The sequence below is a fragment of the Ctenopharyngodon idella genome, chromosome 15 (assembly GCF_019924925.1).
Source record: "Ctenopharyngodon idella isolate HZGC_01 chromosome 15, HZGC01, whole genome shotgun sequence".
Classification (NCBI taxonomy): domain Eukaryota; kingdom Metazoa; phylum Chordata; class Actinopteri; order Cypriniformes; family Xenocyprididae; genus Ctenopharyngodon; species Ctenopharyngodon idella.
Genome location: NC_067234.1, coordinates 17,914,997 through 17,987,085, shown reverse-complemented (window position 1 = coordinate 17,987,085; position 72,089 = coordinate 17,914,997). Strand labels below are relative to the sequence as shown.

The 72,089-nt window shown below is 35.8% G+C and overlaps 2 long non-coding RNA genes across 2 annotated transcripts; one reads left to right on the top strand and one right to left on the bottom strand.

Annotated features, from left to right (window-relative positions):
* The first annotated feature begins 12,392 nt into the window (after positions 1 to 12,392).
* Positions 12,393 to 45,791, top strand: LOC127495430 (uncharacterized). The gene is made up of 3 exons (XR_007925121.1): positions 12,393 to 12,924; positions 24,348 to 24,518; positions 45,506 to 45,791. It is a non-coding gene; the product is annotated as an uncharacterized LOC127495430 (long non-coding RNA).
* LOC127495431 (uncharacterized) lies at positions 16,940 to 27,662 on the bottom strand. Its single transcript, XR_007925122.1, has 3 exons — positions 25,151 to 27,662; positions 23,727 to 24,709; positions 16,940 to 19,861 (listed from the first exon to the last, which is right to left on the bottom strand). It is a non-coding gene; the product is annotated as an uncharacterized LOC127495431 (long non-coding RNA).
* Positions 45,792 to 72,089: the final 26,298 nt, after the last annotated feature.

Below are 72,089 nucleotides of genomic sequence, written 5' to 3'. Positions count from 1 at the left end.
ATGACAAATTGAGTGTGCACAGGTTTATTTCACCTGGATTCTAGGTGTTGAGTAAGTCTCAGGCATATATCTCTAGAAAATGCTTATATTGGACTATCCTACCAGAAATTGGCCAAATAAACTCTCTGACTTCTTCTTCTCAGCGCTCTGAGAAGGAGTGCTGTGACATTCCGAGTTGTGTGGAGGAAGCAGGTGTGGTTTAAATGTAAACACAGTACTGAGAAATGGCTCTCATTGTCCTGGTTTCACCTCTCCTAAAGTGCTGGGCTTCTACCGCGTGCCCAGAATGTATCCCATTACTCTCAGCCACTTAATGCTTGATGATATCCAGAGCTAAAAAGCCTCTACTGTCAAGAGACACTGTGAAGGGAAGAGTAAGCTTCAATGTATAAGACCACACACTGATTCCAGCATGATGCTTGTCTTCTGAACTTGTTCATGTATTAGTTTCAATGACATAAGCTGGTGTATTGTACTAGAGGATTGATAAATAGGAACTGTGCCAGTTTTGTCTGCAAAAGTGAATTTCACATTAATGACCAACTTCCTTTATTAAAGACCCCCTCGAATCAAAATGTGAGGTTGGATACTAGTCCAAATCATACTAAATGCACTACTGTTCAAAAGTTTAGGGTCGGTTTTAATGTTTTTAAAAGAAGTCTTTTATGTTCACCGAGGCTGCATTTATTAGATCAAAAACAATATAATGTTACAATTTAAAATACTTTTTTTTTTTTTCTTCAAAATAAGCTAAATTTAAATAATCGATCCCTCCTTCAAAGTGTGTTTTTGTCTTACTCTGATTCACTAAGGTAAGCCTATTATAAGTGTTTATATTTTAGACTTCTGGGTGGTTTCTGCGAGAAATTGCGTACGTGCGTCACTCTCCCGTGCGTGTCTCGTCATATCCTTAAATAGAGAAAAGTTGCTCCAGCTGTGTTGACGCGTGTATGGAGTGGGAGTGGGATAGGTTAGGAGCAACTAATGGTCTGTGAAAGTTATGTCAAAGTTATATCGTATTTATGAGCTGAACGCACATGAACATCACCACAATGTTGTAAATACGAGTGGGAAGTTCAGGATTTTCTTTAAGCCCCGATCTTTACGAGTTGGTGGCGTGTCAGTGAGAAACACTGCGGAATACCACAATATTATAGGTATTTAGCAGTGACATTGTCAGGCTTTTCTACAACACAGTAAGCTAATTGCCGGCCCAAAATATGGTAGCATTATAATATATAACAATATAATATGTAACGATAACGTTTACAGTGGCTTCATAAATTAATTAAAAACATAAAAAGCCAAACACACCTGATGCACATTCTTTGTTCTTCATTTTCTATAAATAGAAGTGCTGTGTTTTTGTGTAATTAATTAAGAGAAGGCACACCGCCATCTACTCCGACGAAAGTGACTTGAACGCACCTGCCGTTGTAAACATGACTTTCCACCTCATAAATACGAACTTCCCAGGAGGACATGAACACACATCACAGAAGTCTCGAACCTTCGGGGAATCACCCCTTTTAAAAAATGCCGAACAGAGGAGAGTGAGTCTTTGGCAAAAAGAGAACACAACGTTTTTATTACTCAACAGGTGAGTAAGGTATTTTATTAAACGGATAAATTACCATATGTAGCTCTCTAACAGAATTCATTGTAAAGCATCATCTATTGTGAAAGGGCATTTAATTATGGGTTGTTTTAACCATATGTGTATACGTAGATGCCACATTTGACCGCTCCAGACATTTTGACATCTCCTCCATCTTGCAATAGTTAACATGATGCTGTTCATCACTGACAAATCAATTAATTTTCATCAAAAATGTCACAGAATTGTGCAGCCTATGGCTGTAAAAATCACCAAGCTATACATTCCAGACGAAATGGGATAACCTTTCAGATGTGAGAATGTGCTGGTTTGTGTTTATGTATATCTCAATATGCAGAATTATCACATTAATCGTGAACTAAATGCAGTGAAAATCATCTGCTAATGTCTATTGCAGATATAGATATTCATACATGTGAATAAAGAGGTTGCAGGTGAACAGTAAACTTGCTCTCAAGTGGTCATGGACCGGATTTGACCTTTCCAATGTGGCGGATGGCTTACTGAGGCATCTATGCATATCTATGGTTGTGGAGCTGTGCTGGAATTTTTTTAAGGAAGTAATGTCTTCAGCTAGTCAGCTTGAGAACCTTTCCATCTAAACTGGTTACCCCTTTAAATGTTTTATAAGCACAACCAAAACAATATTGCTTGTTTTTTTTTTTAACTGCTAGAGGGTTAAAAGTTACATAGTGTAGGCCTAACTTTAATATATTTTAAAATGTATTTTTTCCCTCTGATGCAAAACTGAATTTTCAGCATAATTACTCCAGTTTTCAGTGTCACATGATCCTTCAGAAATCATTTGATTATGCTAATTTGGTTCTTTAGAAACATTTCTTTTTACTTTTCTGAGACTTTAGGTCACAGACACTACATTAGAGATTGAGTATTAGTGGAGGTAGACGTTAAAACATATTATACAGTTAAAAGCACATTAGAATGGTGAATGCTTGCTGTGTTATGAACTGCCATTCACAACCGGCTTGGAAAACGTATCTCAAATGAAGCACAATTTTTTAGTTTACCAGCTTGGAAACACAATGGTGAAAGTGAAAGTAAAACTCAATGAAAGTAAACAACCACAATGTGGCTTTATAATTTGTTTTTATATATTTTTTACTTAAAACAGATATATTACAGATACATAATTTCTGAACCGCTTGAATGTGTAAGTGCTTACACCATAAATAATGTATGAAAACACGTGGAAATGTTACTTGTGGTAGCTCGCTTCAATCACTCTCCGTGTTCATACACTAGTGCTCCTTTGGTTCATTGTTCAGCTTCTCTCAGTATAAGGAATCTTGTACTCGTTCCATTTAAGTCCAGTTAAACTTTTTAATTGGCTATAGTGCTTTCACAATACAAATCATTTCAGAACTGCATTACAGAGGGCCATACTGATGTTATCCCTTAATGCTTTAACATTTAGAAATTAGGGCGATCTATATGATATATGTTGATTAAATAAATGATCCACTGGCTAATATCAAGCTTTATCTAGCCGATATAGTGCCATGCACTTTTTATTTTATTACAAAAATAAACTGCAAAAGAGAAACCCATTTGGTCTTGTGTGTGGTCCAATAGAAGGCGGCCATATAATTTCTATAATTGTATGAAATGTGATGAATATGTGCAGTGTCTTGGCTGGACGACTGAGCGCTCATGTAAGAGATTCAAATATTAGTCCATTTATTCTAAATTAGTGCAAGCAGTTCTTAAAAAGTATTAACGTAAATGCTCTGGCGATTTGTATTTTATACGCACCTGAGTGTGTCCTAAAACATGGCGCCGACTACCCAGTATGCAATGCACAATGACGCAGTTTCCCAGATTTTATAGCAAGTAAAAGAATATCCCTCATCAAGCCATTTCCTGTGGTCCTCCATGGGTGCTACACTGACCAAGTTACTCTAGATGCATAAATGGACACTTTCCAAATACATAGCCAAGCGTACATGTCTGAGGCATGACTTGAAGCTACAGGAGCTCAACAGAGTCCCAGTGAAGAGGAAAAATAGAACGGTGCTCTTGACCTGCCCTCAGCCCCGCTCCCACAGAGCCTGACCTGCAGGAGAGGCTGAGGGATATCTTACCCATGCTGCTTGACTAGCCAACCGAGATCAAAAGCGCTCACGGCTCCCCTCCCCTCCTGTCCCAGCAAGGAGCTGATTGAAGCGATTCATGACCAGGTCATGACCCCTGTGTGCCTGGCACGGCTGAGGATAGACAACCAGCTTTCCTAAGCAGGTTTTGCAGACTCAGACTGAAGCAACCACATCTTTATCAGAGCATTTCACCTTTCCTGGCTATAAATCATGCTGTCTGCTTTTTCATTCACCTGCTTTTCCTTTTAGTTTTAAGTTTTGTGTGACAAATGAAATCTCAGTCTTGGAGTCAACATGAACTAATAATGTAGATTTCATTATTAGTTCATGTTAACAAATGAAACCTTATTGTAAAGTGTTAATTAACAAATGCAGGAGGGATCTTACTGTATTTTAATATAAATTTGGATTTCATGCTCTCTTTAAAGGCACAATATGTAATATTTTTGCATCAAAATATCCAAAAACTACTAGCACAGTGTTATATATTTTGTTCTTTCATGTACATACTTACATTATCCCAAATGTTTCAAACCCGTGTAACATCCCTTCTCATTGTGTCGCCTGTCAATGGCGTCATGTCCGCGTTATCCTCAGTTTCCGCTTTTACTGCCGTAGTAAACCATGACAACACAGTGAGTCTCATGAAAATTGTAGAAGTAGTAGTTGTAGAGTCTAGTACGCCACTCTGTTGTTGTTTCTAGCAAGCCACTTTTTTTTCACTGTTTTTTTCACACAGTCATCGTCATGGACCACAATTATTTGTTATCCTTTGGAGCAGGTTCTGTCGCCAAAGATAACTCCAAGAAATGTAAACGTACGGGTGAATCAAATGACCCAAGAAGAGTTTTGGACAAGAGGAGAAATAAAACGAGAATCAGTATCGGTGTGGCATTTCCTAACACCGTCTGGTGAATAAGTCTCTGGCAGTGTAAATAAATACAGTATGTTATACATAAATAGTAAGTCAGCCTTTTTGCAAATGTTGTATGTATGTTCAAATGTAGTTTTAGTATGATTGTTTTGAACATGTAAATCTGTGCTGCGTTACCCCACCATTTAATTCGACAAGTAAAGTGACATGTATGAGTAGTAATTTGGCATTAAACATTATATTACTTGTAGATAATTTATTAGAATGAAATAAAATCATGTGATCAAATGTAACGGTTATAAAACTTTATTTCATAACATCATCCATGAACATGATTTGTGAGTCCCAACGGATTGAATTCCATCGCCAGTGGAGGTGAAGACAACAACTCCTATCATTCCATGCTCCTTCACAGTGTCATCAAGCTACTCTTTTGTTATTGTTTTGAATATGCGACCTTTAGTGACAAAAATTACATACTGTGCCTTTAAATACATTCCACAGAATTCCGCTGGTTTTCAAATTTGAATTATGGCATTTTTTTTATTTATTTATTTTTTTATATAGTATTAAGAATGTTTTATTTGTATAGAATTCCTGAAACTCACTCAAGTTTGTTATGACCATGTTATAAACCCAACATCTGCGTCCTTGAGCCCTGGAAAGGTGCTATATAAATAAAACTTATTATTATTGTTATCTGCCTTAATATATCTATACAACTATTTCATTACAAAGGATTCACACTAATAAACTGATGCAGGGAGATGAGAGTATAGAGAAAGAAAGGCCCAAAAGAAGTAAGATATATGCAGAGGAAGAGTCTGAGTCTGAGTCTTCTGAAACTGAACATTTTATATTCTGTGCCTCCGTAACAGGAAGGGACTAGGGAAAGTACATATTGAAGTTCTTTGTAGTTCTCTTGCAATCACTTAAGACAAAATGTTCCCTAGCAGATCTTATTAGGTCACCATGGCCCTTGTAAGGCAAACAGAATAACATAATAAGCAGCTGTGGTTTTAACACCTTTAAGACCTTTAAGAGAATATCTCAGATCTTGCATTATCTTATATCTTAATGGAAACATATTTTGATACATCACGTAATCGATACTGATGGAAAACACACCCAGTGAAACCCCTCAATCTTACAGCACAGACACAAAAGATCTTACATTTGAGAATAATTAAACATATCAGAGTATATGTGACCCTGGAGCACAAAACCAGTCATAAGTCGCACAGGTATATTTGTAGCAATAGCCAACAATACATTGTATGGGTCAAAATGATTGATTTTTCTTTTATGCCAAAAATCATTCGGATATTAAGTAAAGATCGTGTTCCATGAAGATATTTTGTAAATTTCCTACCATAAATATATCAAAAATGTATTTTTGTGAGTGGATATGCGTTGCTAAGGACTTCATTTGGACAACTTTAAAGGCGATTTTCTTAATATTTAGATTTTTTTGCACCCTCAGATTCCAGATATTCAAGTAGTTGTATCTCGACCAAATATTGTCCTATCCTAACAAACCATACATCAATGAAAAGATTATTTATTCAGGTGATGTATGAATCTCAATTTCAAAAAACTGACCCTTATGACTGGTTTTGTGGTCCAGGGTCACATATAGTATTAAAGAAATCAATAACATGTAAAAGAATAATCATGCAACATAAGTAATATAATGATTAATGATGATTAAATGAATACATATACTAGAATTCATAAAGAAAAGATTAATAAGATTCATAAAAAGAAAAATTAATAAAAGACATTAATCAGTAAAATTCGAATACGCCATAAATGCTTTGATGCATTGATTTAGCTTTGGTCCTTTCGAATCCTTTGATAAGCAAATATTTTTGTTCCTCACTATCTGCCTTTTGTGACATTGTTCAATTCACAGGGGCCTCTTTTTTCCCCTCTCAAACGTCCTTTCGTATAGTCTGTGAGTATTCGTATTGATTCTCGTTATACTTCCCAGCATGGGGCAGCTTAGACCTTGTTCAATGTCGCTTTCTGTTTTAATTAAAAGGTTATTAATACGGTATCAGGCGAGGAGATTAGCCCCGCGGTTATTGAAGGAGAGCTTTGTGGAATCACAATGTCCATTCTCTTGGGCCCTGTCAAATTTATCAGGTTCAAGGGCAACAATAGGCACTAGAATATCAGCTAACAGATCCATGGAAGCTTTTGTCTTGGCTGGCGAGAGATCTAAATTGCCCTGTGTTGTTAAGCTAAAAGCTTATTCAGAGGAATGCTAAAACCCTCGCCTTTGATCTTTCAAGCAAAAAAACGGATGAAGGAGAAACAGAGGAGAAACAACAATAGTGTTTGGTTTGAAGGATTTCATTATTCCTATTTGATCGCTCGCAATTTGGTCACTGGCTCAACAGTATATCTGGATTTGTAGTGCTACATATTCCATTTCATATCAATGCAAGTGTCGGTTAATAAGGGAAATCCCACATTTGTAAGACAAGCTGGAGAGTGGAAAAACAGGGATTTTCCTGTTCCCATTGTGAGTTTTTTGATGGTCAAGGACCTTGCAGACAGAATGTCTTGGTTAAACACGACTGCTTCCAAATACAACCATAACAGTCCTTAAATCTCCAAATAACCTTTTATTGTTCCACTGTCTAGACGTTTCGTGATTACAAGATAATTTAATATCCGATTTACGCAGGCTCTAGATACTATAGTACTGATGTAGTCTTTTTTCCTCTATCAGTAAAGATAAAGAAATGGGTGACAACCTGCACCCAATATTATTTCATTCATTTTTTTAAGGCAGTAGATTTTTGTTATTATACAGGAGTGTCAAGGAAAACTTGCCCTCTGTCATACTGCTCATTATCACAGGGGTCATCCCGAGGTGGTGGAGCTTTATCGCAAAACTGCACCCCACAATTAACCCACAATTCATTCTCTTCCACAGACAGGCTGTTTACTGTCACAAAAACATCCAATTGCCTTTGCAATATGATAGGTCTGCCAGCCAATGAGATGTCACTGTTGCGATGCTCATAAATGTGTTGTGCCCTAACTACCTTTGTTTAGTTTTATAGTCTTTGTATGCTAGTATAATGTGACCATTTGAAGAACACGACAGTTTTATTGCAGATTCTCAATAGGCAGTAATGCTTTCAAATGCCAGAAGACAATAGCAGAGCTCACTGCAGCCTGAGTGTGTGTAACTTTTTTTAAAAAATTTTTATGAATTTTTATATTGATTATTTGTAGTTTCCATGATTTACAGATGATTTAGTTTTTTAAAGTCTCCTGAGATTAGTTTGGTTACTGCCAATTGAACTTTTTTTTTATTTTAACAGATGTCTAATCACATTAAGACTAAGAGAATAATTTTCCATAGTTTTCATTTGAAATTGGGATAACTAAAATACTAAGGAAGGGAAAGTTCAGACAGACATTTTACCTATTCTTGTGATTTTTTTTTTTTTTGCGCAGTAAGCTGGCTGCAAATAGTATGATGTGAACTGCACCTGATGAAATATTTTCGGACTGCCATACAGCATGCAAATGGAAAGACCAGCGAGAAAATGGACAAGAAGCCAAGCTCAGCTGATTGCAAATTGGTGTACAGACAGACACAATGGATCTTGTGAGTCAGTGTAGTATTTATATTATTATTACTGTAAAAATTCTGTATTTCATGATATTCACTTTCCATGAGCACCTGGTGGGGACCAAATTCATCACAGAGTAGTGCCTCTAGAGTTACATGCAAGTGTTACTGTCACTGTGAGGGTAGAGCACTCCAAGATTTATATTTCAGCACATCCTTACATAAACATCTCAAGACTGAAGATAAACAGGCTAAGAAAATCACAATTCCCCGTGGATTCTGTTACGGAACTGAAGAAAGCAGACAATAATAAATAGTTAACATAATACAATGTTACATAATATAACATTTTGCTAAGCCCCACCTTAAAGGGGTGGTATAATGCAATTTTTACAAGAAGTCTCTGGTGTCCTCAGTGTGTGTATGTGAAGTTTTAGTTTAAAATACCCCACATATAATCTTTATAGCATGTTAAATTTGTCACTTTTTGAGGGTGAGCAAAAACGCTGCGTGTTTTGTGTGTGTTCCTTTAAATGCAAATGAGCTTCCTTTAAATGCAAATGCTGCTCTTTAGCAGAGGGCGGGGTTTCAAGAGCTTGTGTTAGTAGTGGTGAATACCTCATGAAGACTCACTGAAAATGTCAGAAATTCTTCAGCCTTTTATGTTCAAACTGGAGTCGGACACTGATTGAGAGGCTCAAGAAGAAGTGACAACATGCAGAATGAAACAGGACGTTTCTGAACGGTTAGTTGATGAATTTATGGAGCTGATGTGAAGTTAACTATCTTAAAGTCATTGATTAGCATATTCTGTCATGATAATCTATAAATCGCTCCTGTGGGAACTGTTTAAGATCCTACAGAGCCAGAGAATATATGCTGCATGAAGACAGAACAGGTATAGTTTAGTTTAATTACGGTTAACTTAAGTTGGCATCTTGCTTTTATGAAATTTGTGTTACGTACTATATTGCAATTACATGACCTCACCCACTTTGTTGCGTGTTCTCGGGGGCGGGGTTTGTGTAAATTTTAGGGTTTGTGATGTCACCAACCCGGGAAGAAGCTCGTTGTAGTCCCTACCAGCCGTTTGTTGTAGTCCTTAAACAGTGATTTCTGTAAAAGAAAATATCTCCGTTTCCATTGAACTTTGAGCGTCATAACTTTGCAGATACTGTTTGTGCTCTAACAGCAACATTACACACTAACTAAAGTTAAAAAAGTCAAATCATAATGAACCACCCCTTTAAAAACATTACTGACCAATTCTTTGTTAGCAAATTTTGCGGTATGCTAAAAAACATCTGTAACCCTGGACCACAAAACCAGTCATAAGGGTCATTCTATATATCATTCTCTATCTGAAAGCTGAATAAATAATCTTTCCATTGATGTATGGTTTGTTAGGATAGGACAATATTTGGCCGAGATACAACTATTTGAAAATCTGGAATTTGAGGGTGCACAATTCCTAGTTTCCAAGAAGAAAAATAAGAATGGTAAGAGACAATCTCTGTTTTCCTCAGAATTGCGAGTTTATATCCCGCATTTCGGACTTTTTTTTTCTCAGAATTGTGATATAAACTCGCAGTTGCTAGAAAAAGTCAGGATTGTGAGATAAAAATATTATAGCCTTCTATTAACTGCATATGTACATATCATGTATATGTATTGTTTATATCAAATTCATGCTTTAATAGGCTGATGATTGCAGGTTTCATTAGTCCAGTCTGTCCCTTTAATGGCTTGCAACTGTAAATGTGAGTGTCTTCGACGACATGTAAAAATGAAGACCATCTTTTTATGCCTTCCGATTCTGACATCCAAAGGCACAACAATACATTTTTGACATCTGCTCCCAAATTTTCTGAAACAAGTTTTTACTCTTTTAAGTCTAATTTTATGGAATTCTGATGTGTTTAGGTAGAATTTTAAATGAACTTTTGCAGAAATTATCCAAAACATATGAGTAATAATGTAGAAGAACAGTTCTGTTCACTTACATTGACGTTACTGTAATCGCTTTCAAATGAGGCTTTTCTCTATTCAGTTTACTTGTGTTTACCTTGATTTTTATTCAATTTCTGCAGTATTAAATCATGTTATTATGTAATCTAGCATTTGGTTTGAAGAAAGACAGAAGGTGAAAGATCCATTTCTTTTCTATGGGACTTTCTGTAGCGCTTGTCTGAAAGGGGAGTTTAACCAAGGGTCATTTGGTGCACAGCTGAACAAATCCAGCTGCTAGTAAGGTGTTTATTTATTGTTTAGTTTAGTCTATTAAACTCTTTGACTTCTCATTCATTTATAATATTTAAAAATAATATCTTATAAAAAGTGTCAGATGGGTTAGGAGGTTCTGTGTCATAATGAAAAGCACTTTTTTTCACAAGGGCCTCATGGGTGGAGCAAACACTCCACTTGTCATGTGTGCTGTGTTGGCTTGAGTCCAAATGGACGTCTGATAGACCCTATTCTAGGCCCTCAGCACTGTGGTCTAGATCCCCAGGGTCTGATTAGTCTCAAGAATAATTCTCGAAAAGGGCACAGTGAAGACAAGGTTGATTCTAAAATAGGTTCTAAGCAGCACAGCAGTGAGTGTGTGGTCTGGAACAGACACGAGCAGTTGATAGTGCTCTATAAGCCTCTCGACTTCTGCATATCTTGAGCTTTGACTCTAAGTGAAAGTGTTAGTTCAAGCGGCATTGCTAGAAATAGTATTCCTTTTCGTAAGAGACTGGCTCAGAGGGATATTCATGTCTTGTGATTGCCTTAAGACAGTATAAGAAAGGCAAAGGCCAAAGGAAACGTATCCTGATCATATGAGCATGAAGTTTGTGTTTATGGTGAAACACTGATGTTCTGTTCACTGAGCGAGCGTGAAACCAGATGGAAAAGTCTGCCTGGGTTCACAACCTACCTCGAGGCACGGTAACTTATTTTCACTGCTACAGTTGGACATGGAAAATGATCCTTGTCTCGTTTGACATCCAAAACATACACTTAAGTGAAAAGAGTGTGATATAACTCAAATTCTGGAAACACATGCTAGAATTTTTTATAAATTCTTTTACAAAAGAATTTTCTTTTACGAAAAACTTTCTTTTATGAAAGTTTGCAAAAGTAAAAAAAAAAAATGTGTATTACAAATCCGTTACATTGCTTAAGTTTGTTCAGTGCAAAAATTGCTTCTCATTGTCAAAAGTAACTTGATAAAATGACTGATTTAGTCTAAGTTACTATACTGTCCTGGGTGATCATTTGGATATGGGGAGAAATAAAGTTCTAATTTGGTCAAGAAACATGTGTATGAAACACTATACTGTCATAATGCAATGCTTTTTTGTCTTTAAATAAATGTCAGTTGTATGTATATTACAGATGTATATTACTATCTAAAAGTTTAGGGTCAGTAAGATTTTTTGACAATAACTGTATTTACATTGATAAAAAAGTATTTCTATTTCAAATAAATTCTGTTCTTTTGTACAGAAAAGTTCATCAAAATATCCTGAAAAAAATGTAGTAGAGAATATTAATTAGTACAACGGTTTTCAACAATAAAAAATGTAATATTTTACATATAGATAATAATCATAAATGTTTCCTGAGCAGCAAATCATCATATTAGAATGATTTCTGAAGGATCATGTGACACTGAAGACTGGAGTAATGATGCTGAAAATTGAACTTTGATCACAGGAATAAATGACATTTTAAAATATATTCACATAGAAAACAGCTGATTTACATTGTAATAATATTTCACAATATTATTGTATTTTTGATCAAATAAATGCATTCTTGGTGAGCAGAAGAGACTTATTTCAAAAACATAAAAAAATCTTACCGACCCCAAACTTTTGAATGGTAGTGTATCTACCATAAGCAATACCACAATAAAATAGTGAAATAAATAAAGCCATTTAAGTAACAAATCTATCATTTCATTTGGGTACACACCTCCCACATATATCCTTCTACCTTTAGTTACTTCCTCCCCAACCCTGGCTAATTTTAAAATGGTGTGAGAGATAATAGGGCTCTAATTTGGTTAAAATGCGCATCCATGCACACGTGCTAGTGTTAAACGTGAGGTCACAGAGGAGTGACTGACTTGGGCTTGTCTGACTGGGCCTCTTGAAGCATGGCCTTTGCATTCCAGCGTTCAGACAAGGGCCAGCAGCTCCTATGAGAGAGCGAGAGGGAGGAAGTTTCTGCAGGGAAGGGATTATGCTGTTTCCTCCCCCTCCCATTCGCTCTCTTCTAGTGCTCCATAAACTATGTTGGAAAAGCTCTAGAAACTTAAACCTGCTCCTCAGGTATATGACCCTGCAGACAGGATTATGCTCTCTCCGCATCTGCTGTATCTTTTTCTGCTCTTCACTTTCTAGCCTTTTTTTTTTTCTTTGGGTCATGTGGTGAAGGAAGGGCCAATCTCATTGGAGAACGGAACGGGGAAACTTACAGCTGCACAATGCTGAAGCCGGTTTTCTGCCTGACAGGCACTTAAAGCAATTCCACTCGTGGATGAGGTAGGGGGTGGCGGGCGGGGAGGGGGGTAATAGATCGTTCGCAGGAAGGGGGAAGGTCGTTTCACTTCTTTAGCACCAAGTTTCTGCGTGGGCTAGACAGCAGTTATTTCAAAACCTAAAATGGAATAGACTGTAAAAAAGGTGGATGCTTCACTCCCTTTATGAGACTTTATGAGGCTAAAGGCATGGTAAGTGAGTTCTGTCTTCTTTGTCTACACAATTTTGTTCTGACACTAAGAGAGAGTAAAGTGTATTTGTGCCGTGAATGGACATAGACTTAAGCAATCTTTCCAAATTTTTAATAATGTTTTTTTTTTTTTTGTTTGTTTGTTTTTTATCTGTGATCTTGTATTGACTCTTCAAACAAGCTCTGTGTGCCTTATCAGCTGAAACTGAGAATTGAGGCAAAAAGCCAGCTTTGTGCTTGAATTCCAGACGAGTTCATGGCCTGGTCTGGATTTTCAGTCTTTTACTTGAAAATGTGAAAACAAGAGGCTGAATTTACTTTCAGCAGTTCCTGGTTACATATTGTCTTTTGATTTTTTCTTATTATTTATTTATTTTTTTTTTCATATTTGGATGTATAAAATTGTATCAGTGTTCTCAAGACTATAATATATGTGTTATACGCACACATTCATATCATAAACGTAAAAAGTTACATATTTATTCATAATAGATAATGTTAAATATATTTTTAAATATTTATAAAATTGTATTAACATAAATATTAATATATTATTTTTTAGAAACATATAATAATATTTTTGTTAATATCAAATAATAGCTTAGTATGTTATCTCTTTTTTTATAAACGTTTTAGGCCTAAGTGAAGTATGCTTTTAGCTGCACATGTGTCTAGTCCAGTTTCTCTTTAGCGACAGCAAACACTAACCAGCAGGCTCTGTCGTTTTCAAGGACTTTCTGGGAATAGCTTTCAGTATTTACCTGGGTGTGCTGTTCATCGCTGCATGGAGTCCTGTATGCTGTTTATTTGTGTAGTCTGCCTAGACATCCAGTTTAAAGTTTTGTATGAATGGATTATTTGTGTTTGTTGTGCTGTCAATAATTCTTCAGTCCATTCTGTCGAACCGATTTTTAAGTTATTAACCATTAAACAGATTGATTACATTACATCAATGATGACTGACGTTTCCGTGGATGTGGAAAAGCTGTTTTCCTATGCAGGTTTTTAGTGAGTTCAGTTGTAGACTGAAAACAAGCCTGCTGGGAATGCTGCTTGAAGACCTACATTCATCGAGTTGGCAAGAAGGCCCAATTAGCAAAGTTAAGGTTCTTGGTCTGAGGTGCCACGCATGGGAGTAGTAGGTCAAGTGTAGATCAAGAAAATTGTAATTGGAGTTCACAGAGGATTAAGACAGATTAGATCCATCTTGCTCAAATTCCTCTGGTGAATGTGGAATTTCTTTCACACTTGCATGTTATGCTGCTGAATGTGTTTGTAGGTATTCCCAGAACATTTTCTGAGCCATTTAAAGAGGAAAAAAGGGTTTTTTTTAGTTACAACTTAGTATTCAGGGACTTTTACTTTTAACAGACGAAGAGAAAGACTGTATTGGAGGGAGGTGAGAGAGCTTTTATCGAGGGCCGTCTCGTAAGGGAGACTTTGCTGTAGAGACAGCCACCAAAACTTGTGATATTTTCACCTCAGATTGGAGGACTTTGTCAAAGCCATGAAGCAGAACATGGAAGTAGCTTCAACCGCAGTATTTTTTGTTGTATCTGTATTAGAATTGTTAACATGTATTCATTACTTCAATGAGCTCATTGTTTCTGCCTTAAATTAATACATTGTTTAAATTAATAGATTGTTAGCTAACCGTGTGATTTGTATATGTACATTTCTGAAATTACATAACTTAATGATGTTAAATGAAGATATTATGCATAGGGTTGGGAATCGAAAATCAATTCCAATTCTGGAATCAAATACTTAAGGTCAGGGATTGGATGCTTGTTATAAAATTAACATTTTAACGTTTAACTTTTGATCCCTTATCAAATTCCTTATCAAATACTTGATAACTTAAAATTAAGATTCGATTCCTTTGTGTGCATTTTAATATGACTTTAAACGAAGACTCGCACGCTGTTTTCTGCGCTGCACACACATCCAAAATGTGCGCAAAGAAAGCCACCTCTCATACTGAATTGTACTGAGTTCTCTTCCACGTCTCCGAGTTCTCTTTTTTGCACTTGAACAGACAAATACACACAAAAATATGTCAAAATATCCTCATTAACACAGTCGGTTATGTCTTAACTGAACGTAAACAGTTGGCAAAGAAAACGTGTGTGTAACAGTGTATTGGATCTGTGCAGCTCTTAAAGTGACAGCAGCCTAATATTCCTGCTGCCGTCTCTATAATAATGTTAATCAAACAACAAAAGACAAAGAGGAAATTCACTCATTGTTCTTGTGTTTGTAATGTATATTTTATTTATAAAGTGCAGTGTTACTTTACATTTGATTACAGTTTCTGTACCTGAATACCTGAAAATCTTAAAACAGTTTATTTAAATCATATCTTTGTTCAGTTGTATTTATTTGTGCGATTGCTAATTTGTTTATTTGTTCTTTTTAAAATATTGAGTGTTTACTTGTCTTTAATAATGCTTTAAATTTATATGAGTTAGGCTAGTTGTTTTTGCTATGGTATTTTTAAACCATAGGCCAAAGTTCCTTGTGTTCTCTAGCCTGTTGATTTTTGTTCATGGTGTTCAGCTACAATGAAATGTTTTGCAGTAAGACTTTTAAGTTTTTTTTTTTTTTTTTTTTACCTTATTGGAATGGAAATTGTAAATCGATGAGCAGAATCGGAACCGGAATCGTTAAAATTCAAGTGATACCCAACCCTAATTATGCATTATATTACACTATAATTTACATTATGTTATTATATTAATATGTTTGAGCTCATAACCCAACACTTACCACCAAACACTGCATAACAAATTACATTTAGCCTCATGTTTAATAAATACATTAAATACAAAAATTGATTTCTAAAATAATTCAATAAAAGTCCACCTTTTGCACTATATTCTAAGGCTTCTATAGCTATATGATAGTGTAAAGTTAATATCATCCTCTCCGAACTGGCTTTCAAATCTCATTCAAAAAGATGCATTCAAACTTGGTAAGTTGCAGTTGGTTAAAATGCATTTGGTCTTTTACAAACCTGACTCAAGGAGGTAGCATATTTTGACATTTTTTATTGTGATGGAGATTTGAGAGCCACATTTATGGTGCTTTTGTATTTTATTTTTTTTTTAACCTGACTGTGAAAATAAGTGAAAATTTTAACCTGACAGCCTTAATGTCTTTGATTGTACAAGTAAATTTATTGTAAATTATTTGAATTCTAGATTCATGTGTAAAATTAGGAAATCCTGATGCCTGCTGGGAAGAAGAGGCTTTCCTTGTAAATTTAGAAATCAGTTTTAAATTATTATTACATAAAAATTCACTCAAAATGACCGTGTGAATCAGAGCCAGTTCAAAATTAATTCCTGGCATGTTCATTTTTTTTTTTTTGTATATCTTGCTGACTGATATCCCAGTCAAACTGAAACATGATTTTTAACTTGGAATTGCCCAAACATGCTTCTGCTTATGTTATCGTCTCCTTTACAAGTAAGCTGTACAAACACCTGTGATGAGTACAAAGAAAGCATTACATTTCCAAAATGTTTTTTTTCCAAAATCACAGGACACTTGTTTGGGGAAATGACAAGACAAAAGAAGCAGTATGTGAGTTGAATGGCTCACTGATATCCACAGGAAATGTCTTCTGCTGTGTTGCAGAGAGAGCGAGAGAGTTTGAACTCGGGTTCAGCAAACAGCAAGTAATGTCAGACTCGCCACCATTCGAGTCAGTGTGTTTTTGCCATGAAAATATATAAACCATTTAGCATGATTTTGATATGTGATATTCTGTCTGCCAAAACAACCATTTATTTCTGCAATACTGCAATAAAAAAGAAATTCTTGTAAACTTCTGACATCTACAGAAGGTTTTCATGACAGAAAGAACTTTTTGAGTTTTTTTTATCTATCTATCTATCTATCTATCTATCTATCTATTAAAATGTTGCTTGCAATTGGAACCTTTATGTTTAAGAGTGATATATAAAAGTAATACATTATCTGGTCTACTTTATCTGTTTCATAGCCAAGAATTAAGACTTGAATTTTTTTAATTAATCTTAGCTATTCCTACAAACAGTTTATTGTATCATTGTTTGTCATTTTTATAATATTTGGGTGGGAGGCTCATGTGATATTATTAATGCGGGCACACATCCTCTTTTGTGTTCCGAAGTGGCGCCTAAGGGTTAAAAGTCTCAGATTTAAATACGTAATGCCAACTATAGTACTCTCCCAAGCTACGTACTTCCAGAAGTACTTGGAGAAAAAAAAATTGTAGTGAAAACAGCTAGGGTTTCAGTGAAATAAGTCTCCTCCAGGCAGGGGCTCATTCTCCACTGTAATCCTTGAATAGATCTTCTAAATGACAAAGCCCTGATGTCATGCTCTCCTTCTGTGTGTGTCAAGCTGGCAGACATACCGTCGATTCACAGCAAGATCTGTCCGCAAGTCCAAAAACACTGAAGAGTGAGGACATCCATGTCCACAAAGAGACGACTTAATCACGAGCAGAGTGCTGTAAGAATAGCAGATGTACAGAACCACAAAACAGGATTGAGCAGAAGAAGAGCCATTCAGATACATGTTAGAGATGATAACACAAGTTATTAAGATGGAGATTATGAGATTTGACATCCTGTGAAATGGAGATTTATAGGATTTAATCAAGACGTGTCAAAGAATGTTGTAGTTTTTTATCTATGTATATTCAGTATTCAACTTAACATATGAATACGCTGGAAAAATAGTGTGATTAACAATTTTCACAATTAATTACAAAGAAAAGGCAAATTAAACATACATACAATTTTTAATAAAGACTGAAATAGTTTCTTGTAAAATGTACAATAATTATAACCCAAGTATTATATATATATATATGTATGTGTGTGTGTGTGTGTGTGTGTGTGTGACATCTAGATTAAGTTATAAACATCAGTTGTGTTGGCAACATTTGTGATCCTGGACAACAAAACCAGTCATAAGGGTCAATTTTTTGAAATTGAGATTTATAAATCATCTGAAAGCTGAATGAATAAGCTTTCCATTTATATATGGTTTGTTAGGATAGGACAATATTAGTCAAAATTATCTATTTTTCTTTTATGCCAAAGATATTTTGTAAATTTCCTACCGTAAATATATCAAAAATGTATTTTTGTGAGTGGATATGCATTGCTAAGGACTTCATTTGGATAACTTTAAAGGCGACTTTCTCAATATTTAGATTTTTTTGCACTCTCAGATTTCAAATTTTCAAATAGTGTATCTTAGCCAAATATTGTCCTATCCTAACAAACCATACATCAATGGAAAGCTTATTTATTCAGATGTATAAATCTAAATTTAAAAAAATTGACCCTTATGACTGGTTTTGTGGTCCAGGGTCTGATGTAATCTCTGACTAAAAGAGAAATATAAAGAATTTTGTCATTTTACATATAATTACTTTTAATGATATTAATTTATATGAAATATATTATGTATAATCATTTATGATTCTGAGTAATATTAATAAGAAAATATATTTTAAATAACTATTGTAAAATACTGATAATTAGTTGTATTGTTATTATAATGTAAAAAAAAAAGAAAAAAAAAAAGATCAACAACAAAATTTGTTTTATTAAATAAATAACTTCAGTATATAACCTTAGTATAATGGAAAACAGATTTTATCGTATATGAACAATACTTTTCCCCCTCCAGGTTAACATTCATGTGTAAATGTTTTGCTCGATGATATTATTTCAGTTACTTCTCTTTACTGCACATTTAATGAAACGTCACGTGTGCGGAATAAAAAGCAGTCGGAGCAGGTTGATTTGGTGAGCTCCTTTATCTTGTCCAATCACCACCCTTCTTTCTATCCTGACCCTTCCTCGCCCTCTAATTATTGGACAGCAAACCTCTATGACATCACAGAGGGAAGTCGTACACATGGCTGCTGTCAAGTGATGGCTGAAGCTGATCTGTCTGTGGAGGATGGGGGGAATTTGGGATGTCTGTTAGAATAGATGGGGCATCGGAGGGCATGGGAAAGTGTGGCGGGGTCACAGGACACGTGTGTTGAACCCAAAGAAAAGTCAATCAACTGGCCAGCCCTTCAAGATGTATCCTGCTCCCTGTCCAGAAGGCCCAAACTGTGATTGGCTTGAGAACAGCAAACTAAAAATGGGGATCTGTTTTTCCCAAGCTCCATTTTGTTTTATTGCTGGCTAAAATTTTAAAACGAAGAGTCTTGCCTTTAATGCATATGTGAGAAACTCCAGTAGGATATCGCTGTAATTGTTACACCCAACAAAACATGGAATTTTATATGGTTATTTCTCAAAATTGATTATTTAGACATGTTATTTTCATTGAGCCATTAATCCAAATACAGAGTTTCCGCTGTTGTTTTGTGAAGGAGCATTTCACATGTGGTTGTGCTAAAGTAAACATGGACAATAATGATGACATATGCTCGTGATAGCTTTAACCGGAGCGTTTCTGCATCGAAGGAACAGAAGGGATGAGGCCGTTTTAAAACCAAGGTTGCTTTGCTTGACTTCCCCTGCTGGAGTGATCTCCCCTTCACATGACTGCTATTTTATTAACAATTCATATGGAAATGAGGGGCAAGGAAAGACCAGATTCTCACATAAACTTGATGCGGCCATGAATGTGTCTCTGTGTTTGCCATGACCCCGCTGTGGCATAAGACACTGCCTGCTAGGGCCTGAGGGGCAGACACAAAGAAAGAAATGAAAAGCAAGCACATTCCTGCACGGCACACAAAGGCAGCAGGAGAAAGGGAGAGAGAGAGAGCGGGAGAAAAGACAGAATGAACCCCATCTCTCTCCCTTTCGCTTTTTTTTTCTCCCAGTGTGATACCAGCCTTTTCTCCAAGTCACCGTGCCTTCGGGTCAGTCGTCCTCTGCTCAAACTCTCTCCACTTTTTTGTTGTTGGTCTATGATCAATAATCAGACATTAGGATTCAAACGTCAGAGTCCACATTCAAACACTTTTTCATTTAAATCTGGAATTAAACATGATTAACATTATGATGTGAAATCATACATAGCTATTTAAAGTTTTTAAGTCACTAATCAAATAAGCTCGTTGTGAACTCTTTGGAACATTCGTCATATATCAGGTTTTGTCAATTAATACAAAGCAAGGTAAAACTTTACAATAAGGTTCATTTTTTAACATTAGTTAATGTATTAACTAACATGAACTAACCATGAGCAATACATTTGTTGTTAATCTTTGTTAACGTTAGTTAATCTTCACAGTGCATTAACAAATTATACTCTTGATTTTAATAAAGTTTTAGTAAATGTTGAAATTAACATTAATAAAGATTAATAAATGCTGTAGGTCATGTTAACTAATGTAGTTAACTGTTAACTAAAGTTTTACCCAAAGCAAATATTAAATTCATGTTAATTTTCACTCAAATGTTTATCCTGATATAAATATCATAATGTAGAATAATTTGTAATGAAATATTGAATTGTATTTAATAAAATGATACAAAATAGAAGCTTTTTAGTGGACTTTTGGACCCCACTGTATGTCAAAGTAACCTAACCAAATTTTTCTTTGTGAAATATTGCACTTTTAAAATAAAAATGAATTTTTAATGCTTTTTAATGATAGAATTATTCTAGAATATTATTTGTGCATTCCTACTTCATATATTTTGTATTTTTATTAATTATCTATATTTACACACACACACACACACACACACATATATATATGGTAACCTTATTTTACAGTGTCCTTGTTACACATTACAAGTAGTTACTGTAGTAATATAACTATAAATTATGCATTATTACATGCGATTAACCCTAAACCACATCCTCATCCTAACCCTAACCCTATAGTAAGTACATGTAGTTAATTAATATTACTCAGTACTTAAATGTATAATTAAACTGTAATACTGACACCTTAAAACAAAGTGAAACCTATATATTATATTTTACATATTTTGTAACACATTGACACCACTGTGGTTGTTCCATCAAACATCTGTACAGTGAAGTGTGCTTATGCTAAACTCCATTAACCTGTTTAAAAACCAATTAGGTTTGTTTGTGTGTATTTGTGTTTGCTCAGGGTGCTTGTTGCAGCACTGTCATTCATGAGCCGGACTCCTGCCTTTGGGGGGTGCAGGGGCGGTGGTGACCGCCGTCATCTTTTGTGTATTGACTCGTTTGTGTCACACTTCGCAACAAGCTGAATCTTGTCATGTAAATAGAGGGTATTTAACAGTTCTCAGGCAATTAAACAGATAATGGTGTTTTGTTAGCTCGGGGATGCAGAGGGGGATCTTTTTGTGATGTGTACTGAGGGGGATCTGTTTGAGAATCTGTTTTAAGAACGACAGGGTACAAGAACGACAGAGGTACAGTCCACAAAAACCAATGTATTGGACCACGTGGATGTGTGTCCACCAAATTGCTATAAAAATCTGAGATTTTTTTAGTATTTATAATAGCAAAAATTGTATGTGAAAAAAAAAAACAGATTAGTGTGACATAGCGCTTGAGACTTAGCTCTATTAAAATGCATTATGAGGATGGAAAAGCAGTGGGATTATTGGCAGATAGACGGGGTTATCGTTTGTTTGCGGTGACCAGAACGCGAATGGGCTGGAGACATTGTCATACGGTAGGGTCAAGCTTTCAGCCTAATCTACTGATGTGACTATAAATAATGCATAGAGTGAGCTCAACAGAAAATCACAGCTGGTCTTGGCTTCATTGTCTATTGTGAGTCACACGTTCGAGCAAGCCAAAAGAACATATTGAACGGCAGTCTCAAAGTCAAAACACTAAGACACATCACACACTTTTGGACATGGCCGTTTAACGCGTACCACAAGTGATATCATTGCATTATGTTGAAAGTCATTTGTTTGGGTCACGTTGGGGACGAGCTGACCAGATATTGTCTTCTGTGCGTTTAATGCATTGGCAATGTAGTTTTTATTTTTAAATTAAATTATATTTCATCATAAATCACTATTTTAGACAATCAAATGCTGTTAGGACCTTTTTTAATTATTTTGAAAGGCAGACAGAGCATCTAATTGTGTCTATATTATTTCTTTTAGAGAAGTAATGCCATTTTCTAATATCTTTCTTAATAAGTCTACATATTTCCACTGTAAAAACAAGCACCACGGATTTGGCTTCAGTATAACATTTATACATCTGTTCTAATGTTGAAAATTGCATTAAAGTTGTATAAATAATATGAAAAATATAAGAAATGATTAGTAAAAATTATATTTACATTCAAAAGCTCCATAATTAAAGCAGTAAAATCTTAAAAATAAAGGAAAAAAGCAGCTGTTCAGAATGGAAAGATGGTAAATAATTTACCAATTACATTTTAATGTTTGTGCATTTAAAATGGACAAGGCCTGTATTTTTATGACAATAGCCAGTAAATGGAATCAGACAGTGGGTAATTTCCAGACTGAACTCAGACCTTAAGCTTCCATTTTCTGTGACCTCACCGCCAGCTACTGACATGGCGCGTGTCGTACACTGCATGGGGCTTCGTCCAATCAAATTTCTCCAAAATATAATCCCCACTTCAGCACCCTTAAACACCCAGTTTGGTGCATTCTCAATCTTTCACCCAAACTTAATCGAGCAAGAGAAAGAGTATGTCTACTACAATGGTTGATAAGATACAAAACTTTTTATTTATTTTTTATGAAAATATAGTTATAATGATGTAAATACATATATGGGAAATATGGGATGTTTTAGAAAAACAGGATCACAGGAATACCATTGTTAGGATTTTTTAATTGAAATGCTTTTTTTTTATTTTTACATTAGCCAGTTTTAAATAGCATTTTAAATAGAATATAATTCAATATTTTTTCTAACTCATTTAATCAATCTTGCATTTGGGATATTTTTAAATTTACTATGTTAAAATGAATTTATTTTTTTCATTTATTTGTTTTAATAGTTTTTGTAAGATATTTAAAAAAAAAAAAAAATACTGAGCACAAAGTTGATTGTAGCCAAAAGTACACAGTAAAAATGATATTTTAATGTTACTTAAATACAGTCTAATAATATTGTCTAATATAGTCCAATATTATTTTGAATAATATTGTACTATAAAAATATATACTATTTTGACTTGTGTCAGTTTTGATGTCTGCAATATTTATTTTCTAGACTATGTCATCATATTCTACATTTGTGTTGTCATATTCTTAGAACATACGACAAGACAAATGATCATTTTTAGTGACCATTATTTAGTATGCTTTTGGTATTTATATTATCATTGATGTTGAATGATGAGTTCATATCACATTCTTATATATAGTTTCCATATATATTGTGACTTCAATATATAAACAATTTCAACACAGTAAATTAAGAATAATTTTACTAAAATGAATTTGTGTTTTACTTCTTGTCGTTTTCTGTCTCCAAACAGAAAGATTTCCTCTAGTAACAGCCTAAAACCAAATGAAATGTTTCCTATTAGTATTTAAGAAGTCCAATACAAATTCAGTGATGTTTAACATAAGAAATCACATCATAATGTGTACACAGTGAGAGCCCAGTAATCCCACAATAACTGCAACACGTCATATGATGAGAGACACGGGGAAATTCAAAGAGTCTCAGCTTTAATACAGCATACTCAACATAAATGTTTCAGGTAGATAGTGTACATTTATTAAACAGCTGAAAAAAAGATCTTTTTTTTTCATATTTAATCTTTTTACATCAGCTGATTATACCAAATCTAATATATGAGAACATAATTATACTCACCTCATGAGACATCAGTTTTTCACATGAAAATTGTTATGTTTTTTAAAAGGAGAAACTGTCATCCATACATCTTTTAAGATGGAATGGAAACAAAAGCAGTGGATTTGCCAGTGTTTTTGTTTAAATAGTCTAAAAAGTCCCTCTGTGGTTAGTGGTCATCCCAGTTGAAATTGAAAAAGCAAACAGTTGTACATGCAAAATCCACGGGTAACACAAAGCTGAAATCACTCAATAACAGATTAAAAAAACTGACACTGATTAGAAGTATCACAACATGCTTATCCAAATGTCCCAGATAATCAAAACAATGCTTAGAGGAGCGTAGAACAGGAAGAAAAAGCAGAAAGAGCAAGAGAGGAAAAGAGAGAGAGAGAGAAAAATGGAGAAAGAGGGACAGAGAGAGAGGGAGGGTTCGAGGCGGCTAAGTACGAGAGAGAAAAACGAGAGAGTTGGCCCACAACGCAAGCTTGATTAGAAAAAATGCTTACTAAGCTATCCGTTTCACACATGCACAGACTGAGGGTTCGATATTCAGCCGATCGATGAGGGAAAAAAAGGCACAAAGGCAAAATCGGACGGAGCTCCTTTTCAAATTCACATCTCCGATGTCCCCCCCTGCAGTGTACGGTGGTGCGACGCACGGGGAGCAAGGGTTACCTCAAGGCTGTTCCGTGGACCATGCAAACAAGTCTAGACCAGTGACCTGCTCAATCGCTTCCTCTGAGGGCCAGGCAAGTTCGGTCAGGAAGAAGAAAGCGAGGCGTGCCCTCTTTTCAATGAGGGAGCAAGGAGGTAAGGAGGGCAAAGAGAGTAGGCATCTGCTTCCATGGTTACTAGCCAAGTATGAGGATCCTGCTATTCAAAAGGCTCCGTTCTCATGCTCTCAGCCAGCCAGAGTCACACGTTTAGAGGGAAGGCAGCACAGGAGGAGACCCACGGCACCAGCCGCGCTTCTTTTAACGCTCTAATGATACGTGCCTGGGCTGCTCACCAGAAAAGGGAGAAATGAAGGATAGAATATGTCACATGACTGCGTAACATAGCTCTATTATTTATTACATTTTTTTTTTTTTTAAAGCGAAGCGTTATTTCGGCTATTGCTTTGACAGGTCTGGTTTCAGTAATTCAAAATTTTTTAGGATGAGCGTGAAGGTCAAATGCTGTTGGATATGTTCCAGATATTGTGTTTTGGTGAAAAACGTCGCCGGCTAAAGCACAGACTTCTTAATCGCATTCTTGGCAATTTTGGTTAGAGTTTTTGCCTTTTTTTTATATTAATCCTTAAATTTCTCACACTGGATGTATTATGTGCTGTTTTAATTAGTCGATTTTCTATTTAAGAAAGTAATATTATGAGAGGTTGATGATTGATGATGGTGAATCTTTTTAAAGAAGTACAGAGTCTATGAAAAAAACATGCTTACCTCTGTAAAATTCACTTTCTTGGACTGTCAGAACACCACGGGTTTCTTTCAAATGAGGGAGACGCACAGACAGAAAGAAAGAGAAATCATTACATATTCCAATGTTTTTAGTAATACAGTTGATGCATCTTAATTTTTTAATTGAAATATTTGTATTTCTGGCTAAATGCTGTGGTGAAATCCGTTTTGGCATGCTGGACTTGTCCCAGCAGCAGACACTTGCTCCACCAGACGAATTCTAAAAAATAGACAGATGGCTTGGACAGAGGAAAGGGGCAGAGCAAAGAGAGATTTACTGAGGGATCGTGGGAAAGTCTTGAGCTCAGTTCACCTGCTTAGAGGGAGGCAAGAGCGAGAATATATTTTCTAACCAGTGACCCATGATTAAAGGGAAGGATAAAATTGTATTTCAATCCCAAGCATTGAACTTATTTGAAAATCTGTGATTTCATGATAGACATAGTTATAATAGAGAATAAAATGTAATGAAAGTGCATTTATAATTCCATGCGGATTTAAATTAGTTATTAAAATATGCGTTTTATTATATTTTGTTTTAGAATGATGAAGGGAAAAATATGATGCTGCAACTTCATCTGTATAGGATGCAGTTTGACTCTTTAATTTGGGTTTGGTTAGGAGGTTGCATTGATGGTTTCCTTTCATTTGTGGCTCTGGCAGTGATTCTATTTTTGAGCAAGTGTAGTTTATTAAACAGTTCCATCTAGACAGGCAGCGTTTAATAATGTAATAAACCAATTGACTAAAACATAAGCTCCAGTCATAGAAAAGACACATTTAATAGACACTATTTCCATTTGTGTGTCAAAAATGTCAGGCCATTTAATGTCATTTCAGTGCACTTGGGATCAAACAAACGAGTTCCCTAATGTTAAACAGGAAAAGGGGGGGATCAATCGATCCAGGCACTTGCCCTACCAGTGTGCGGAAAGTGAGAAGACTTTGGGGGAAGTTAGGAAGTGCTACTGGTGTCTTATCCTCTTTACGTCTATTGTTCTTAACAAAGGCCAGTCACAATAACCCCTGGGGTGGATGGCACTCCACTGAATAGCCACTTTGGTGGGATTTAACGGGTTAACCCTGCACAAAAGGGGTTGCGGCCATGTAACACAGCAGGGGTAGAATGTTGGAAACACCAGGAATCTACATGCTCCACTTCCCTAAGTGTTGGCCTTAAATCAACTCTGGCTTTTGCATATTTTCCATACATTTTGGGTTCTTTTTCCCTGCATTATGTGGATGCTGCAAGTTTGGTTCTGTTTAGCGATGCAAAATCCTCCAGATTTGTTTAGTTACGGCAAAAAAAAAAGCCCGGCATTGAGCATTCACTGCCCTCGAGTAGCGTACCTGACCTGGAAAATGATTTAGACAAGGTTTGCTTTTCTGCTGCACTCTGATTAGGTTTCGGCAAATATTTATTATTGTAGTCTTGCTCTTTGTTCTACTGGCTCTGATTTTGATTGTGAGTTTCTTTGGTTTGCTTTCCATAAAACTGGATCATAACCATTTATTCCCTGTCTCCCTGGAGTGATTTCAGTTTTTGGAGTCTGCTCCTTGGGGAATGGAGGGAGAGAATGAAGCTAAAGCCTGACCTGGGATTGATTTCATTTTGAGAGGGTATGTTGCTATGGAAATTAGTTTGTTAGAAACTCAATTATTCACACTTTTGTAGACCATTAATAGGGAGCTTAAAACATGATTAAAATTATGAACCATAAATATTAAACTATAAAGCAGATGTCCATTAAGTTATTAATCCGCATCATTTTTAGCAGCAATTTTTTTCAAGACATGCATGTATCAAACTCCACATTGATTATCAGCTAATATTTGAGCAGAGGATGAATATTTAGATCCATGCTTTCCATATAATTCATGATCTCAGTGCACTGTAATTTCAGAATCTTCTTTGTTTGTAACAAGCATTGATCACATTATATCATATGAAGAAAATGTACTCCCTTCTCAACGTGTTACCGTAATTATGAATATTATAGTAGCACTGAGTGGTATCACACAATCGAATTGTGCAGCAGTGAAATCTGAGTCTCCGTTTCATCGGCTCCTTGTTTTGATTCCACCCCTGAGGAATCGTTCCCCTCGTTTGACCCCAGCTTTCATTATGTTGCATTTCTACTCTGTTTCCATTAGCCATACTGTTGAGGGATAACACTTTGCATCGCCTTTGCCTCCCTACAGAGACTGTGGTGTGCACAGATTCTTACATGCTAAGCAATGCAACTGTGAGTTTTAACAAAGTCATTAAAGTCACCTTAAATTTGCTCATAAATAAAAATCAATGTAGTTCGATATGAAAATGAGTAGATATCATGCTGTTTACAATATAATACAATCATGTTAAAATTAAGGTCCATTCACAAAGCCCACAATAAATTGCATTTTGTGAAAGAGAAAATGTATTTTAAAATTTTTAAATATTTTTAATGATTTTTTAATGATTTTTTTTTTAACATTTAATGAAACGTTTTTTTTTTTTTTTTTAGAAATAATATTTTCTTTTTCACAAATCTAGAAATAAAAAAATACAAAAAATACACAAAAGCAAACTCAATTTTCAATCTATTTATCATATTTAGTAATTTAGCAGACACTTTCATTCAAAGCAACTTAAGGAACATTTCAAACCATTTATCATTAGAGTCAACAATATTTGATGTAAACTAAAGAAGTGAATGCAAAAGTAGAGAAAAAGAAGGTTAAGGGCCCTTGTTTATGATTGTGAATTAGTTAACATGACTTTATTTTAAAAAGGTTACACATACAACAATATACATAAAAATTAAATATAGGTTTTGCATAAATGTTATGCATACTATGATATGGTAATAATTTATGAGAAAAAAAATGAATAGAAAAGAGGAACAAATCAACAAAACTTCTCTGAAGAAAATGATGTAATATTCATCACAAAACTGTATATGATAGTAGTGTCATTAAGACTAGAGTGCATTTAAAGATGAGATGGTAACACTTTAGAATAATGGTCCGTCATTAATAAGTAACTATGTAGGAAGTAATGCAGGACTAATGAGTAGTACTACATTAACACTTCAGCTACTACTATTACTAATATAGATCAAGCTTAACTAATCAGTAAGTAATATCAAATTTAGAAGATCCTTATTAGCTAATCAATACTTACCTAATGAGATTAGCATTATTAATAACTATTAACTAACTGACAAATTGTAAAGAACATTATCGTGTGTCTGAGACGTAATCAGTCATCATTTTTACTCCGAATACAGTCATAAAATGCATCACTAATTACTCAAGTGTCACCTAGTCACTATGCAGGAGCTATAGTGATCTGGACCATTATTTTAAAGTGAAAAACATCTTTTTCACTTTAAAATAATGGTCCAGATCACTAGTACTTCTTGAGGAATGACTAGGTACTTGAGTAATAAGTGATGCATTTTATGACCATGTTCCGAGTAAAAAAGGACAATCTTCAAGAACTACTATTGATCTGGAAAAAGATGTTTTTCACTTAAAAATAATGGTCCTGATCGCTAGTAGTTCCTGCATAGTGACTAGGTAACAGTTGAGTAATTAATGATGCATTTCATGACCACATTGAGAGAAAAAAAATATAATTGCTCACATCTCAGACACTTTAATGTTGTGATTATTAATTAATTAGTAATTCTTTATAATTTGTCATAGTTACCTATTAGTTCTTAATGATGCCAATCTTATTCTGTAATTACTGATTAGATAATAAGGAACTATATTAGTCCTAAATTTGATATTACTTACTGATTAGTTAAGCTTGATCTATATTAGTAATAGTAGTAGCTGAAGTGTTAATATAGTACTACTCATTAGTCCTGCATTACTTCCTGCATAGTTACTTATTAATGACGGACCATTATTCTAAAGTGTTACCGATGAGATTTGTCAGTATTTTTTTATTTTCTGAGGTGGTTTTAATTCTGTATTATTATTTCCTAACCATTGTTATGAAAGCAGCTGTTGTAGATCTAGTCAATGCATGGCAGGTTAGGACTTATTATTCATTTATTTTTTAAAAAACCCATTCTCATGACCTTCTGAATGGCATTTAAGTTCCACGCTTTACTAATGCCACAAGTCATTTTTGTCCCCCGCCTTGTGGTGCTGTGGTAAATGCTTTCAGAGATCTGAGAATCAAGGTGCATACTTCAGTGTATATTGTCTATATTTGTGGTCCAGACAGAGTCCAAAATATGAGCCTGAGTGTCCTGAACGCATTTACAGTTGTTGCATTGATGTCCTGTACTCAATAAGATGTCAGTGGAAATGAAAATGGGTTGCACCATTTTATTTTTTTTCCTCATTTTGTTACGATGGTGCCACCAGCACGTTTAGTAATGTGCTCTTTATTCTTTATTGCAGTCTCACACTAAGGTGCTCTTTAGTAAAAACAGCCGGCGGCAATAACAGCAGTGATGTTCAGAATCTGAATGAATTGGTATTTTCATCTGCTGTGGTCTTGAATGTATCTAGAGGCCAAGGGATAATGATGTTCATGAGTCATTCGACTTTTTAGAAACTTAGTAAGCACTACAGGTTGCATTACATTTAAAAAGGACGTTTTTTTTACTGTGTAGTATGGTTCTTTGGAGGTGTTTCATGTAAATCACACTTCAGCTGTTGACATGTTATTCATTTGTTCTTTAGACATCTGTTCTTAAAAATGCTCTTTTTAATTGAATACTTCACACTAAGGAGAAAATGGATCTTTTGAGAAGTGATCACTTAAAGGTTCTTTGAGGATCTCAAAATGGTTCTTCTATGGCATCACTGCGAAAGCTCCCTTTTTGGAACCTTTATTTCTAAGATTGTTGTTGGGCCTTAGCAGTTTAGTCTAATAATAATAATACATTTCTCATCTTAAGGACATTTTTGTTACTTTTGTATTATAAACAAGTGTTGTGTTGTCATAAAATATGATTAATCAACCAAAACTGGCTGAGAATCACTTATTGTATTTCTAAAATTATTATTATTATTATTATTTTAATTATATAAACACATATATAATTGTGAATGGAACAACATAAATTTGAACAGCTTTTAAAGTGGGATTACAAACATCCTTGTTTGATCAGCTTTGGTTTAGCCTGTCTGTTTAATATTGTTTGATACTTAGTCATCGGTACTGGATCATGTGACCAAGTGTCCAGCTCACAGTGTAAGGATTGCATATAATCATATGAAATCGAGGGAATTTTTATTTTTACATTCCAACTGTTGAAACTGAGTTGTTGTAAGCATTAGTCTAGCTCAAGCTTATTCAGACAGAAGAAATTTCCAGACTTTTGCAACTTCCACACATTTTGAAATATTTAGATACAAAATGTTAGTTTTTTATATTAAATTTAAATCATTTCAAGATGAGGACAAATGCTGCTTCGTGATCAACGGAAAGACCCTGTGAGAGAGAGAAGACCACACTTTTAGTGCGGATTGCAGTTGGTATCATATTAGTTCATTTGCATTTTTCCATCCTCGTTGTACTGGGATTCGGCCTCTAATGGATAACACACACACGCCTATGGTAAGCAATTAACACTAAGCATAGTTGATCCACAGACAAGGAAAGTAATTAAAAAAGTAAGTGATTAAATTGAAATGCCATTTCATTTTTTTAAAAGAGAATTCTGGTTTCACAAGCTTTTGCTTGCATTGATCCTGAAACAATGCTTTATTTAGCCACATTGATGCTTATGTTTATTTTCAAGCCCAGTTCATTTGAAATTCATAAAGTATTGATGTTTTTCATAATCCCCAGATGTAGTGCTTGGCAGTAGTCTTTTATGTAATGAGAAATTATCAATATCTTATTCCATCACATTGGCCTCAACATGACTTATTGATATATATATATATATATTGTGATATATATATATTTTTTGATAAAGGATTAAGCTGCCCAGCTCAGGTTTGAAAACTTTCGTAATCATTTCTGTAGTATGATGACCAATTGATGGAAATTAAATGCCTTTGTTATTTAGTAAATTAAATTAAATTAAATTACTTGGTCTTACTGGTGTAATCTGATGCTTACATGTGTTATCAGTAGTTTAGCTTCCTTTGTCAGAATTTGTTTTTTAATACAAGGTTGTTCTAACAGAAAAACAGATGATCATGACAAAAAAGTTTATCTTTGAGTAATAATTAACATTTCAGTTTTCAAACATGAGCACGACACCTCAAACTAATTATATTATAAATACGTAAATCTCTCTGTGATGAACAGATTTATATATCTCAGGCCAAATGCAACTTTTGCAGACTTCCTACTATTTTGCAGTCATGTATCCGCGGACACTAGGGTGAGTGTGTGTTTACTGGTGCTTCATGTAACTCTCCCCGAACAGAACCCCAGTTTTCCCCTCAATCATCCGGCAACTGCCGCCAACAAGTCCTGCTAAAATACTGACCGTGTTTAGTCTGGCACTGTGCAAGGAGATTGATTGGCAGCTGGGTCAAACAAAGTCATTTTCTTGGCGCCTCTCCCAGCAAATCTCTACTTGATTTGAATTAGTGCTATCAGGTCCCTTTCCACAGGGGCTGACAAAAGACCTTTCTCCGCATGCCTCAGACTTCAAGCTTCAGTCCATCCAATCATCCATCAAAGCAATAATTGCTTAAAATTTACAAAAATGGATGGATTGAGAGAAGGGTATTAAGACAAGAAACACAGGTAACGGTCTGAATTTTAAAGTATATATCAAAGTAAATCCAAAGTAGTTGCAAGTAACACATTGTGAAACATAAAATTTTAAAGTAGAAAGACTGAAATAGTATTTTATATATAGTTTTGATACAGATTCCTCTTAAACGGTTAGTTCACCCAAAAATGAAAATTCTGTCATCATTTACTCACCCTCATGTCGTTTGTTTCAAACACGTAAAACTTTCATTCATTTCCAAAACACAAATGAACACAAATTTGTAATGAAATCTGAGAGATTTCTGTCTCTCCATTGACAGTCTACGCAACTACCACTTTGAGGCTGCAAAAAGTTCATAAAAAGATCGTAAAACGAATCCATATGAATTAGGGGTGTAACGCGTCTCGGTAAAAAAATCGAACCGTGCAGTTCTCCACTCAAGGTTTGGCACACACAAAAATTGTCAACATGCCTGTCTTGGTGAGTATCCTAGCAAACATAGTAGGTTATGTCTAAAGTGAATGTAAACAGTCAAGAAAGACAATGCATGTGTACAGTATCAGTATGTTCGATCCGTGCATTATGTCCTAAAGTGACAGCAGCCTAAAATTCCTGCTGTCTGTGTTTTTAATGTTAATCAAACAACAAAAGACAAGGAAATCATTCACTGCTCTTTACTAAATAGCTTTTTTAACTTTAATAATGATTAATCTTTATTTAATTTATATAGTGAAGATTATATGCAGTTATTTTACATTTGATTACTTTATTAAATTTCTGTACGTGAAAAATACTGTTAGATACCTAAATAACCTGAAAAGCACTGTTTATTTTATTTGAATATTTGCTCTATTGTATTTATTTTTGCTGTTGCTTGTAGTTTGATTATTTGTTCTTATTTTCTTTATTTTTATTTGACAGTCGTCATTTTTTTTCCTGAACATAGCACATGCCGAACCATCCCTAAAACCGTGATAAAAATCAAACCGTGAGTAATTTGAACCGTTACACCCCTAATATGAATCGAGCAGTTTAGTCCAAATTTTCTGAAGCTCTGTAGATGTCTTTGGAGGGACCGGAAACTCTCAGATTTCATTATAAATATCTTCATTTGTGTTACGAAGATGAATGAAGGTCTTACAGGTGTGGAACGACATGAGGGTGAGTAATAAATGACAGAATTTTCATTTTTGGGTGAACCAACCCTTTAACATTTCCGGTTAGTGGTTCCATTAACATTTCTTTTTGTGCTTAAAAAAAATAAATAAATAAATTATTGCTAAATGAAGATAATCTTTGAGAAAAAAAGATGAAAAACACAAATAAATGTAAAACAATTCTTACAAATATGTGTTTTCACGTTTTAATTTTCTTTTACAGCTACACCATGCGATAAAAAACCGAGGCTAGCGTATTTTTCCTAATGTTTTCAATAAGCGCCGTATTTTTTTAAACGACAGCAGCACTCACTTGCAGAGTGCTCTACGTTTTTTACTAGTCGCCTAGAGTTGAAGAATGATCAACTTTGGGTAAAACACAGCGCTCATCACTGTCACTTTTTTCAAATACCACACCGACCAACCGTCACATTCTGCTTGTTCAACGATAACAAACGTCAACGACAAGCACATCTCTTCATCCAAAACAAGTGGCAGAACAAGTGTTACATTGTGTCAACATTTTTATATTCAGAAGCAAACTATTTGCGAAATCAGATACTAGTTAACAGTTCCGCAGATATTCCGTATCATGTCTCAACTGAAAAAAATGCTGCGCCGCCGAATCGCTCTCAAGTGCCCGCAGCAAGGTGTTTTTTATTTATAAAAAAAGAACCGGCTCATAAGAGTTTGGCTGTGTTTGATTCCCTACAAAGAACTGGGAAGAGTTTGGTTCCAATATTTTTAGGTTCCCAAACCTGGATAGCTACATCCTGTTGCTGTACATCAAGTTTGGGTAAAGATTTAACTATTTATCAAGCAAGAGAGGGATTTGCTCTCTGACATCTGGAAAAGTTCACCATTTTTTCAGTGGTCTTTGTGTACTGTGGGCCACAACTTCCTCCTGGAAAACCACACACAGGTGTATAATGCTTTTAAAATTGGCTATGAATTATTGCAGAGAGGCACTGCCCATAACCAAATTCCAGTTTGTCTTAAGTTAGTGTGTGTTGGGTCAATGTGCTTGGCTAAATTTCAAACTAGTACTAGGACCTGTTTTTGTCATCACTTTTTGCCCTAATGTGTTTTATAATGATCAATCTTATTATAATCAATTTCATTAGTTGATCTTCACTTTTTGATGAATTATTTAGAAGATGGAAAAATGGAATATTCAATAAAAACAACTTTTGATGAGACAGGTGAAGGCTAAATGCACATTGCTGGTGAAATACTAACGAGATATTGACCTCTATGGATCATAAGTAACCTCCATTAATGCAAAGGAGCTTTAATTAAATAATGGATAAAGAACATGCTTTTTCCTGCTTTCAGTTAAAATATTTTCCCCAATCAGCTGGAGAATTAAATCAAATTATGGCAACAGTTCTCTCTGTGAAACCTTTTAGGTCAGGTCTGGAGAGTTGCAATGAGAAGTATGGTGGATCTGTCAAGAGTTTTCTCTGTGACTTTAATAAGATTCAGACCAGTCTTGTTTTCACTCACCAAAATGCAGTGCAGTGTGTGAGTCATGAGTCCTGTCATATGTTTGAGTAATTGCTATGAACCGAGTGACTCCTCGACGCATGTAACACTGCCTTGTAGCCAAATGGCACGTGAGGGGCCCCACTCAGCTGCTGCTCGCATTTGCTTGTTTAAGACTAATGGCACCGTTGAGTTCACTTCACGTGTGCACAAACAGTCAGGCTGTGGCCAAAAATATCTCGCTTTTTCAGATAAACTGCCACAGCAATCCCTATCTGTCCTTGCTTTCATTACTTTTGTTAATGCTGGGAATAAAACTAATCGATCAGTCTAGGACTCCATTCTCACATGTCAGAGAGTACAAATCCACTAAGGGATGGAATTTATGATGTATGGAAATATTCTTCATAAGTGAACTAGGATTTGTCATATTCTGGGCTAATCTTTATGCTTACAAGGAATGTAACTGGTGAGGAAAATAAACTTTTATGCAAGTATGCAGTTGGAGGGCACTAGAGAGGAGAGGCTTTAAGTCTGCTTATCTTTATTGCTTACTTTTATAAGATTATTAAAAGATTAGTTTACCCAGCAATAAAATTCTAACATCATTTACTCATTCTCATATCATTCCAAGTAAAAAAAGACTGTCATGGACCCATTTTATGATGCAAGTCTTGTGCTGTGTTTCAAGTCTTCTGAAGCCTAATTGAGTGAGGAAAAGACCACAAATGAATCATGTTCATTCATAATGACTTAAATTTCAGTCCATTTCAGTAAGTTGTAAATAATGCAAAGATTATTGAAGTATGACAGTACGTTTCATTCTTTCTACTTCAAAATTTCATGTTTCATGTCCATTCCTTTGTAATTGTTGTGAATTTCAAATTTGAATCCTAAACCATTTATTTCTCAGTGTATTCACATTTTTGCATTTGGCAGATGCTTTTATACAAAGCATACTGCATTTCTTTCAAGGTCCACATTTTTTCATGCATCCCTTGCTCTAAAATATGATGGTACTTTTTTAAAACATTGTTCTTTTTGGAGCTTGACAGCCCCTGGTCACCTCTCACTGAGACTGTTTGTGTTCCAAAGAAGAAAGAAAATCATATGCTGAGGAACGGTGTCAGACTTTATGAGTTTGAGCAATCTACCCTTTTAACAAAACTGTAAAAAGGTAATCTAACAAATAATAATAATAATAATAATAATAATAATTTGTAAGGGCAAACAGATTTTTTTATAGATATACGTATCCATGTTTGTTGACTATTAATGATGCCTGAGTTTTTCTTTGGTGTGGGAAGCATGAAATGTTATTTTATGACCGGTATATTTTGACATGTCCACATTCTTTATTTGCAAAGCCTCATAGCTTCGTTCCTATTCACCATGCTCCATTTAAATTCACTGGTAATGTGAACCAGTTTATGGGCAAAGTTAAACCTGGAAGCTGACCACAAAATCAAAGAGCCATGTTTGACCTTACATGGCCGTTTCAGTAGAAGATGTTTTTGGTTCAGATGTTTTGTTATGGAACACAGTAAAGAGCTCAGATGGTGGTTGTAAATATCTCACTCCAAGCCCAACACTGTCTACCACTGTGAGCCCATACAATGTTGGCTCTACAAAAACTGTCAATCAAGCGAGAGGTCAAAAGGTAATGAAACTGATACTGTACTTAGTGGGTCTTCAGACTGTCATTACTTAGCTGTTTCATGTTTAGCATTAGTAGCTAACTGTAGTTTAGTTAGAGTTACTAAAAGTAATGCTAAGATGCAGCTTTGCTCTCAGCTTAGCAAGAGAGATCAACTCTTTTCCTCACAGAACTGAATTTGACAGCCCAGGGCGTGCCGGTATTTGGATTTTTGGCATCATTTTTGAAAAAGCAAGATTACCTCAGTGACTCATGAGTGGGAAAGGCTGTTGTGGTTTTGGACTAGGCAAGAGTTCTGTGTTATCAATCACTGAACTTGTCAAAGATTTTAGTGGGGAACATGATCTGTTGAGCTACCTAATTTTTATTTTATTTTTCTTCAGTGAAGCCATATGAACAAAGTTGAGCTCTTGAATCAAACTCCCCTACCCCAACCATCATAACCACTTTACAGGGTCGTGGGTCATGGGTTGACTTTATTTTTATGTACAAGTTAGCAGTACTGTACAAGTTATTTTATTTTAGTGCATTTTATTTATTTATTTACACAAAATAGTATAGAATTGTAATGTCATCCATTTATCACTTATTGGCCAAAACAATTAACAGATAAAAATAATTATGTGCTTTTTAATAACGATGCATCCTAACTGCAATCGTAGCAAATTGTGTGTTGATAATCTATTATTATATCTTTGCGTTACAGGTTATAAAACAGGAATGTCTGTGTTCATAGCAATTTTATTTATTCGTGTTCTTAAATGCATATTGCAAAAATATCTTTCCTCATAGTGCATCATACCTTTGCCTTTACATCACTGGTTGGTATATTTCTCTACATTCCGTGGACCAAATTAAAGGAAAGATCAGTTTACAATGCAGATCTTTGTGAAGGTCATACATTGATGTGCCAGATATTAACATCTCTATATAGTGTAGGACAATCACTGCATGATCAAATGAGCAGCCACTTGTCATTAACCCGTAGATCCGATCTTGTGATAAGTTTGATGGCACAAGCTCGTTTCTATGGGTCTCTGTCTCTGTGGTAGAAAATCATCTAAAATGTAAGGCCAGCCTTCTTTGGCTTTTTACATATTGCCCTCTTTTCCTTGCTTGCCAGGCAGTGAAGTTGCTCAGACTTGTCTAGTGTAATTTACTATTGATTGACGTTTATGTAAACTTCTTCAAAAGGGATTACAGCAACGAGACTGTGTGCATCCAGGTTGAGGTAGTAGGTTGTATGGTTTAGAATTTTGCCCTGGGAGTTAACTGTACAACCTTCTAGCTTTCCTTGGAGCTCACAAGCCACCGACCAGCACACAGTTACCAAAACTAAACTAAAATACAACTTTGAGACTTGAAGAATGAAGTAATATGATGTCATGTATTTTTATTTGGAATGAGTATTTGAATCGGTTGAGTGTGTGTCTGAGAGATACACCTTTATATATCCTTTTACTAGTATTGAATGGAATTAAAGATTCATTGCCAGTCATTGAGGACTATGTCTGTCAGAAGTAAAGCTGCAGCCAATCACTTCAATCACAGCTGAAATCGATAACATTCTGAAGTGGGATGTTTTATTTCTTTTTTAAAATCAAGGTCTTTTGTTAGCTTCATTGAGATATTTTTACAGCTAATTTCATGCATCCATCTTTGGTGAATGCTGCACTACAATGAGGCTCATATTTCGACTACAGGTTGAACAGAATTGATTCTGTATTTGTCTACATCTTTGTCCATTTGTCTTTTAAAACCACAAGAAAGCAATTGACCTGCGCTCATAATTTCAATGGTAACTAACCCAACAAGTTTCCTTGACGGGATATTTTTTACCCATCTGTTCACCCTTTTAGCCGTTTTATGATTTTTTTCTGAAGCTCTAATATGAATTTTGCTTAGCTCTGCCATACCTGACAGACAAGTGATAAAGCTTGCTTTTGCTTCATGTCCAGTAAATAACCATAATGTATACGTGGTGCACTGAGGTGTCATCGATTTGTCTGGAGCTGGTCCTTTCGGTGCTGTCAAAGAGTCTCGTGGATCAATACCGGCTCGCCCTTTGACCCCTAAGAGAAATCAATAGCATTGAGCGCAAGGGGCATGGGCAGCGTCGATAGAGTTGGCTGTCATTTGGTGTGACAAGACATGATAGTTATTAATGTTTGCACACTCTACACTGTCGGCCAGTATATCGCGGCTCAGAAACATTTTACTAGACAGATTTTATGTTCTTGAAGATATTTTTAGCAGAGCAGAATGAAGCGCTGTTTGGATTTGAATTGAGAATGCCTTTTCAATTGAAATCGAATTTGAACTGGGGTTAGCAAACAAGATACAGAATTGTAATTCAAAGTTGAATTAAAAGAAATTATATGACTGAACTGAAATATGACCTTATTTTTAACTGGAAAAGCTAATTTTGTCAAGAGAAACATTGAAAATTATCTTGAAAGTTTTGAAAAATGTTTAAAAAGCTTAGATAGATAGGTAGATAGATAGACAGATATTTCAACATATTTAATAAATTAACCTGTGTTTAATTTCTTTGAATTGCAATTCAGTAAATTCCTCTTCCTGTCATTTCAATTCAAATTCCAATTGAACTTTCCATGGGTGTGGCTTATTTAAATCAAATTTACACTCATGAATTGAAAGATGGCCAATTCTTCAATAGATACAGTGTTTCAGATGTTCATTTCATTGGGTTTGTATTCGCCTACAGTGAAGGGCCACTGCAGAACCATAACACTCAACTACACAAGAACTAACAAGCTTTGTAAAGCTGGAAATGTATTCACTGCATCCTTAATGTCCAAAGGTGAAAGTGGGGGTCAGCAGTGTCCAGACACTGAGGCAAAGGCTGTAATAGAGTTGATTGATTACAGGCACTAGTTTAGGGCCCGCATTGATTTCATTTGCTTTAAAAGTCCCTAGGCCCCGTAGTCTCCAATGTCTGCAGTCTGGAGTCCAAGCGGACTTGGACTTGAATTATGTGTTGCTGTAGAAATCGCAGTGTTCCTTGTGGTGCAGTGGAGATTATATACTGACATTCAGAGCGCTGCGCTCCTCTGAGAATGCCTGCATAGGGCAGGAGTGTTAATGAAACAGGGAATGAACTGAACCACAAGATAGGCTGTTCTACAAGTCATTATATCGTTACACGAACCCTTTCTGCCTTTCTCAGTGTTTGCGCTATAATGTTAGACATAGTTAATGATGAATTAGTCATTAAGCATAGACTTATTCATAATATGCTATCAGCAGTGGTGTAAATGATTGCTTAACAGTTAATTTCTCAAAGAAGATGTCAGCGATTGACCCAGACCAACCGCAGAATAGTTTGTGCAAAAGGTTTATTGCTCTCCTCGGTCAATTAAGGTTAGCATCCCTTGAGCCGGGATGAGGTTGATGACGAGGTCGGCTGTCATCTAGTATGTGAGCTATTTCTTTGGATCTTCACTTTTCTGCCACCGGCCATTTGCCTTGCGCCTGAAGAGAATCGCTCGCTTCACTCATGCGCCTCAGCTTTCTGCCACTGCGGGACAGCATGATGGATGTCTCCCACAAGCCAATGGCAGCAAACGGCGGGGCGGGTATAACCTGCGCCTTCCAGTCCACCCCCGCCCCCTTCCTAAGACCAGTCTGCGTCTGATTCAGCACCCGGCTCCTCTCTTCTTTACCTTTTTTTTCTCTCCTTCAAAGATGGATGGTGGCAGCGATGGTGTCTCGTTTGTTCGGAAAGCCAGAGGTAAATTGTGAATGCCGATAATAATCTGCTCATTCTCGGGAGCATCACCTCGGTTGGTTCCCCCTTGTCCTCCTCAGGGGAGGACAGGGGCCAAAGGTGTGGGGGGAGGGAGGAGACTGGGGGAGGAGCCGGGAGAGGTGAAGGGAATAACATCACTCATGTTTTGGCTGGGGTGAGCGACTGAATTGCCACCACAGATGGGAGAGATTTCATTAAGCGTACCGAACAGTGGCGACAGAGGTAAAAGAGGGGGGTGGGGTTCGCCGTTCGGATGTTTGCCACATCTGTATGTAGTTGCCAACTAGTCGCACCTCCAAATATCTGAGTGACAGCTTTGTCTTGAGGCGTTTGGTGCATGCCCGCATTTGCAAAGGGGTGTCTGATGCAGCCTATTTTAAAGTAACACAGACTTTTTGCTGGGGATTTTTCTGTCTTTTCTGTGCCTGCAACTATTGTCTGATGCATATAACTGCAATGCAAGGTCGCTTTGTCCTACCTGTTATGTGGACGAGGCACCTTGAGTCTCTGCTGGGATTGCAAGTCTATCATGACTTAGAGAAGACAACAAAGAGGAAGGACTGACCGTCTGGCTCAGAGATGGAGGTGGTGGGGGGGGTGTTTCCTTTCCTCACACAAAGACTGCAGAGCAGAGGGCATTTGTCTATTGAAGTCCAATCTGAAAAAGAGGAAACAAGTCTTACAAGTTGTCATTCAGCTCTTTGCCTTTTCATTCTTCTTTTCCACCCTGTCATCCTATTGTTGTTTTGCCTTTCGTCTCATGCATAACAGTTATTAGTGAAACGTCTTTGTATTTTACTTGCAACATTTTCAGGCTTTTCACAGGACCAGTGATGCTGTAGGACACACACCAGACGTGATGCAGCCAGACACCAACTTTTGGCAGTGTAGGAACTGCTGAGTTCAGCTTTGATAATAGAAAAGCAATAGCCTCAGCTGGTTATAGCTGCCCTCCTCCTGTTCCCTGAGACCCTAACTCGTGAGTTCTTCTTTCAAAATCACGGGTCAGGAGCTTGGGAGACAGGTGGAGGGCTTCAGCACCTCTGACCAAAATAAAAAACTCTCCAAAGTCAGATGAGCTTGTGTGACAGTCTGTTTGCCTGCTTAATACATACTAATTGTATTGTGTTATATTTGGACTTGTCACACTGCACTTAACCCAGGGTGAGCATTTAAATCCCAGGTTAACGCCAATTTTACCCCTGGGTAAAACGTTTCGCACTTTTGTTTTTGAAAGCAAGTTATCATGGCTGTTAACCTTGGGCTACAGCAGGATTTACCAGGACTTTGTGGTGCCAAAAATAGACAGTGTAAAACAATTCAGTGATAAAAGTAATTCAGATTTTTTTTTGAGAAAAGACAACTAATCATAAACGGCTTCATTGTTTACCTTGTTAAATATTCATAGGCTTTAAACAGTCATAAACTTTCACACTCTGTGTTTAGTGTCATCTGAGGGGGAAAAGTTATTTTATATTCTTATAGTATAAATGATATTCTTGTAGTTTATATTTTTTAAAAGATTTAAGACTTTCAAAAGATAGATTGTCATGCTGCACTTGTCAATTAATGTTTTCTTTTTATCTACAGATTTTGCAAATTTGAACGTTACCCTAGAGTTTCCAAATATACTGTGAAGTTAACTAACCATAAGTAAAGTATAAACAGTGTAAAATATGAATCAAGTTAACCCAGGATTACATTACCCCAGGGTTTAGAAGACGAAGTGTGAAAAGCCCACAGGCTGTTTTGAGATCTGTATTTAAGCTCTGAACTTCAATACGTAACTTTTTATGTATTTTACACACTTCAATCACCTTGAGGCACAACCGGTTTGTAAATTGGGAAATACTTAGGATACACAACTTAGGATACACACCTGGCAGCTAAGGTGTCTGGTTAGGGGGTTTTCCATCTAAAAAGTTCTCAGATCAGAGCATAAATGTATTTCAATACTATAGTAAACGTCTAATTAAATGCTGCAAATGTACATGTTCTTTATACATAGTTTTGGTAAACCGAGATGTATCTTGTGGCTCTTTCACAAGCACAGCTAATGCATTAAAAGGCGTATCAAAAGGAGAATTTACTGGGAATTTAATATGTAGGTAATGCATTTGGTTTGCTTCCTGCTGGGCATATGGTTACTATTACAGTATATTGGCAGAGACAGAGATTGTTGAGAGTGTAGGGAGGGCAAATGCTGTTTTCAATAATTTTTTGAAGAAGTTCTCTGGCAGATTAATTAAAAGCAGATTGGCTCCTTTATTATGGAATTATCGCAGAGGCAAGATGTACAATGGAAATAAAAGGTGGAAAAGGTCAGTATATTCCATTACTGTCCATGTGATGTCTGTGAGCTATGGAGGATTAGGAATATATATTTTTTATCCAAGAAGCAAGTGGGATTTATTCCCATCACTCAAATATTTTTACGTCATTAGAGTTTCCAATCAGACCCTAGGTCTGAGGATAATTGCTTTGCTTCAGAATGTCATTGTTGTGTTTATGACAGCTGTTAGCGAGTCTTCAAACCATTTATGGATTAATAGCATAATCATGCAGACAGTTCTAATGCCATTCGGTATGCTTGCCTGCATCATATTAAATTCAGAATAATAATTCTCTATTCCAGTACCTGGTTTCCATTTGCATTAACCTACATGTGTCGTGGATGTGTAATCATAAAGCCACTAAATAAGATTTTGCTAATATATATATATATATATATACAGTAAGTAATATATTTGATTAAATCACTCAGATTGACTCTTACCCCTTTTTGTCATTATTTTTAGATCTCTGAGAGAGGAAAAATGTCTAAAAATGCAACCTCAACAAAATTGATTGTCCTCTGACGCTAACCATCCAATTACGCACTGTATGGCTTTTATATATTTATTAAACTTCACTCCAAGCCGTGGCAGTTTTCCAGCTAATAGGTGGTTGCTCCACAGAGCCCCCAGCAACAGTAGCGAGATAGTCATCCACCATGAATACAAAACAGTCAGGCATGGCACAGTAAGCCCGAAGCCACTAGACTCAGTCAGATGCGCATGCCCACTGGAAAAAAAACAAACAAACAAAAAAAACAGCCATGGGGAGTCTGTCTGTAATCTGGCCATTGGAAATCAGGACATCGGAAAGTGGATTTTACTTTGTATCTTTGAGTTTCCATTCAGAGTTACAGTGAGGGTTTCAAAGTGGAAACACCTAACTTGATGGTTTACAGCTCGCTGGATATTAGTAATGAATGAGATTATATAGTATAGAGCGGGGGTTCTCAACTCTGGCCTTCAAGGTCTACTTTCCTGCAGAGTTTCGCTCCAACCTTGATGAAACTCACTTGCTTAGTAATCCTGAAGACCTTGATTAGCTTGTTCAGGTGTGTTTGATTAGGGTTGGAGCGAAACTCTGCAGGAAAGTGGATCTGGAGGGCCAGAGTTGAGAACCTCTGAGCCTGTTTACACCTGGTCACTTCATGCGTTTTCTCTGATCGGATAGCTATCCGATCGTGAAAAGACTACATCTAAATGCCCCTCGAAACGCATTTGAGACGGATATAAATCCGATCGCTCAAACCACTTCAGGAGGAGGTCTGGGACGCATTCCAGTCAAAACCAGGTCTAAATGCATCTGATTGTTGAAACCACATATGTAACTCCTCCCAAAAATACTAAAAAATAAATGTGTGAGAGCGTGTTATATGCTAAATAGCGTGTTATAGTCAGATAGGACACCGCTACTGCAGCACAGAGCTGAGTATCTCTTCAGCACGACAAACTGCCGCAAATCAAACTGAAAGTAAGTCGCAGGCGCTCAAAACACAATCATCTTCATTAAAAGTAATGAGACTAAATGATCTTAGCAGTGCTGTGGCCACGCTCTCTGCTATTTCGGTTTTGTTGCTTTCGGTGACGTGAACTCCATTAAATCTGCATATAGTGCAGGAATTGAAGATCGGATTTATATCCGTTTTGCAGAGACACATTTATGTGGCCAAGTGTGAATGAAATGGTTTTTATAAATCAGATAGCTATCCGATCAGAGAAAACACATAAAGTGACCAGGTGTAAACAGGCCCTCTGATATAGAGTTTAGTTGGCTCTTCTCAATGTACTGAGAAAATTGCAAATCAATTTATGAGGCTTGTTGGGTCTTTCTCTTGGGAAATCACCATCTGATTTATTCAAAATTACAAAGTGAATAAAAGATCTTGATTGTGGACTTGTACAGTGATTTATCATCAAGAATAGTAACAGTATGAATCATGAATTGTATGTAATTTCCGCACAATCTTTAGCCAATTTAAGTGATGCATTAAAATATTTACTCCCATGGAGGTCAAGGAGGTCCTCAAAGTGACTGAATTTCTTGACACATCCTGTAAGTATGGTGCTTGAGGGCGAAGCTATTGTCTCCATTTACTAATTGTGAGTCAAATAAGGATACAACAGCTGCTTTGGTCACCGATGTCTTGCTCTTTTTTAGTTGACTCTTTCCTTTCTCTTCTTTTCTATCACCCGCACATATTTGCAAGCACGCACTTGGGTGGTAATCAGAGTTGGCTGATGTCTGGGTTTTTCAGACACTGCGGCAGGCTTCCAGACAGTCACCTGAAAACTCACTCCATCTTTGAGTGCGCTGCCGCCATTGCTTTCACCCTCCATTTCAATCTTATGAATACGCTGCATATAGATTACAGCATTTTCATTTCATTTTCACATTCCAATTTCTTGAAAATGTGCTGAGAAGCAAATCAATATTTTATGATCTTTTTTACCTAATTTCAACCATGCGCTGTCAGACAGCCATTAGCGCCTGTGAGATTCACTTTAGAGTCGTCATGTGGATATAGTCTGTAACTGATGCAAATGATATTCTGGCTCCAAATCTCCTTTTGTCCCTCTTCAACTCGGTTCATCTCCTTGGCGCCCTCTACTGCATTGCTTTGTAGGTGTTGCCATGACAACCCAGTCCCTGTGCACCCATATTTCAGTTCGCAAGCGACAACAAGGTGCACTGTGGCATTATTTGTATCGGCACCACCAAGGTCACTTTCTCTCAGCCGTCTGTCTCCCAAAGTCAGCAACCCTGATGTCGGCCAGCCCACCGTGAGCTATTGAGCAGACACGATGTGCACGGACACAATTTGAATGTGATATCCTATGATTAAGATTGTCTGCACTTTCTCAGCCACCAGGTCACATTTTGCTGACATGTTTTCTTTAAACTGGCTAAATAATCCTTCAATGGAGGAAAACCTCACTGCGTGTCTCATGTACCAAGCTTCAACTTTATGGTAATTGTAGGGGTAATTTCATGGAATGTTTAGCATCGTTTTTCTCCGTTCGCAAAAAATCTGCACATATTGTGCCTCATATGGAAATGTAGCCGTTATTTATGGCCGATATGTGGGTTTACCGCAGATGAGTCGAGCGCCAAACTCTAAAACCCTCTCATAAGATGGTAAATGTGTGGTTTCGGCTCAAACTGAAATACCGCAGAGTGAGGACCATTTTAAATGATGTATATGTGCGATTGTTGCTGAAATAGTGCCGTGTGTTTCATTTGCAGGCAGTCGGCGGTGTTTAAGCGAAGCTCCTCAGACTTAGCACATCTCCACACAGATGAGCTGAGAGGTCAATGAGTTCCTTTGCTGCCACAGCGACTGCCAAGTACAACCAGACACACTCTATTAGATGCATTATAAAACTGTTGAAACTCTCTCTGTCTTTTTCTCTGGCTCTGCTTCTCTCTCTCACTGTTGCATTAACCAGAATAAAAAAGAAATACATTCTTTTATTACTTTCATAATGCTTTTGACCAGACTTTGTTCAATAAAGGAATAAAATGTGAATAACTTTGTTCTCTTGCTTGTTTTTTTACATATCCTACAGGAGATTTTAACAGGTCAAAGCTGCTGTTTATATATATACACACATTTTTGGCCATTTTAAGCATTTACCAGCATTGTCCTGTGTCCGATTGGCTGATTAACAGAAGTGTTCATTTTACAATTAATAACATAGATTTTGTGTAAAATCTTAAAAGAAACATTTTTCTGTTAGTGTTGTAACTTTTGTGTAAAATATGAAATAGTATTTTATTAATAAATATTAATACGTGGGTCACTGACAAATAAAGCTTCAAAAAAGGTGTTTCTAAATCACGAACAATGTGTTTAAATAAGTTTCAGTTGTTAAGTAACATTTCAAAGTGTTTAAATTCATTTTTTGACTGTTTTTATGTCAGGCGGTACAACCAAATGGTTGTATGTATGTACTGTAGTTGTACCACCTGACATGGAAAGTGTACCAACCTACTAGGGGTGGGACGGTTCAGATTTCTCACGGTTTGTATCACGGTTTTAGGGTCACAGTTTCAGTACAGTTCGGTATGTGCTATGTTCAGCAAAAAATAGGACAATTGTCAAATAAAGATAAAGAAAATACAAACAAATAATCTACCTACAAGAAACAGCACAAATAAAAAGCGCTAAGATACAAATAAAATAAACAATGCTTTACATGTTTTTCAGGTATCTAACAGCTTTCAGGTACAGAAATTGAATAAATTAAACAAATATAAAATAACACTGCATATAAACTTCTTTGAATAATTAAATAAAGATGAAACATTATTGAAGTTACAAAAGCTATTCAGTCAAGAGTGTCATTTGATTAACATTAAAACACAGAGCAGGAATATTAGACTGCTGTCCCTTTAAGATATAATTCAAAGATCCAGTACACTGATACTGATACACATGCGCTGTCTGTCTCGTTTTTCTCTTAAGACATAACCTACTGTGTTTGTTGGGATACTCGCTAAGATGGGCTTGTTGACATAATTTTTGTTTGAATTTATCCGTTTAGGTGCAAGACTTGAAATTGAATTTGTGAAAGAGTATTTGCGCGCTCTGACGCGGCTCTCCATGCACGCGCTTCGGATGAGTACACACACACACACACACACACACACTTCTCCTCACAGCGGTCGCGAGTTCTCTTTCACGTCTTACAGATGAATGTTTAAATGGCAAGGTTTAAATGAGTTTAGTTTAAACACAGATAGCAACGTGAGATGTTGAGGTCTCACCTGTGCTTGTGCGCTATCAACACCCGGGTGATGACGGCGCAAATGACTGGACACAGAGCTTTCGTCACGTCATTGCCGTCACTGAACATTTGTTTACAACGAGTGACTGTTTTGTCCATGTTCTTTTGATCATCGCTGTTGTAACGTATTGGGAAACCAGAATGCATATCCATCGACCGAAACATACATCAGCCGAATCTGTTTTGCACGTTGTTTTCAACAAACCATATTACAGATGCGTCGTCAGATTTGGGATGAACTGCGGCGCAAGCGCGTGCCGAACCGTGGGTGGAGAACCGAACGGTTCGATTTTTTACAGCGAACCGTCCCACCCCTACAACCTACCCATACTTGAAATTAGCAGTTTTTACTAGTATTTGACAGAGATCTACAAACCTTTTCTCACAAGGATCAGTTGGGTTCCTCTGGATGATGCATCATTAATGACGATGTTATTATGTTGTCAATATATAATAAATGACCCATGTTTGCAGTTGTGCCACCCTGACATTTGAGAATATACAAATTGCTGGACAAAAGTTTTTCAATTATCTCAACAGCTTTAAAACTACTGATATTTATAAATTTGTTTATATGAAAGGTTTCCAACCTAAAATGATGCCATAGTATTTAGTTTTTAATTTTTTATTAAGACACCATTTTAAATAGTTTTCTGAGTCTGTTGTTCATTTATTCGGACAGTTGCACCACCTGACATTTTGGGGGTTTAAGATAACAAAACATCAAATAATTTTGTATTATTTAAATGTACTAAAAATGAATTCAAACTAAATAGGTTTTATAGAATAAAGTGATACATGTCATGAATGTATTAAATTATTTTAAAAGGAAATAAATCACTTTGACACAAAAATATGCACGTCATGTCATTTCACGTACGTTATAAAATAATATTAATATTTTGTAAAATTTTTAAATAATATTCTAAATAAAAAGTTTTTTAAATTAAGTTATTTAAATTCAGAATTATATTCTCCTGCTCTTTTAAAATCAGCAACAGCCTGTCCAGACTGATTATTAACAGAACTGGTCATTTTACAAAGAATAATGCATATTTTTAAATGTTAAAAGAAATATGTTTCCTGTTAAATATTGTGCAAAATAACAAATAAATAATTTAATACATATAAAAAAACAAATAATTTTTTTTTCATTATTCATTCATTTTATTTAAATTCAGCATTTTAAACTGGCCTGCTCTTTATATACCAAAAAAAAAAAAAGTGTAAAAATATATTTTTTCCCCCCTGTAAATTTTGTAAATATTGTGAAAAATAATAAATAACATTTTATTAATAAATATTTGATATATGTATTATAAAGCATTAAAAATAAATAAATAATGTAGTTGAAGTTTTTTTTTATTCATTATCGTTATTGCAATTCGGTATTATATTGGCATGCTCTTTAGACATCAGCATCAGCCATAAGAAATCTTATCCTTGGACCCCTAGAATCCAGAAAAGACTGAGTTCTGCATGGCATTCTCCCTGCTAAAATCGTTCATCTCTCTTCCACAGCCCCCTCTCTCCACCAGTGAGCCGAGGCAGCGAATGAGCACTGCATTCTAATAGGATGAGTCCGGTCACTGCTGTAGGGGGTACGGAGTGCCATGAGAGTCCAGACAGAGAGCCAGACACAGACAAAAGCCCCATGCTTTACCTGCCACAGACACTACCTGCTACACAAGCTGACCTTCTCTCCACAATACCGCCTCTTTTGTTCGCTTGTCAAGGGCAAATTTGAAAAAAGAATAGCTCCTTTTTCCTGTAAGAGCTTTTTCCACAAGCCACAATTTTGAGCATTAGTGCTTTATTGAGACATCCACTGAAAATGAATGAGGCAGATTAAAACCAAGCAGTGCCTCTTTTGGTTCCGATTTGGCAGACTGGGTTAGTAACAGCCACAGGTCTCCAGTGTGTTTTATCATATTATCATGAGTCTCGAATGTCAATTCATTAGTCGGTTTTATTCATCTGCTCTGGCTGCATGCGTCAGATTTGCGTCAGGCACGAACCCGACTGTGAGATTTAAGCTTATACGGAAGGACGTGAGACAGCCAAGTCAAACATTCTTTGAAGTTGTGCCGTTTGCAGAGATATTAAGCAATCTAAAACACAATTACAACTCTTTTACTCTGCAAAGCAGCAGAGCATAGAGAAGTCACAGATAAATCTCACACAGTGCATCTAATCAAATGTATGGCTGAAAAGCTACACTGATATTGCTCTCACTTTGATATTGTTGCTTAACTAAAAATATGTTTTATTTTAAAGCATCATAATACACTTATCTTTCAAAAAACTGAAGTCAAATAAATGTGGAATGTACCAGCTACTGCGTATTGGATGAAGTTATGAATGTTTTGAAGCTGGTAGCCTGAGGGCTGGAGAGATGCCTACCTTTCTCCCTTCACAGGCCTCTGTCTAATTATACATTCCACTGAGAGATCTCCGTTCACATGGCCTGATCCTTACATGCACAAATTCATTCTTCTATTCAAACTGTAAGCCAGCCCAGAGAGACCTGAATGAGAAAAATCGATCTGCAAAAAAAGGAAATGATTATTTCTACTATAGAACAGAATAAAAATCAGTAATTGTACATAAAAAAACAACAACACAGGAGTGAAAATCAACCTAACGCTCAGAGAACATGAGCGCTTTTGATTGCTGAAGCACAAAGTTGCCAAAACCACAACAGCAGAGGTTCAAACCCCCTTTCTGGGTCCACAAAGAGAACTTGGCTTTGTAGGAGGAGAAGCAAACATTGTGTTCCTACCGTCATCAAAAAGCTCTAACGTATTTGGTGCTGTCACTGAGTGTTTTACACAAAAGGCACTGCGTTTCTAGTTTAAATATCACAAGAGAATTAAGTTAGACTCATACTGAAGCAGGAATGTGTCAGAAATTATGCACACACACACACAAACTGAAGGATGTATTGCTGACAACTGCTCTCCATTCATAGCACAACTAAAATGGTCTCGTTTTGAGGGGGTTATGCTTATTTAGTCTTTCTCAAATGGATAGACTGAAGTTGCTTCTTGCTACACAGAGAATCAACATTGTGACAAAAAGAGGTGGGTGAAGAAAGTTAAACCAGACTGAGGGCTAGACCAAAAGCTAACTATTTTGCCCATGTATCATATTTATCTTTACTGAGTTGAAATTTTTGAATACCAAGCAAATTGATGATTTGGGGTTTCTCCCATTGCAGCATAATCAGAAATTAAACCTCACCTCTGAAATTCACCAGTGCACTAACAAATTAAGATGAATCAGATTTTTCCCTTTAGTAGCCTATAAAATGCACAACTGAAGTGAAATGCTATTCCAGAGAAATCTGCTGTAAATAAAGCAGGAGCTGGTGTAAAGGTAAAGCCTGCCATCTAGTGGTGTAACGCATGGATTGCCAGCATTTCCTTTTAATGAAAGACAAAGTTTATAAAGCAGCCTACCCAAACTGCGTTTGGATATGCCTATTATATTCAGCATTGATATTTTACAGCCTTAAAAAACTTTGTTGTTCTACAAACTAAACTAATTGTCAACATTTTGAACAATCACAATTTAGCACCTATTTATATTTCATTTCCATTTGTGTTATGAAGGTGCCATTTAAAATAAGTACTAAAAGGGGGTTGATGGCATAGAAGAAGCATTTTTAGTTCCTCAAAGAACCAGTTCTTAAAATAACCTTTTTTTTTTCTTAATATGAAGTTCATTTTAGTAATCTAAATAACCTTTTTTCCACTATAAGAACATTTTGTGCAATGGAAAGCTTCCATGGATGTTAAAGGTTTTTCATGGAACCATCGATACCAATAAAGAACTCCCCCCCCCCTTTCAATACACTTTTTTTTTATGTATATTGAAAATTCTTTTTATTGTATTTTATTTTATAGTGGTTTAACTGTTATAACAAAATTATATTTATGTTCTTCTTGGACTGAGGTTTAATTCCCCCCTTTGAGCATTTTCAAAACATATTTAAATTTAAGCATCTTTGCGTGCAGGTTACAGTCAAAACTGTGCCGTAAGCTCTCACATTTGCACATGCGGTATAGACAGACAGGACGGTAGGCATTTCCCAAGCTCATAAGAGTGTGATGGAGTCCTTTGAGATAAACATATGCAAATTTCACTGAACTCACTGAAATTTATTAGAAAGGGCAAAGCAACCATGCTGTAGGCCAAAAAAAAAAAATAAAATAAATCAATCAATCAAAAAAAGATGAATGCTTTGCAGTAATACTGACCTTCCATAAAGCCCTTCATAAAAGCCCCTCCTTTCAAGCTATAAGGCTGAAACTTTCATATTCTTGCCACACATGCCCTCTATAAAACATATCCACAGTCACAGAGCTGGGTTGCTCTCGCAGCTGTGTGAAGTACACACCCAAATTCACATGCACATTTACAAGCATTTCGACATTTGCCAGCTTTGGTCTTCATAAAAACCTTTCATTTGCAATGATATTAGTAATACTAGATTCTTACTAAATCTATTAGGGGAAGTGAGGGAATATACTTCATTTTTACTATAACTATAATTTTTCATAACAAATATCATAGTCTACTTTGAAGAAACCTCAGTTAGATTGATCTAACAATGATAACGATTTCTTATCCTGTTTTACTAAGAACCAAGTCGCCTAAATGTTCACAACGCTCACCACAATTTACCTGGTCACACCTAAACAAGGTAGGCCTATAGGCGATCACATCTGAAGTAACGAAATGTAACTTGCTCATGGAAAGTGTAACTGTGTGAGGGAAAAATATTTTAAGACACGTTTCAGTTAGCCTATAAAAAGTTGTTATTTCTGCTTACCTTTAGTGACTTTAATGAGTCTGCAAGGTTTGAGTATGTTGGCGCGTTTTTTCACTTGAAGTTACTCGGTCTGTAACTTACTGTAGGCTAAAGTGCCAATTATAGAAAATAATAGGAGCTATTTATTGCTCTTGAGCACCCCTTCAGGTAGAGTCTGTAACTATAATATTATGCAAAAGTATACAAAAGTAATGTTAATGTACATGTGATAATTTATTTTTACATTGTATAAAATCCATGAGGACTTAATGCACAAGTGTTTATACATAAACTATAGGGGAAATAAATTAGAAATTGGTTATTGTACAGCAGATAATTTCTTATTAAAACCAAATTCATTTCAAATTAAAAGCAAGAGATGAGATAAAAAAAAATAAAATCTATCAATTAGACAAAGGTCAGATAAAAACTGGTATTATGCCCGACATTTCTGTCCCCCTCACTTCTGAAATGATGGCTACACCTCTGGTACATACTTACCAGTTACAGATTATTTTTGGTGGACCCTTAACAGCATATTATTTTAATATTCAATTCAATGTTATTTATAACTTAATAATTGCTTAATGGTGATAAGGATGCTATGCGCCCTATACATAGACAGCTTGGAAGACAAATAAATAAATAAACATTGTTCATATGTGTTGATTATTGTTGTTAGTTAAAAGAATATATACTGTAAATATACATTAAATGTGATGAACAAATATATTACACATGAAACAGAACAAATGTTTATTGCATCAACATACCATCCATTGAACCACAAAGCTGAAAAAGTACATTGTTATTATACAAAATGTAAAATTTTAATATCTTCAAAATGTTTTGTGTTGTCACAGCACCAGGGGCCTCATTTATAAAGCGTGCGTACGCACAGATCTGATCTTAGAGTGTGTGAACGCTTAAATCCACGCCAACGCTCATATTTATAAAAACTGTCTTTGACGTGGAAAAGTGTTTAGAGCACGTCAGGGTCTGAGCAGAAGTACACACTTTTCCTGCTCAGATTACTGCAGGTTTTTGGAAATCTAAGATATTCTTGCAGCTCGCCATTCTAAATAAAAGGATTTAGACGATGACTGTTGATCTTTTATATGTAAATGACATTAATTAGGTGTCGTTTACAACGCGGAGAACTGAAACCATTCAGCTGTGCACAAGTTCAAGATCATTTGCGATTTATAGATTTCACATCTGAAAGAGAGGCGTACGCTCGTTTTCTGTGTGTACGTTCATTCTATGAATCACACGTACGCACATCTGAGAAATGATCATAAGATCAAAATTAAATGTTTCTGCGCAACATTTTATAAATGAGGCCCCAGGTGTGCAGTATTTAGGCCTACGTTAGCATCTGAATTGAGTTGTTTGTTTCCCATAAATGTAGCTACTATCCACCAGTGTTAGGGGTACCCACGTAGAAGGCAATGTTCTTGTGTCCTTGCACAACGTTCCCTAAAAGTTCTTAAGCCCTTTTTAAAGGTGACGAAAATTCCGAACCTTTACAGAACATTAGGAACGTTCCTAAAACGTCCTCTTTTGGTAGTGAAAATGCTGCAGTTCAAGGTTCCTTATATGACTTTAGGGGGACGTTCCATTTTGGTTATTTTATGGTCCCATAAGAACGTTACGAAGAGGATATTTGGGATATTAATGTTCTGTTTCTGTTATCTGAGTTTTGTGAGGTTAAGAGTAGAGCCTGTGCTTCAGTCATGATGATCCATAAACACTGATGTTCTGCTGCGTGTTGCTTTATTTAAAGACAGGAATTGTGTAGTTGTTGATGCAGTGATACAGCAGTCACATTAGCTCATACATGTGCTGTTGTTAGCTAGTGACTTACTGCAAGAGATTAGCATTTTAAAGAAAAGGTTTCATAATAATCCAGGAAATACCTGTAAAGTGTTTTTTTGTTTTGTTTTGTTTTTAAATAAGACATTTAAGGAAAATTAGTTTTTATTTGAACAGTCACTTTTGTTAGTCAATTTAGCTCTAATTTTCAATTCATTTTTTTGACAAGGGCAGCAGGGACATTCTGGGAACATCACAAATAAAATATGGTTCCCTAAACATTCAGAGAACGTCCTGAATGTTCTGTGAATGTCCGCTAAATAACGTCCCCCAAACCTTAAAAGAACTCCACATTGTGACCGTCTCGGAATGTACTGGGAACATTACTAGGCAACGTCCTTAACACCAGTGGGGACGTTCTGGGAACGTAAAGTTTCTAGTGGGGATAATGCATTACAAGTAACTTGAGTTAAGTAATCAGATTACTTTTTCAAGTAACTAGTAAAGTAACGCATTTCTTTTTCAATTTACAACAAAATATCTGTTACTTCTTCACATGTATTGACGGACAGCTCTCCTGTCGTCATGTTGAGCGTGAACGTGATGGTTATTATAGATCTGTTCTAGACTAAATGTCAACATGCATTTACTCATCTCACTTGCATGAAAACATTCAGTATTCCTCAAAATTAATAAAAACAGTAAAATGCAATTTCTTATGCAAACCTGTAATAATTAACTATATTAAATTATACAAATATACTTTATTCAATCTCAATTTATTAACAAATGTCTTTGCTGCTGACCTTCAATGATCTAATTCAACCATACTAATAAGCAAAGACTATTTTAGATTTAGAAATAAGAGTTATGAACTTCCTCCTCCTGTATCCTGTTCTTCTTTAATCCAGAACGGCAGCACAGCTGAAAGGTTTATTTGAGCTGCGCCCTCTGCTGTACAGGAGTAAATATGCTTTTCCTTCAGCCTGAGGCTTTTTCATTTCACTTTTGGTTTGAAAGGGCCTTAACATTTGCCAAAAATAGTACTTCTTTTGCTGTTATAAAAAAACAAACAAACAAGCCCAGCCCAGGTGAGAAAAAGTAATGCAAAAGTAACATAACGCATTACTTTTCATAAAAAGTAACTAAGTAATGCAATTAGTTACTTTTTTAAGGGAGTAACGCAATATTATAATGCATTACTTTTAAAAGTAACTTTCCTCAACACTGCTATCCACTATATTATTATAGCAAATGAGTGAATGAACGAGCTATAACGGATACAGTATGTGTAATTTTGATCAGTGTTCACTGACAAATGTTCCCGAAAATATTTGAGCCGATAAAGCAAAAATTGCAGCCTTAATTTCACGTACGACCAGGAAGTCTTAAGGTGACCGAACAGCTGCAGATGAGATAAATAGGAATGAAAACACACATTTCTACAGGTATGTTTAATAGACTTAAATGTCTTTAACTTTTGCTGTCACTGATGATTGTAATGTTTCTTATAAGTAGATGGATGGAAGACCTAAGCCTAGATAGATAGCCTTACTGCATTGCCCACAAGATGGCAGTGTTTGCTTATTATGGGGCAATGTGCTCGTAAATACTGGTTACACGGTAAACTTTCCCTTGAATAGAGTGACACGTTCAGGGCTACAATACAAACTGAAATATATTTTGATTCTGACTTCACTACAGCCTAATATTTATGCAATTAGTACAAATGTAATTAATCTCTGTTCTCACATGACTGTGAGAACTGTGAGAGTCCGTGTGTGTGTGTGTGTGTGTGTGTGTGTGTGTGTGAAAGAGAGGTCTAAAAATAAAAGCTGGCACTAATGATGCCCACTCACGCAGAGAAAAATCAATTAAAATAGAAAACAACGACACAGTAATCATAATAACTTATCTCCTGCATCCTGTTTTGCATATATATATATATATATATTGGACAAATATTTACACAAATGACAATAATTCATCCAGTAATTTCATGCCTCGCAGTTCCTATTTTAATGAAGGCAGAAAAAATGACTTTGGATCCAACAAAACAGCTTTATACAAATACTTCCACTCTGTGTGATCAAACAAAGGTGTATCGTGTTATATTATAATTAACTCTAATGAATCTTCTAGCTTTACCTTGTGTCATCTATTCACACTTGAAGGGAAATATTAGTGTGTGCAGTCTTTCTCAAGCCTGTTTACACGAACCTGTTCAACAGAGCGACCGCCACACTAACACACCATGATACTGTCAAGTGCTTCCTGTACACTGACACCGCTATGTCCTTGCAAGGCTGAGCCGTGTTATAATAAGATTCGGGGTTACACGGTGGCGCGGTGCTGTCAAACCCCTTCAGAATTTCACCTTAAAGACCTCTTGGTGTTCTGCTCTCCTGCAGATATGATCAAACTAGAGTTACAAGAGAACCCTTCAGCAGAAGCGCACATGCTGTACTGTTCCAGCTATACAGATGCATCAAAATCAATGTGAACCAGGAGCCACTCAAGCCTCATTTTTGTGCTTGTGTGCTTTCTTCATTTGCTTTCATCTGTCTTTAAGTCCATGTCATTTATAGCTCTTTTCTTTAAAGTGCAAATCAACAGAGCCCTTTTTCATCTGGAGAAGCAATTTCAACCGTTCTCTCCAATTAGATGTTTTCTCTCCTGAATGTTTTTGCTGTCTATCTCTGACACATCTGTGTGTATCTGACCAAGAGCAACGGCCTCTGTGCCCCAGTCTCCTCGCTAAAAATGCAAATGGTGAAAAGTAAATGGCTTTTTAACATTTCAATCATTCATTTTTCTAGTTATTCAGGCATAACCACTCCAGAAGTGTGCAATATAAATAATTTTGTGCTGTTGTGGCTTTTTCTCGGGTGGCACTTCATGCCTTTGCTGTGCATGTAAAGCATATTTAATCTATAGGTACAAAGCATTCCTTATCCTTTTTTCCTGAGGTCCTTATCTCAAAGATTCAGCGTCTCAAAGATACAGTATATCTTGTTTGAAAGGCTGCTTGTTAGTCCTTGAATTTTCTGTCAGTAATTTCTGTATATATATATATATATATATATATGCATGCATCCTGGAAAATTACACTGGCTTTTGCTAGACCTTTGTTAACTACCATTTACCACATGCTCATAGGGGAATAACTACACTGTAAAAAAAAATCCTAATTTTACAGAAAATAACTGTGATTTTTTTACGGTCATTTTCTTTTATTTTAAATTATACTCAAAACTCTGTAAAATTACAAACAATGTATATAAATTAACAACTCGGCTGTTATTTTAAGTATTATGACATTAATGAAAAATTACAGTAATTCACATATTTTTTTACAGAAAATTTACTGTATTTTTTATACAGTATTTTTTCTGTTTTCTTAAATTACAAACAAATGTATGTAAAATTACAAAAATAATCAGTAATTAAACAGTAACAAAACAGTTAAATGATAAAACGGTCAAATGAATGGCAGCCAAAAAAACCCCTGTAAAATTAAAGTAAAATATCCTAATTTAAATAAACCAAAAAACACTGTTATTTTACTAGTATTTCCTGAATTATTACGATCATATACCTTCACTTTAAAAAAATCGTAAAAAACAAAAAAAACAAAAAAAAAACAGGTCAATGACTGGCAGCTACGGCTGCCAAACAAAAACCATAAAATTAAAGTAACATATTCTAATATAAATAAAGTGCAAAAAACTTTAGCAAAAAATTTCTTTAAATGTTAAAAGATACTTTTATTTTACAGGTATTTCCTGATTTGATTCAAATGACTGGCAACAACAGAACATTAAACACTAACAGATCTCTCAAGATCTCAGCATCTTCACTTATTACAGTCTAGACTTTATTTCTTTTATACAAAGGTTCTTATTGAGAATTAACAAAGATTTAGATGTTGATGTTTTATTGAAAAAAAAGTTTGATGTCACCCTTATGGAGGTGAGCGTTTGCTTTAGTTGGGCTCTTGACCCTTGACTTTTTCCATGTTAGTTTTTCTCTGACTGCTTTAACTGTGTTTCTAATGTACGTTTGTTATAACAAAAAGTGTAGGACAAATTCTTTTTGATGCTTTTTGATGATACAGTTATCATGAAGTGGCTTGATTCACTGATATCACATAGTGTCAAATTTCTGAGTGTATTAATTGTTAATTTTGTATGATTTACTGTAACCTTGTGATATTGTGGAATCACATTATGATAACCTGGTATTCTGATTTTTAAGATACATTAAGATATTTTTGATAAAATCCGATGGCTCAGTGAGGCCTGCATTGCAGCAATGACATTTCCTCTCTCAAGATCCAGAAAGGCACTAAAAACATATTTAAATCAGTTCATGTGAGTACAGTGGTTCAATATTAATATTATAAAGCGATGAGAATACTTTTTGTGCACCAAAAAAACAAAATAACGACTTTATTCAACAATATAGTGATGGGCGATTTCAAAACACTGCTTCGGAGCTTTACGAATTGAATCAGTGACTCGGAGCTCCAAAGTCACATGATTTCAGCAGTTTAGCCGTTTGATAGGAGATCCGAGTCACTGATTCGATTCGTCAAGCTCCGAAGCAGTGTTTTGAAATCACCCATCACTATATAAGTCGTTTTTTTTGGTTTTTTTGCCGCACCAAAAATATTCTCGTGGCTTTATAATATTAATATTGAACCACTGTACTCACATGAACTGATTTAAATATGTTTTTAGTACATTAATGGATCTTGAGAGAGGAAATGTCATTGCTGGCTATGCAGGCCTCACTGAGCCATCGGATTTCATCAAAAATATCTTAATTTGTGTTCCAAAGATGAACGAAGGTCTTACGGGTGTGGAACAACATGAGGGTGAGTAATTAATGACATTATTTTCATTTTTGGGTGAACTAACCCTTTAAGATTTGTTTTTAAAGAAATTAATATTTTTATTCAGAAAGAATGCGTTAAATTAATCAAAAGTGACAGTAAAGACATAATGCTAGTTAATGAATTAACTAACATGAACTAACCATTTGTTACTGTATTTGTTAATCTTTGTAGATGTTAATGTTCATGTTAGCTAACTAATGTTAACAAATACAACTCTTGATTTTAATAATGTATTAGTAAATGTTGAAATTAACATTAACGAACATGAATAAATGCTGTATAAGTGCAGTTCATTATTAGTTCATGTTAACTAATGTAGTTAACCGAAGTTAATTAATGAATCTTATTGTAAAGTGTTACCAATATTTCTTTTGCAAATATATGCATTCACTTTCTATTCATCAAAAAAATCCTGAAAAAAATTGTATTATGGTTTCCACAAAAATATTAAGAACTGTTTGCAACATTGATAGTAATAAGAAATGTTTCTTGAGCAGCAAATCATCATATTAGAATGATTTCTGAAGGATCATGTGACACTGAAGACTGGAGTAATGATGCTGAAAATTGAGCTTTGATCACAGAAATAAATGACATTTGTAAATATATTTAAATGGAAATCAGTTATACATTTTACATTTTTCATCAAACAAATGCAGCCGTGGTGAGAATAAGAGACTTCTTTCAAAAACATTTAAAAAAAAATCTTAACATCCCCAAACTTTTGAGTGGTATTCTGTAAGAAAGTTGAATTATTTAAGTACAAGAAAAAAATAAAGAAATTTTTTATTCTCAGTAAAAAAGAACAGTAGCACAATATATCATTTAAGAAATATAATAAGAATTATCGTTAGCACCACAAACAGATAAAATGTTTTTCATACACTTAAAGTTAAAAGTTAAAGTATATGATCTCTACCTTGTTTCCCTCAAGTGGACAATATTTCTTGGCTGTTATTGTATTTTTCTGATAGAAAGACCAAACAATCTTTCAGATGACAAGGGGCGGTGTAAATAATTCATGTTTCTCAGAAAAGACAAGAGTGTTATTGCTTTTTCCTGTGATCTTTTGTCTTTTGTTTTTTAAATCCTACCACACTACAGATATAGATATACAAACTGTATATTTGATGTCAAAAAGCAAGCTTATAGTTTTCTGGGCTATTTTTGCATATGTTGTTTTTGAACATTATCGTTAATGTAAATCATGCCTTCGACAAAATCCATGATCAATAAAGCAGATCGATACTACATGACAGTACATGCTTTACATTTGTTCTTTATAAGCTAATCTAACATCCATTTCACATGCATCTTCTCTTCCTATGTTGTCATACTAAAATGAACAGCAGAGCAGTGAAAGCTGAGAGAACAGAATCATATATATGGATCATATATATATATATATTTTTTTTTATATATGCATATACATGCGCCCTGAGATGATGATGTAAATAGAATCTGCTCTGTTGTTTTTATGTTACAGAGCCAACAAACAGCAGCTGCTTTTGATGGACAGGGGATCCAGCCGTGTTTGCTCAGCTTCCAGTGAATATTGGCGAAATTGGATTCAGAGTGACAATTGAAGAGGGAGCTGGGGGCCGGCAGTTGGGTCATTAATGACCTCTCCATAGCAGGTATCTCCTCTATTTGACAGAAAAGAGGAGGAGAAGGTACGGAATGTATTTACAGGTCTGTCGTGGAGAAACCACAGGGCACTTCTCAGGAGATGACACTGTCAGTCAATGTCATCCAAACTCATTTACTGTGTCATTTACTGTTGTCTCCAGGAGAGCCAAGACTGAGCTCCCAGTTGCGGTCAGGCTGGAAGATATCCTCAAGCTGATATGATGTGTCAGGATGATGTTTTATTTTGGGGTTTTAAGCACAGTGTGAAACCATGTCCATGTTGTCAAGGACAGAACTTTTCTGGAGTTTGTAGAAAGCAGCCTGTTTTCCCTTTCAGTTGACATGTTGTGGATGGAATTAGGGATGCCCAATGTATCAATACTGTATCAGTTCTGTACTGTATCGGTCAGCTGGTTTTATACCTGATACACTACTGTTCAAAAGTTTGAGGCCAGTAAGATTTTTTTTTGAAGAAATTATTTATTTTTCTTCAGCAAGGATGCATTAAATTAATCAAAAGTGACAGTAAAGACATTTGAAATGTTACAAAAGTTTTCTATTTCAAATACATTGAAACTGGAGTAATGATGCTAAAAATTCAGCTTTGCCATCACATGAATAGATTAAATATGATTAAATATGTATTAAAATAGAAAACTGTTATTTTGCTTTAAAATTTTGCAATATTGCTGTTTTACTGTAAATTTGATCAAATAAATGCAGCCTTAATAAGCATAAGAGAATTCTTTCAAAACCAAACTTTTTAATGTATTGTAATGTATGTATTGTCAGTGTGTTGTGTTAATTTTAAAACGGTAATAATTTAAAGGGTTAGTTCACCCAAAAATGAAAATTCTGTCATTAATTACTGACCCTGATGTTGTTCCAGACCTGCTTTTTGTCACAAATAAACAATTATGAACTCACACATCACTTGTGGTAAAGATGAGTTCAAGCATGTTTGCTTGACGCCTGCGAGAGCCAATGATGTTGATTCTCGTGTGTTACGCAGCACGTTTGAGCTTCTGCAAGAGGTTTGTTCTTGCCTGTCAAGGAGGTTTGGTTGAGCTTCTGTTTATGTTCACTGATCAATGTTTATATGTGAATAAAAGCATAAATTAAATCTGTTCATCATATAAAGCGATCAAGACTTTTTGGAGTAATTTGGACTAAACCACTCAATTCATATGGATTAGTTTAATGATCTCTTTATGAACTTTTTGAAGCATCAAAGTAGTGCTGGGCGGTTTGACCAAAAATCTCTATCACGTTTTTTTTTAAAGATTCTGGCGGTTTCACAGTATGTCACGTTTTTTTGCACTGGACTTTTATTTTGGCATATTTTACTGTCAGGAGTACAGGGAATATATTATATAAACATTGTAAGGACAATTAAAAATTAATTGTAATCAAATCAGTTCATAAGCTAACAATTTAGTTTAAAATGTAATCAAATAATTTAATAATTTAATTAAATTAATAATATTAATAAGTAGACTACATTTTTACTGTGCAATTTCTGTCATTTCAATGAAGACCTTTGAGTTTGTGTTTTAATAAACGGTGTTTATTATTATTATTATTATTATTATCATCATCATCATCATCTCTATTAATTAAAGTATACTCGACTGTAGGCTACAATAGTATATTTCTGTTATTTCAAGTTATACCGAACTTTTATTTTGACAGGGTCGTGAAGACGTTTGACTTCCTGTGTATATGATACGACAAATGTCGATAGTTTTATCAAATTAAACGGTGAAATGTTCATAAAGTGACTCTAAGAGCAGCTCTGCAGATGAAGTTAATGTGTAGTGAGTGAGAGAGCAGACACTGAAATCATCGCGAGCGTCACGCGTGCTTCAGTATGTGTAGTAGATGAAAATGCGGCGCTCATTCACACAGACTTCAGATTTCAATACTAGTCTTTTTTAGCTTTAATATTCACAGACACTAGTCCGTATCGATATCTGATTCATTGTACAGCCCGACTTTTGATGTATTCATCCAAAAATTGCCCAATTCTGTGACGTTCAGCTTTATACAGTAAGTTCTATCTGTGACTGGATTGCGTGATTTCATCCGTGTTTTCTGCATCGCGGAAATCATATGGCTCTACATGGTATTTGCAGTATTAAAGAGAGATCGTTTTGTGAGTTATTTATTGTTGAGTTATAAAGTTGTTTCCATTAGTGTAAGAAGGGTATGCAGTTAATAGAAGTCCGCTCTCTATACGCTCTACATAGCGCTTCATGGCCATTGAATAGATACAGCAGCTGTTTAAGCTACACACCGGTATGGCGGTTTTTGAAAAAAATATTGGTCTCGAAATTGAAACCGGTATACCATATGAACCGGTATACCGCCCATCACTACGTCAAAGATCAAGTTGCAAAGGCAGTCTATGGAGGGACATCAATCTCTCAAATTTGATCAAAAAGACCTTAATTTGTGTTCTGAAGATGAATGAAAGTCTTACGAGTGTAGAACGACATGAGGGTGAGTAAATGATGACAGAATTTTCATTTTTGGGTGAACTAACCCTTTAAGAGTTAAATTTAATCTTTAGCAATTTTTAAAATTAATATTATTTTTTTTTCATACTGTACATTATAATGTTCTGATGTCTAAATTTCACTTGTAGTACAGTATTTAAAACAACTTTATTTTTTGAAATTTTTATAGACAAAATGTATTTTTAATATTGGCTATTTATTGGCTATATGTCATAATCTGAACATGGTTTCGGACTATTGGTATTGGCCAGAATTTTACAATTGATGCATCCCTGACCATTTGTGTGTCACTGGAAACTTGAGTATCCTTCCTGAGTGGAACACATAATAGATTCATTAGACCAAATAATACAAAATATATCAGCCTCAAGCCTGGGCAAGAATCTAGGTTCATCTTTTATTTCTAGGGGAATAGATTTCTTTTCAAAAGACTAATGTCGATTAATGTAATCAATCACATGCCCTTGCAAGTATAGTAAGCACTAAAGCAATTTCAGCTTTGCTGCTTTACTATTCTGCCACAGTGAGTGCATTTATGAGGCTATGATCAGGAATTAAATGATCATATGTTAATGTTTTAAGTAACATACCAGTCTGTTTTTTTGGAACGACACCTATATTGCTTTATAACATGTACCAAGTAGAGATGGTAATGTTGCACTGATACTAGCTGAATTAGAAGCATTTTGAAGCATTTAGATGATGAAAGCCCTCGATTTGGATGGCCTCAATGCTTTTAAAGATTACTGTGGTGGAGAAACCAGTCACTTTACTCCTGCTCATGACAGCAAACACTGTAATTAAACAATAGAGCACAACAATAAGCAGTATTCAAAACAATCCCAGCACTTCACCTTTCCCATATGTGCTGCTATATGATAGCATTTAAAATATCATATCTACTGGTCTGACTGGACATGAAGTAAAAATACATATCCGTCCGTTTGTCAGTCCGTCTATCTGTCAAACTTCAAATTCTAATTGCAATTCTGTCGTATTTACTAACTCAATTCAAATTGAGGAATTGACCTGGAATTTAAAAGGCATTCTCAATTAAATCCAAAATTAATACTTAAAATACCTTCTCTTATCCCAGACAATGATAAGTAGAGGTTTGTATAATGTTCAGAAACATATTTGAAAACACAAATTCCATTCAGTGGCTCAGAAATGTAATAAAGTGCTTTCAAAATTTAAGTATTCACTCAGCCTCTCTCAAGCTGTTTATGCATATCATAATGAAGAGTTCTTTCAAAACTTGTGTCTAAGAATAGCGCACTAGAACTGTCTTTTATCTGGAAAACTTGCATTGCAGATTAGCACACACTGGCCTTTTTACTTCCTTGATGAAGTTAAAAAAAATCCCTGGATTTGTAAAAGAAAGGGCTCCTTTAGAAGATTAAAGAATGGATTTGCAGACAGCCCCGAAATAATGGGCCAAAAATGAAAGCTAAGCCATTAAAAAGCACCTGTTTTTGAGGAACAGTGGAATATTTATTTATCAGAAAGAGATGCCCCACTTTATACAACTCCACTGAATTTGATACAATTAACTAATAGTAGAATCACTGTATTCTTAACGTCAGAGGTCATTGTGGAAACAGATCATTGATTAGGTTTAAGTTGATTTAATTTAAAAACATGGATTACAATTCTGCAGATTGTTAGTTGATAAAATCAGCACAAAGTATCAACAGATGTTGAATCAAAACCATTGAGAATACATACTTTACCTGAATTTCTAATTTGACCGGTGGAATTGACAAAGAGACGCATGTGTGAAGTGTGAATTTCTTAAACATGCTCATGCCAGAGGGTGTTTTTGCATCTAGGGTTCATGGTCTGAGACTAACTGCTAGAGCCGGGAAACAGGAGTGCAATTAGCACTTAAAATTTTTTATTAGGCCTATAAGGAATGCTAATTATAGAACTCTTGAAGTGGAAATTTCCAAATGAAAATCATTTGCCAGCTTTAAGTGGGTCAATTAGGAGAAAAAGATTGTAAGACTGCTCCAGTCAAGAAATTGCTTTTCAGAGTGAGTCCTAAATTAGCGTTAAGAAATAGCTTCTGACTGTGTGTATTATGCATACACGGGGCTTACAGTACCTTTCTGACCTTTTTGTTCTGTTTCGGCCAGTCCTGTGAAGAACAATAGAAGAGGGCTGCAGTCCAAAGCCACATAAATAGCTGAAAGCATAAATATTACAGTCTAACCTGCAGTCCTGATTTTTCTGAAAATTGCATGATTTATCTGTAAAAACACTTAACTGAAGTTGGATAGCTATAACTTACGATGCACACCAGTGATATAGCATTCCAGGAGTACAGATATTTTTTATAACAGCACTGCAGTGTTTCACTGTTTATCACAAGTGAAACGTAAAGTCCAGTCATAAGCACTTCTCGTGAGCTGTTTTTCTGTTATAGACAAAAGTTCCACTTTCCTTGTATTTCAAAGAAATGGAACTGAGCTGCATTACATCTATATGGAAAAGAGGTCCTTGGTGTCTGCATTCTTTGTATTCTCACCAATATTTAATTTTTCCAATGAAGATCTAGCGCCACAATAATTTATCCATGATCACTAGGGGAAAACAAACTATAAACTGGAGTTGAAAAGTGTGGTGCTAAAATAAGATGATAGGACTTCCTGTCTCTGGGGGATGTATACATGTGCTTTAATATTCATGAGTGCATATTTATGTCTGCATGTTTAAATAACAGAGCCTCCAGCCTCCATCCCGATCCTGCCATGCATCTGCCACTAGCCAGGGTCTTTCCCCTTGTTTTATCATTTTGTTTACTTCTATGATTTTGAATAATTCATAAAGTTGAAAAGCTGGGGGCAGTGACATGGGAATGAGGTGAGTAGCCAGCAAACGACAGCCATATAAAGCTGATATATTGAAAAGGGTTTTCTCGTAGAATGACACCTATTCAGTTGCAAATTCAGCCTACTGTTTTGGTTCTTGAGTTGCTAATTTTCATTCATCTATTAAACGATCAATTGATAAAACAGTAGATATACTGTACTGCTCAAAATTAATAATAAAAGGTTCTCAGAAAATGAAAAGTGTCAGGGTTCTGTCGCTTCAGTCTGGTTTATTCTTGTTTGGTGACAGAGTCCTGACACTCCTACCGTTTTATCGTTGTGCGCGTGCGGTACGGATCGCTCCCGTCCACGTGAGTTGTTTTGTGTGTGGTGTGTGGCATTCAGATCCTGGCACTTTGGTCTAGTTTGGTTTCGGTTCTGTGTTGGGGTGAGTGTTCTCATTGGCTGCCTGTTTGTGTCATGTTTTGTTTGAGCACATGGCTTGTGATGTTTGTTTCTATGTGCCATGTGCTCTCCTGTCTATTGTCTAACCCACCCTTCTTGTTATCTGATTATTGGTTCATTTTCCCCACCCATCCTCCCTCATTACCTGCTTTGTTTGCTCTCCCTATTTATTCTCCTTGTGTTTGCAGTCCTGTGCTAGACTGTTTTCATATGTGCATCATGTTTACCTGCTCCCTGTTGTTCCCTGCCTTGTCCTGCCTTACCTATTCCAGCCGGTCAGGGTAGTTTTTGTTTTATGTTTTTGATGAATAAAAAGCCCATATCTGTATTCTTGTGTCCCCGCTTCATCCCTTACCTCAAACCTGACAAAAAGGGCTAGTTGTTTGTGGAACATGGTTTGATATTTTTCATCTAATGCAATGACATTCAGACATTTTAAACTGTTATTTATGATTCCAAATACTGTATTCTGAGATGAAATCTGTTTGAGTCCGTATATATATATATATTTTTATATATATATATATATATATATATATATATATTGCCCTTTCTTTTGTTTTGCGACTTTTTTTTTTTTTTTTTCAAAGATTTTTTACTATGCTAAAATGACGCCATTGTTGCAATTTTGAACTAGCCACCAGGGTGGTTCCCCGAGGACTTATAGTTCCCCTAGGGCCGTTTTCCTGGTTGCATTCGCACTGCCAGTAGGAACTATGAAGTGACGTAAGCAGTGCTTGTTATTGTGACTTTTATTTTGAGAACACCAGAGCCTGAGCACACAGTGCTCACATTCTCCATCTTCATTAGTTTATGATTTTTAAAAATGGCGGGTGTTTCACGTGTGTTTGGCCAGTCAACGTACACTCACGTCACTGATAGTTCCTATAGTTCTGGTTTAGACCCTACTCTGAAGTAGGAGCTAATTTAGTTCCTCCAAAAGGAGTTCCTAGAACTAAAATCATTCCTAGTTCCTGAGGTGCGAACACAGCAAAATCCGGGTACTTCCGCCAGTAGTTCTGGGAACTATGAAAATGTTCCTCTGGTGCAAAAGCCCCATATTTTTACCTTTAGTGTACCGCCAGTTTTCCTTGCGTACCGGTGTTGTGCCGAATTCTGACCCCCACCAAATTATTACCCCCCAGTATTGGTAGGTTTAGGATTAGGGGTGGGGTTAGGATTAGGCAATCAGATAACGACTTCAACGAGGGGAGTAATAATTTGGCAGGGAGTCGAAATTCAGCACAACACCAGCACTTCCGTAATGTTGCAGGTACGGAAGCCTGCCGCGCCCTCCTTTCTTCAGGAATGCGTTTTGAACCGAGCATCGGGAGTACCGGCACTTTTATTTTTCCATTTTTAAGCGCTGCTCTCATTTAAAAAGAAACAAAAATGTTTGGAGCACTGTTGTGGCAACGTAAGTACATTTGACTACATTTGTGCTGTTCACTATGACTACACTGACCTCATGTATGAAGGTGTCCTGTGACAGACAGTCCATAGTTCTCTTCTTCTGATCAAAGCCATATGGAATATCAGATTTGCATTTAGATGTATTTTTTCCAACCCTTCTTTTTTCCCCTCAGACTCAGGCGACAAAACTCGCCTTTGACATAATACAAGGATCTCTGTGGTTAGGAGACAGGAGCAAGCTACCCAAAGCCCTTTAATAAATGGCTGTTGTTGTTCATGCTGACAGCACAGCACCTGGGTGGCATAGAGCTGCCTTTTCTGTATTTTAAATGAGATACCATTTTATATTGACTACACAGTCTTCCTGCAGTGAAATTATTCAGATGTTCACCTCAAAATTAGGCATTAAGAGCCGATGTAGCTGTAATGATTTAGATGCATAATTTAAAAAAAAATCCCAGCCATGATGCGTCAGCAGCGATTCACTGCTAAATAACACAATTCTAATATAATGCTAATAATGGAGGTAAGTGATTTTTAATGCTTGCATCTTAAATCACTCTGAAAAACGTATCTAGCCTTGTGTTAAGTGCTCACTGTGTCAAGTAAAAATGAGATCTCAAATGAACTTTAATGGCTAATTTTGCCTTTGGGAGCAGAATCATACGCTTTTTGAGATAGCATTATTCTAAAGTGAAAGCCAATTATAGCAGCTTTTTATCTTGAAGACCTTAGATGCTAAAGCAGTTTTGGGCTAGTAATTATGCAGAGCAAGCTGAAATAGCTGTTTAGTTATTTATACACCTGTATTGCCGTTGCCGTTGTTCATATAAAGGAGATAACACCATCCCATGTTCTAAGAGAGAGGAATTATATGATGCACTGTAGCTAGTAATAGCTGTCGAATAAAGTCTGTGTGGAAGCACCATTTAAAAAAACTTGAAAAGTGTTTTCTGATTAATGCTGCTATCTCCAATTTTTTTCACGCTTGACTTAAACCGCTGAAGTCGATTAATTTTAAACGTAGTGAATGCAGTCCATTGAACGAAGCCTGTGGATGACATAATTGGTCTTGATTTTGCTATACATAATGACTTTGTTTACAATTGCATACACACCCATAATGCGATTATGAGATTTAGGCAATATTGCGATTAAACCTTACCTCATACAAACATGATGCGATTGAGCTCATAATCGTAGTAAAATATGTGGTGTATGCTGATTTTTATCGCAATAAACAGGCATGTAAACACTTTAATCGCATCTATTCCACTCTGACCAAAGTGTGCATGTGCTTGTGACACTCACGGATGATGTGTCACGCTCCTGCAGTGATGTGCAGATTTGTAAACATGGCGGTAAAGGAGGCATCACATTTTTGGGTTCTGAAGAAACTGAGTTCATATTGACAACTTTGTGTGACATGAATATAATGCAGTATATTAATGGTTGAAACATAAAAATGAAGACATCTTAGGTGTGTCACCGAGAAAATCATAATGTCCATACAAATGTGCTTTGCATTTGATGCAAGTAGATTCAAACAGTGGCCAGTAACACACCTACTGTATGTGAGTTCATTTGTATTGTGCATTGGGGTATGTGTATAATGGTGGTAAAAAAATAACCACAATTCTTAGCGAATAATCAGAGTAATGAAAATTGCATGTAATTGGGAGTGAAGAGGTTTGCTATTTTTAGAATAAAGTTGTTGTATTTTGAGAAAAAAATCATTACGTTTCTAGAAAAGTCCAAATAAATTGTTGAGAATAAACTCATTACATTTTGAGAATAAAGTTGTTTTAAGAAAAAACCTTGTTAAATTTCAAGAAAAAAGTCCAAATAAAATTTTGAGAATAAAGATGTTTCAAGAAAAAAAAAGTTAAATTTAGAGAAAAAAAGTCTAAATAAAATGCTGACAATAAACAAATTTTGAGAATAAAGTTGTTCTGTTTTAAGAAAAAAGTCGTTACATTTCGAGAAATAAGTCAAAATAAAACGTTGAGAATAAACATTAAATTTTTAAAGAATACTGTTGTGTTTCGAGAAAAAACTAGTTAAATTTCGAGAAAAAAGTCAAAATAAAATGTTGAGAATAAACTCATTAAATTTTGAGAATAAAGTAGTGTTTCGAGAAAAAAATCATTAAATTTCGAGAAAAAAGTCCAAATAAAATGTTGAGAATAAACTCATTAAATTGAGAATAAAGTCGTGTTTCGAGAAAAAAGTTGCTTGGCCCTAATCTTCTTCCATAAAATATAAATATTAGATAAAAAACGTAAACTTAAAGCTAAAGCTAAAGTGCACGACCACTTACTTTGCATTCCATAGAAGAAATAAAGTTATATTGATTTGGTAATTGACTGTTGTGTGAACTATTTCTTTAATACATTAAGAAAAAACCCTTATGTTTAGATTTTAAAGTGCAAAGATCTTACATTATTTTATTGAAGCTGACTTAACCCCCACCTTTCTTATTCATCTCATATTTATTTTGTATGTCAGTGTGCGAGACAGTAGTCTGGAGATGGATGCACCAAGTGAAATAGCTCACACTGATGGATCAATGCAAACATCTTTGTTGACAAGGATGAATGTGAACATAAAACCCACACATTACAATGAATCACTTCTGATATCTGAGCAGTGTAGTCTTCCCACTGAGACAGTTTGGTTATTTCAGGGTGATATTTGTATCAAAACAGATTAGCAAAATTTCAGAAGAGATTATCCGTGCTCTGCATGTTAAAACGTCCCCTGTGATGATAGCAATACAGCATACAGCCCGGGATCAATGTTGACTGTTATTTAGGATAATTAGCTTTTGTCAGCCTCGTGAACAAATACTTTTAGGTCCAATTAATCACCTACCCTCCCTTTTTATGTCATTTCATTTTAGTATTACATATGCAGACACCTAAGATAGTCACTTAGTTACAACTTAGTCTTGTATTGAGAGTAAATTGGTTTCAAATGGATGTTAAACCATAACATATTTTGTATGGGGGTCTAAACCAGCACTATAGGAACTATCAGTGATGTAAGTGTACGTTGATTGGTCAAACGCATGTCAAATTCCAGCACCCGGCATTTTTAAAAAGCCGTGTAAACATATTTACTTCACGAACATGGAAACCAGTGATAACGGCATTTACCTGTTGTCTGCAGGGTTGTGTTCTTTCCTCCACCTCGATGATATGTAATACTAAAGTTGTCATAGGAGAATTCGTCTCTCCTAGCCCCACCTTCTGCTCTTTCAGTCGCATAAATTCTGCGTTTACATTCTCCATTATCACGAAACCCACGACACACAACAAACACAGCTCCGACCACGGCATCCTCCATCCACCGGTTTTAGTGTTTGTAAATGCCGCGCTTAAAGACGCCGCTTCAGAGTTCCTACTGACAGTGCGACCAGGAACATGGCCCATAGGAACATATCCTAGTGGCTAGTTCCTATAACTGAGTTCCTAGAACTATTCGCTGCGAAAGCCCCTATAAATGCAGCCTTGGTGAGCTTCATAAGAGCTTTATAATTTTCATAAGAGTCATTTGTTCACGAATCTGACATTGCAGCTCACTGTATTTGTTGTTGAATGTTAGCAGCACAACCACTGCAATACATGCCAGTCTATTTTTGTAGTATCATTAATTTCATATTTGCCTGCCCCACTAAGTGTCACATAAAAATGAGCAAACTATGTTTTGGTTGTTTTATATGTCACTCACACGCCCCCACACACTGTATTTGAATAGACAGTTCTTGGCCAGAATATGCACCAGATTTAATGCCAAATATCTTTGCATGTCTTGTCTCAGACTGTGTTGGATGAGCAAGGACAGAAGAGAGTGCTGTGAGTTTATAAGAGCTGCCAGCATGCAATAATAATTCCCAGACCTGCAAGTGTTTCAGCATATTGTCAGCCATACCTGTCTGGCCTCATACTGACATAGTTCAACAGGGCACATCACATCCTCAGTCAGCTATGAGAAAGTATTTGCACCCAGTGGAGCAGTCGATCACATCAGAACAGGCCTAATGACACCAGAGCCACCATAACTCTCCTCAGAACAAGAGGCTTTTGCTCCGGTCCTGCAGTCACGCTCGTCCAGGACTCCACTAAGATTCAGAGCATGTTCCCTCTCTTCATCACTCTCTTGGCTAATGAGTCGCAGAGCTCTTGTGGTGCAATCGAGAGCCCCAGCTATACCTCCACTCCGGTGCCACTCATCCCGCCGAACGCTGACCCTCCCATCCACCTCTCGCTTCTCCCAGTCTGAAAGACAGCCAAGTCTTTTCATTACAAAAAGTGGTTCGAGTCTCTGCTCCTAGACCGACTCACTCAGTCATTTCTGTCTGCCGCAGAGCCATTACGATGATTGAGGTTAATTGTGTAAATATTTCAGGTGGCCCATCACAATGCATTTTGTCATTGCAGCACCAAAACAGAAAGTTGCACAGAGCTTGTTTGTTTGCTCGGCAGTAAAAACAGATGAGCAAAAATTACAAAAGATTTCTATTTCAAATAAATGCTGTTCTTTTGAACTTTCTATTCAATAAAGAATCCTGGAAAAATGTATCACAGTTTTCAAAAAAAACAAAAAACAAAAAAAAAAACAACCTGTTTTCACATTGATAATGTTTCATGAGCACCAAATATTAGAAT